At 41.5% G+C, this 67834-nt stretch overlaps 4 protein-coding genes across 4 annotated transcripts; all 4 read right to left on the minus strand.

Moving 5' to 3' along the window:
* Positions 1-2834: 2834 nt before the first annotated feature.
* On the minus strand, positions 2835-13208 carry LOC132780077 (cytochrome P450 2G1-like). Its single transcript, XM_067473455.1, has 9 exons — positions 13010-13208; positions 11265-11427; positions 11033-11182; positions 8270-8430; positions 7128-7301; positions 6829-6970; positions 5481-5668; positions 3962-4103; positions 2835-3040 (listed from the first exon to the last, which is right to left on the minus strand). The coding sequence occupies exons 1-9, from the start codon at positions 13187-13189 to the stop codon at positions 2859-2861; spliced, it is 1482 nt and encodes a 493-aa protein (XP_067329556.1). The 5' UTR covers positions 13190-13208; the 3' UTR covers positions 2835-2858.
* A 3346-nt stretch (positions 13209-16554) lies between these two features.
* Positions 16555-28882, minus strand: LOC137094922 (cytochrome P450 2G1-like). Its single transcript, XM_067460918.1, has 9 exons — positions 28647-28882; positions 25982-26144; positions 25749-25898; positions 25399-25559; positions 24939-25112; positions 24640-24781; positions 21548-21735; positions 18840-18981; positions 16555-17090 (listed from the first exon to the last, which is right to left on the minus strand). The coding sequence occupies exons 1-9, from the start codon at positions 28824-28826 to the stop codon at positions 16909-16911; spliced, it is 1482 nt and encodes a 493-aa protein (XP_067317019.1). The 5' UTR covers positions 28827-28882; the 3' UTR covers positions 16555-16908.
* A 6203-nt stretch (positions 28883-35085) lies between these two features.
* Positions 35086-46104, minus strand: LOC137094921 (cytochrome P450 2G1-like). Its single transcript, XM_067460917.1, has 9 exons — positions 45737-46104; positions 44201-44363; positions 43968-44117; positions 43280-43440; positions 42846-43022; positions 42601-42742; positions 41748-41935; positions 39209-39350; positions 35086-36238 (listed from the first exon to the last, which is right to left on the minus strand). The coding sequence occupies exons 1-9, from the start codon at positions 45968-45970 to the stop codon at positions 36057-36059; spliced, it is 1539 nt and encodes a 512-aa protein (XP_067317018.1). The 5' UTR covers positions 45971-46104; the 3' UTR covers positions 35086-36056.
* A 7147-nt stretch (positions 46105-53251) lies between these two features.
* Positions 53252-62778, minus strand: LOC137094924 (cytochrome P450 2G1-like). Its single transcript, XM_067460919.1, has 9 exons — positions 62467-62778; positions 61294-61456; positions 61060-61209; positions 59063-59223; positions 58633-58809; positions 58368-58509; positions 57186-57373; positions 55773-55914; positions 53252-53874 (listed from the first exon to the last, which is right to left on the minus strand). Exons 1-9 carry the CDS (start codon positions 62644-62646, stop codon positions 53693-53695), a joined length of 1485 nt encoding a protein of 494 aa, XP_067317020.1. The 5' UTR covers positions 62647-62778; the 3' UTR covers positions 53252-53692.
* Between the last annotated feature and the right edge of the window lie 5056 nt (positions 62779-67834).

Genomic DNA, 67834 nt, shown 5'->3' on the forward strand with positions numbered 1-67834 from the left:
ACGAAGCCAACTGCAAGATGCATGTTTCGTTGGCACGTATCCACTCCAATTTAGTTTTTTTTATCAACTGTGGCTTTCCTCAGTAGGCTGTAATGATACAGAAGCCGATACGTTGAATGTGCCTATGAGATGAAAGTCAAATTTGCTCATCTGTTCCTTGGGGCACATCCAGACAGCATCCAAAACACACAAGCTCCCATGTGCTTACGTGCGGCATCCTAACGATGCCTCAGGTAAAAACAAATTAATTTGGGACAAAGCAGGGGATTGCCTCGCGTGACTTCTGGTCCCAATCCACACAGCTCTCTTGGAATTTTTGGGCTCCTGGAATCCGAAAAACCCAAGGCAGCGCCCACTCCCTCCCAAAATCTCTTTTAAAAGCCTTTAAAGGTAAAAATTACTTACCTGGCCTCCATTACCTTGCTATCGACCCTCTCTTCATTTCTACATGCCAGGAGAGGGTCAGCAGCAGGATAATGGTGGCCAGGTAAGTCATTTTAACTTTTTAAGGCTCTGGGGGGAGTGTTGGTGTCCGGATGCTGACAACCCCCTCCCCCCCCCCCGCCAAACACACACACACCCCAAGAAAGTCCAGGGCTTTTTTTACTGGTGTGGGGACAGAAGTTTAGCTGGACCCAGATTTTTTAAACCCGAGTCAAACAGACTTTTCCCTTGTCTGTAACCGCCCTTGGTTAGCCAATACTGTGGCTGTTGGGTCCAGAGAGGATTTGCAGTTCATGGTTTCTGCAGATAAAAGGATTAGCTTTCAAGGATTTCAGGAATGAAGATCCAAGACTATAATGTAAATCTAGACTGCATTACAACTGTGAATTCTGAGCTAAGGAATTTTATTTTGTGGTATTTATAAGACAGTGATCAACAGTCACATTAGCATAATGTTATTCTTGGTGTCTTGGTTTTTAGGCATCTTTCCGGAGTTTTATGGGGCAATGATTCAGAAGACTGCATTGGCTAAACTTCATCAGCTCAACTTGCTTAGATATGTTTGACTATGGACGAGCAGGTGATGGATGGCATATGTTCTGTATCTCAAAAACTAAAGCTGATAGGGCAGTGGTTCTCAACCTGGGGTCGCCAGATGTTTTTGGCCTTCAACTCCCAGAAATCCTAACAGCTGGTAAACTGGCTGGGATTTCTGGGAGTTGTAGGCCAAAACACCTGGGGACCCACAGGTTGAGAACCACTGTGATAGGGGATCAAGTAGAAGCCAGTACACCAGGGCAAGCTGATGAAGGGTTACACGTACCATCCCCTTTAGAATACTGATGAAAGCATGCTGTAGCCTGTAGGTCTACCCTATTAGGAAAGAAACGGGCCCTACGTGGGAAACAACTGAGAATAGGATAGAACAAAGGTTCTCAAGTTTTGGCCTTATCAAAAGAGACAATATTGTGTTGTGAATCTGGACTCTTTGGATTCTTGGCTTTGTTGATTCTGGACTGTACTCTAGACTGCTGTATTTTGGTTTCTGACTTGGACTTCTTATTCTGCTGTTTTCGGACTACTAGCTTTATTGACATTGGACAGGAATTCTGGCTGGTGCTTGTTTCTATCAGTAGTAATTTCAAACAGTGTGTACGTACACTTTCACGTAATCATAGTGTAGTTGTCTATATCCAAAGTGTTTCTTGCTCAAGTTTTAATAATACTGAATTTTATTTAGTTTTTAACTATGCAAAAGCAAGTTCATATAGTACCTTATGTAGTATTTTCAGGGTGCATTCACGATTGATTTATGTAGCCTTTTAATGGTTTGTATAGTATTTTTGTGGTGTATTTAGTATTGTATTTAATAACCTGGTTTTTATGTATTTGTTTGTCCTATATGTGAAAGGCCTATCTTCTAATCGTTAAATAAACTAAACTAAGCTTGTTTCGGAATAAACTCTGAAATTCTTTTGGTGTGACCATACAGCAACATTTGGGCTTCATCTTGCTCTCAATGGCTTGTGTGTATATCTATGCTAAAGCTACCAGCCTAAAAAGCATTGGAGCTATTTCAATAATATATTGGGGCTTTCTTTGACTCTTCTGTTGCTAAGGAAATCTTTGTTTAACCAGGACTAGGCATAACACAACAGTTGCATTGAATTCATATCCAATGAGACCTAACCTTCTGAGGAGGAACAGTGACACGAACCTTGCATGTAGGTATAACACTAGGGAGTGCTCATGGGAGGAAGTAGAACGATCAGTGTGCTGCTCTCACACAAATGAGGACTTGAAACACTGGGCTGGGAGATGGTATCGTCTGGGTTTTGGTTAAGGACCCCTTGTGGATATCAAACTCCATGAATGCTCAAGCCCCATTATAAACAATGGTGTAATAAAATGATGTCCCTTATATAAAATAACCAAATCCAGATTTACTTTTGGGAATTTCTTTATTTTTGAATGTTTTCAAGTTGTAGATGGTTGAATCCACGGATACAGAGGCCAACTGGACTATCTAACTCCAGAATCAAAGTGATTATGCACTTAAAACTGTTCACACAAATTCTAAATTTCACATCAAATAATTTCAAGGCAACTCAAATACTTCATAACTAATGCATAGAGAGGCATAACTAAGTTAAGAGGCATCACAATCTTGTAATTCTTCAGGAAATAGAAGGAATGCTAGAAAAGTAGCCCTGTTACCCACCTAGGAATACAATAGGTCCTCAGGACAAGTCCTAATAAGTGGGTGAAATCCAGAAACTGTATATATCTTTATTAAAAACCAGCCTTCTTTATGAGAGCCAGAGAACAGAGGAAACCCCCTTCCTTCTTCTTGTGGAGTCTGTCAATGCAGCTTCTACAAGAGTCCCAGGCTGAAGGAGAAAGGGACCTCAGGGTCAGCGTGGGATGGCACAGAGCTGGTATAAGGGTGGGATGTTGACAACGCCACTTGTCTGAGGAGTGAGGTCAATATCTTCAGGAGGCACAGGGGACTTCAGTTGGAAATATTGCAATATTGTGGTGAAGAAGAGGAAAAGCTCCATGCGGGCCAAGGCTTCACCCAAGCAGTTCCGTTTCCCTGAAATAAAAATATGATAATTTCTCAGGAGGTATGGACATACACATCTAGCTGTCTGTAATCAGATGCCTCCTAAAATGCAACCAAAAGAGTTATTTCACCTCCAATCCACTTTCCTTGTTCACAGCATCCCTGGCTTTGTATGATGTTTTCCCACCAACCAGCCATCTCATTGACTCATATCTACTCCTAAGAGATTTCCTTTGTATCCAAATTGCCATGGGTTTGTGATTAATCTCAACCATTTGGAATAACCATTTCAGCCATCTTGCTATAAGATTTTGGATGGCTCATTGTTCATTTGAGGAAACCTAAGTTTGGTGTCTCTAAATTGAAAGGTATCCTAGATCATTTTGAAATTTGTCAATCTTGATGTTACAGATTTTGATTTCTAGAGCTACTTGTAAATAGGAGTATAAATTTTCAATCATTTTTGGTTTGAAGTAAGCAATTAGTAATTTTCACAATTTTCTTCTGTCTGCAAGAAATTATCCCCAAAAATGTGCATTTGTTTTAAGAAAAAAACTATTTTTGTTATATACACAATAGGAACAGAACAACTAGAAAAAGAAGAGGAAATGGAAGAATCCAAGGAAGAATCTGCTATAGATGCCTGCACATTATAAGCTCCGCAATGAGGACCCTAAGAATACTCAGTGGTCTTAATTCACCAAACAAAAGGAAAAAGATATTTCAATATCTAAGATCAACAGAGGCTGACTTCATTGCTATTCACAAAACACACATCAAAAAACAAATATAAATCTCTGATTATATTTAAAAATTAAGAAAATAAGAAGACCAAAAGATAAAACAATATCTTAAAGATTTTTGTCAGAATCTATTAAAAAATGAAGGGGGCTCAACATTAGCAGCAAAATGTGGTTCTTCCGCTCACTGGTGTTTTTACGAGAGTTCTACCTGCGGAGAAGGGCACAAAGGCATCATTTTTCTTGAAGCGTCCATTCTCATCCAAGAAGTTCTCTGGGTTGAAGGCATTGGGGCTTTTAAACATTGTGGGGTCATGCAAGACAGTGCTGAGTACTGGGTAGACCGTCATCCCCTGGGAAAGAAAAGAGTTATGAGCTCAGAATGGCAAAATGTCATTTCAGAATAAGTATCTTGCACAGCATTCTTTTGATGTAAAGATTGTGGAACACTCAGGTTTATTGGAACTAGGCTTTGCACTTCAACTTGTTTGATGCTTCAGGGTACAATCAAAATGAGATAAGATTTGAGTTGAGCATCCACAAGGCACTAAAGAAGTGATTGTCAACTTGTGGGTCCCCAGATGTTTTCATCTTCAACTCCCAGAAATCCTAACAGCAGGTAAACTGGCTGGGATTTCTGTGAGTTGTAGTCCAAAACACCCAGGGACCCACAGGTTGAGAACCATTGCACTAAACTGTGATTGTGGCAACCCCTGGTGCTCATGAGACTCATTAGGTAGTCCATGAGATGAATGGGGAACACTTTTATTGCATGTTTTGATTGCCTTCTTTGCTTGTTTCTTAAGCACCATCTACACCATCATATAAAATCCAGATTGTCTGCTTTCAACTTGATTATATGGCAATGTATTTATTTATTTATTTATTTATTTATTTGCCTTATTTTTACCTCACACATCTTACCCTGAAGTGGACTCAAGGCGGCCTTACAACAGGCAACAATTTGACGTCATACACACATATATCAAAATTAAACAATTACAATTACAATTAAAAATTAGACCATAAATTATCAAAACAGAAATGAAAATCATGCCATGAGTTTAGACTCATATAATCAAGTTCAAAGCAGATAATCTGGATTATTTGATTTCATAATCTGGATTATATGACAGTGTAGATCCAGCCTTAGAATCAAAGTCATCATTCCACAATCAGTGTATCTACACTAAAGAAAAAATGGAGTTTGACACCAGTTGTAAAACTGCAACTTCCATTATTACATTGCATAGATTGATGTCAAACTGCATCAGTTCTGCTGTGTAAATGCACCCATTACGGAATTAAGGGATCTATTAATCTTTCTTCTAAAATTTACCAAAGAGTCTCTTCTTCTTTCTATCACACAGAACCTGTGACTTTAACCTCCTGAAATTGGCAAATGCTTTTAAAGTAGAATGTGGCTTTGAGAACTGAATATGCCAAGGTAGGACTAAAGTGCATTTAAATAAGAATGCTTCCCTTCTGTTCCCTCCCCAGCATGGAAATAGGTATCAGGGATCACTGGAACACAAAATAGGTGGGTTGTTGATGTCCCATTGTAGAAGAATTCCCACCATTCCAATATTTTAAAAAGTGGATAATGGTGGCAGGGACTGGACCCATCATGACTCATCTGCCATCTGGTAACTGTAGGTAGGATTGAATCAAAGTGAAATGTCCTATGAATACCTTCAATTACTCATATCCTTGTTGCCCCACTACTATACCTTAGGGATATGATAGCCTCTGAATTCAGTGTCATGAGTGACCATGTGGGCCACACTCATAGGAAGGAGATCACTGCATCTCTGCAATTCATGGATAACGGCATTTGTATATGGCATTTGCTGCCGATCTTCAATGTTTGGGAAACGATTATGGCCGATCACTCGATCAATTTCTTCATGCACTTTTGCTGTTAAAGATATGAGGATAATTAATTGAGTTTCTGGCTCTCAAAGGAACTGAGATTCTATTTCCAATTAGGCTGAAGGGGAACATGAAATCCCTTACTATTTATTGCAGGAAGACTGGCATCTCATCCCTAACAACAACCTCCACGGCCTGATTGTGCCTTCCTCTTGTAGAACAGTCGTTCCCAACCTGTGGTCGTGGACCACCAGTGGTCCACATGAACTAAATTATGTTCTGCTGCTTCACCATTACTACACCATTGCAACGAGAGCAGCTAGTCTCGCAAAACCCTCTTATAGTGCCAAGGCTTATTAAATATGGTTTTTGGTGGGCAAGCAGATGGCAACTACTGCATGGCATATGTTCTGTATCAGAAACTAGAGCTGAGGTGGTCTATCCTATGCAATTTTTTGAATCAGCACTCCCAAATAAACCAAACCGAATCTAAAGTTAACAAAAAAAACTGATTTGTAACCCTTTTGGTACTAATGTTGGAGAGTCGTCCCTGGTCAAGTGGTCCTTGGTCCAAAAAAGGTTGGGAACCACTGTTGTGCAGAGAGCACCATGAACTAGTTTTCCTCATACATTGCACCTCTTCAGTCATTTCTCTCCTTTTCAGTTATTTCTGAAATCACCTACTACTGGCAGGTATCTTTGTAGTCACCAAACATTTTAAAGTCCCATGGGCACTCAGTATCTGCCAAACATTTTTATCCAGGACACTTGTATGCTGAGGTCCTACTATAGACAGTGGTGTAGTAAAATTGCATCTCACATATAAAAAGCCAAACAATGCAAACAAATGCTGCAGAGAACCTGAGGATCTGTAAAATGGCAGGAGTCAGCTATATGAAGGTTTACATCCATGTAAGGCTTGGTATGCAGTGAAATCAAGGTTGCTTCTTCCTAAATATTTTCAAGCCAGGATTGGCTAAATCTATAGTGCAGAACCCATAGATACAGAGGGGTGACTGTTCTCGAATGATTATGGAGAAGTGGAGAAATTAGTGTGAAATTTGATCATAGAAATTGACCATCAATTTTACCATAGAATTACCCTGGAAAAACTAAACATTCCTAGAGAAAACATATTAATCAAATCTGTAAAGGTTCAACCTGCCAATTTGTGCTAATTGTAAATGATATTAACAACAAAAATACCTTGCACTTCAGTATATTTAATCAGAATCAGGAAGCCATATCTCAAGGTGGAACTGCTTGTCTCTGTTCCTCCAAGGATCAGACTAAGAATATTGGCCACCAAGTTCTCCATAATAAATTCACTGCCTGGGTTGTCTTTTTCCTGAAAGCAGGAAAGAACAAGACATCATGAGACAATTCCAACTCTGACTAGAAGCAAGTAGGATAGATTAAAGGTTTCTTGTCGCATTTCCCTAAGTGAGAAAGATTATTAAACAGTTAATGCAGAGCCATGCTACCTTCATGCACAAACAAGGTACCTTTTCCATCTGGGCAAGGAAGCAATCAATATAGTCACGTGGGAAATTAGGGTCAAAGGTCTCTTGGTTCTTCTTGATTCTCTTGGCAATGAAGAGCTTTATGTCCATGGAATCATAGATCTTACTGTAGATTCCTGGAATGTAATTCAGGTAGTTGGCATAGATGTCATAGAACTGCACAAAGAGAGAAACCATACTGATTGGATAGTTACTGCATTCCATGTAAGCATCAACAGCAATTCCTAATTTGCTTTTGAAGGATTTTTGGTGCTACTAGTAAAAAAGGGAGCATCCAAGACCTCCATTTTGTTCAGAGTAGGATGAAGCAAATATACCCCACTCATCCCCTAAAATATGTGAGCCTCCCAGGTTTAGTGGCTGGGTTATTGTGACTTCAAAGATTACTTGCAAATATTCAATATTGCTGGTGATAAACATCAAGAATGACTGCCACTTAGGCACACACAGCTGTATAAAATACACATTGAACTGGATTATATGACAGTGTGGACTCAGAAAATCCAGTTCAAAGCTAATATTGTGAATTATCTGCCTTGCTATTCTGGATTATATGGTTGTGGAGAAGAGCTAAATGACTGTGGGAATTTGTTGGATGAGGTGTGGAGTGAAGTTATGAAGAGACCTAGAAAGCAAAAGCAGGGGAGCAAAGAACCTGGGATAGTAAAGGAGCAATGAAGAACCCGACTCCTTTATTTTCTCACAAGCTGACTTGGCTTCCCGCACCAAGAATTATGAGATCTTCACAAAGGTAGCCTAGGAAGGTTTTGGCAAAATGAGCAGGGAACAAGAATGAGCAACAAAAAAACTGAATGAGTACTTAGATGAGGACAGGAAATGGAGCAGCGAGAAAGAAAAATATTGTGGGTGAAGTGTAGGAGGAGAAAATACAAGAAAGAGAGAGAACATTAATGTGGAAAGACCACATATTATCTTCATGGAAAGCGAAAGAAGAAGAAGAGCACCTGGATAGATGATGGAATCACAAGAGCATAAGGATTTGTGGCTGGATACGTGAGATGAACATTTAGGTACGTATGAAAGGAAGATGAAAAACTCAGGAGAGTGATGAAGACAAATGGTTTCATAATAATTTAAAATGAGCATTATAGCAAAAGGAGTACCTGGGCCCATGAGGTGCTCATCTCCCATGCGAATGTGTTTGTCATCACCATGAGGGCCTGGAATTCTTTGTCCTCATAGTCAAAACGGTTCCCAAAAATAATAGAGCAAATGACATTGGAGAATGCACGGCTGAGGAGGAAGATAGGATCAAAAGGACTTTCTGCACAACAAAGAGAATGAATGAATGAATAATATTAATAAATCTTTATTTATATGCTGCTTTTCCCCCACAATGGGGATCCAAAGTGGCTTCCAACTTTTTAAAATATGGTACAAGGTCAAACAACAGTCAACATATAAAAATAAAACACTATAAAACTAAAGCAAAACATAAATAAACATTAAAAATGAATCAATCCACAGAAGGTCTTTCTGGTGCCAGGAATAGGACCCAATGCACACTGTGTCCACTAATTAACATGCAATAGAAGCTGTATTCAGGAAAAAGTGGGGGAGGGGGAGTTGAAACATTTTTAGCTAATCATGAAGAGTAGGTCCATAACAAAAAATAATTAAAATTATATTATTCATTCTATATCTTTATATAGACTTAATTAAATCAAATTTCTATTTTAGTTACAAAGTTTCAAGTCTAAAAAACCTGAAAATGCCTCTTAATTGGTAATTTAGTCTTTACAAAAGAATACTACAATGTCTGTTGGAAATACTTGAAAACAGTGTCAATACACTGGCAAAAATCAGGCTCCATCGATAAACTTTGATGGACATATTCAAGAGTGCAAGTCTGGTCAACTTTCCTGCCCCATTGGGCTTCTTATGTATGTTTTCAAATGTTTCTGAGGTGAAAACTGTTGACACTGGCAATGTTGCAGAAATGTGAAGAAGTTTTGGAAAAAAACTGTCCATCACAGACAATATATGCCTTCAGTGAATTTGATTTCATTTCTGCAGGTAAAATCTTTTTTTGTTTTCTACACCACAGGTCAAATTTTTCCGTATCAGGATCTTGAAGGCATTCATTCGAAAGTTCTGTGCACTTGTTCAAATTGGATTTTAAATGGCCACAATTAATAGGGAGGAATGCTTGCAGTTCCTGAGCTACTTCCCAGTACCTTGTAAGCCTTTCCTGAATCTTCCTGAAGAAAAAGGGATGTACACACTTAGCCTATAATATTCCATTGGCATTAGTGAAGTTGCCTGCATGTTGCTTTGACAAGCCTGCCTTGAAGAGATACAGGGAATCCTAACTTCTCCACCCATAGACTCCAGCTCTGATCTCCTGAAACTCTTTCACAAGTTCTGTGCGAATCTCTCTAGCTTTTTCTAAGAGACTATCGACATGTTGCAGTCTACAGAAAATGTCCATATCTACTCTTTTGCTAAGTTGAAGGAATGATGACAGATGCTTTCTTAGGATGTATATGGTTACTACAAATTCAGCATTTAGAACAGCTAAAAAAAGGTGTCCAGCTTGGGAAGAAGTCTCACTGTTTTATACAGGTTTCTCTTTTACTTCTTCTAGTGTTCTCACCACCACACTATAAAATCATAAAACTGCATCATGTCGCTCAACCCAATGGGTTTCACAAAGCAACAACAGGCTGTTTGCTCTTGACTCAGGGAAAAAGTATTTTATATTTTTCTTCAACTGTTCCATTCTGATGGATGATGCTCTGAAGAAATTTCACACAGATGGCATTGCTCATTGGTAGTTTCTGACAGGTGGAATGCTGCAAGTTTTTGCTAAGGCTATATTTAGTGAGTGAACACGGCAGTAGCCATGGACAGCAATTGGATACGTCTGTAATGTAATTGCCTGTGCACCACTAATATGACCATTCATATTTGCAGCTCCATCATAACTTTGTTCACACAAGTATTGCAGGCTCAGCCCAATTTTTTCCAGTGTTTTCAAAATAATGCCTGCAAGTCCTCTGTCTGTCATATCACTGATCTTCTCAAAGCCCTTAAAGGTTTTAAAGTCTTCTCTTATTGCTGCAAATTTGACATCAAAATACTTTACTGAGAGCAATAACTGTTCTGAGGTACTCACATCCAAAGAGGTGTGGGTCAGAAAGAAATTATCATTAATAATAATAATAATAATAATAATAATAATAATAATAATAATAATTCTAAAGGCTGGGGGGCAAACTTCCTCTGCTACGGAATGTGCTTTTCTTGAGGCAACCCAGGAGTGGAACTCTGCTTAGGGCAGACAGACACCCAAACCTCCAGCCCTTCTGCTCTACTGGGAAAATAAATACCATGGGCAGATACTGTCCAAATTATATGGTGAATCCCTGGGGCAAAGGCATAGCAATAGGAACCCTATTGTCCTCTGGAAAGGGGAAGTTGGAACAAGGAGGGAAAGTCCAAATTCCCTATTAAGAACCTGCCTCCTACCTCAAACTGAAGCAAAGAGCACAGTAGGGGGCAGAGCAGCCTGCAACTCTGCCCCTATCAACCGCCTGCACCAAGTGTGGTCTCCTTCATGAGGGCCTTCAAATTCCCCTCTAAGAGCCTCCTGTGGCACAGTGGGTCAAATGCTTGTGCTGGCAGGACTGCTATTACTGCCAATTGCAGTGTAAATTAGTGGAAAGGTAGGTAATGACAGTGGAATTGTCAACATTCATGAGTAAACCTGTTTTTTAAAAAAACCTGAAAATGTTTGGGGCTATTTTCAACCCCTAATCCACCCCGACTCCCCCCCCCCCCCCGGTCTGGTCCCTTCTGCTTCAGTGATAACAGGACTTTCACTCAACCAAATGAGTTTAATAAATCTTTGGCACCTCCCTTACCCTTTGTCTTCCGAAATTCCTCCAGCAGGAATTGGGCCTCCTCTTGAATTCGCTCTTCAATAGACTTTTTCCCCATTCCAAAACTCCTCAAGACCATGAGGGAGAACCGGCGCATTTCCTTCCAGCGTGTTCCATTGGAATGAGCCACTCCTGAAGGCAACAGGAGATAAAGGACATGGCAAGCAGAAACAAGAATGGAACCATTATTGTAAATGTAATTGTGATGCCTCACCATATCCCTGGAAGCTAGGCTCCATTGAAGGCATGGTAGTCCTTCCACTGAACTCTTCTGCCTTGTCTATCAGGGCCTCCTTCACAGCTTGGTGTCCACATAAGACCAAAACTGGACGTGTCCCAAAATAGACAGTGAAAACAGGGCCATATTTTTCACGTAGCTGTAGGGGAAATCAGTCTTTCACATCTAGCACAATCTTTTTGGTAGGCAAACATTTTAAAATTGTGTCCTTTGAGAGAGATGACTCTGCATCATTTGGGGCCAAGTAGCTTTGAACTGGATTTTATGAGTCTACACTGCCATATAATTCAATTAATGTAGATAATCTGAATTTTATATGGCAGTGTAGAATTGGCCTAAGAGTTCTTTAGTATTCTCTCCTGAACGTGTGGTCATCTACATTGCAGAATTGATCCAGTTTGACATGACTTTAACTGTCATGGCTCAATGCTATGAAGTCATGGGGGTTGCACTTTGGTGAGACACCAGCACTCATTGGCAGAAGAGACTAAAGACTTTGTAAAACTAAAGCCCCAGGATTCCATAGATTTGTGCCATGACACGCTAGAAAAGAATTCCAAGTTCCTTCACCAAACTACAAATTCCAGGTTTCCGCAGAGTGGAGCCATAGCAATTAATGGAGCATCACACTCCAAATCCTAGAAACTAATCCAGACAAAGAATAGCATTTGGGCTGTCTGGTGTTCTTTAGCATAGATGTGAGTCCCACCATCGAGATAGATAGATAGATAGATAGATAGATAGATAGATCTGTTCACCTAAACAGAAGTGAACAATAGAAGACACAAAGAAAGAATAAAGACAAAGAAAAAGTAAAGAAAGTAAAGTACTACCTTGGGAAGTCTGACTTGGCCACGGTGGTACACGCTCTGGTCACATCCCGCCTCGACTACTGCAACGCTCTCTACGTGGGGCTGCCCTTGAAGACGGCCCGGAAGCTTCAGCTAGTCCAGCGCGCGGCAGCCATGTTACTAACAGGAGCGGGACGCAGGGAGCACACAACGCCCTTGTTGTCCCAGCTCCATTGGCTGTCGATCTGCTACCGGGCCCAATTTAAGGTGCTGGTGTTGGCCTACAAAGCCCTAAACGGTTCCGGCCCAAAATACCTTTCGGACCGCATCTTGGCCTATGAGCCCACGAGGGCCTTGAGATCGTCTGGGGAGACCCTTCTCTCGATCCCACCTGCCTCAAGGCATGTCTGGCGGGGACGAGAGAGAGGGCCTTCTCGGTGGTGGCCCCCCGGCTGTGGAACACTCTCCCTGTTGACATCAGACAGGCGCCCTCCCTTATGTCTTTCCGTAAGAGCCTAAAAACATGGCTATTTGAGAAGGCATTTAATTGAATGCTACAAAAATTGGTAATGACGACCGGAACGGAATATGGATTACGAGATTGGTTATGATTCTACTATGAGACGGAGCGGATTGTTTAGTGTAATTATATTATTGTGGTATTAGTGATATGTTGATATTTTGTTATGGTTTTATTGTAAACTGTCTTTTTATATGTTGTACACCGCCGTGAGTCGCCCTAGGGCTGAGAACGGCGGTCAAAAAATGCAGCAAATAAATAAATAAATAAATAAATAAAAAGATAAAGAGGATAAAGATAGCATCCAATGTTTCAGGCACACTTCTTTCCATAAGCAATCCTTTATGATCATGAAATATAAACTTCTTTTTGCCCATAAAAGTCTGAAAGAGTCCAAAAAGAGTCCATACCTTGAGAAGAGATTTTAATGTTTCGGCTGGCTTGATCTGCAGTAGGTTCCCAATCAGGGGCAGGGGAGTGGGTCCCGGAGGAAGTCTCCCCTTGTGCAATTGTTTCCTCTTAGATGATATGAGCAGATAGCACGAAATGATGACAGCAAGGAGGAGAATGAGTGTAGCAGCCCATTCCATGGTGCAGGTTGTCAACTGTCCTTCTCTTTTGTTACAGTGCGAACACTGGCCTAATCTAACTGCAGCTTTATGGACTTTTATTGGGGTTGGTTGGGCACCGCCTTCTGTGTTTCATAACTGCTCAGACCTGGAGCACAAGTCAACAGTAACAGCCGACAGGAACCAACCATATTGACCATTAATCTGTGAAACAAGGGGAAATGTTGTTTATTGCTTCACTGCAAAGGATTGGACATGGCATGAATAGTTCTTGTGGTCTCTTCCAACTCTGTGGTATCTGCAAGATACTCCACTTTGGCAGGAAAAACGAAATGCAAAGATACAAAATGGGGGACACCTGGCTCGAGAGCAGTACGTGTGAAAAAGATCTTGGAGTCCTCGTGGACAACAAGTTAAACATGAGCCAACAATGTGATGTGGCGGCAAAAAAAAGCCAATGGGATTTTGGCCTGCATCAATAGGAGCATAGTGTCTAGATCTAGGGAAGTAATGCTACCCCTCTATTCTGCTCTGGTTAGACCACACCTGGAATATCGTGTCCAATTCTGGGCACCACAATTCAAGAGAGACAAGCTGGAATGTCTCCAGAGGAGAGCAACTAAAATGATAAAGGGTCTGGAGAACAAGCACTATGAGGAGCGGCTTAAGGAGCTGGGCATGTTTAGCCTGAAGAAGAGAAGGCTGAGAGGGGATATGATAGCCATGTATAAATATGTGAGAGGAAGCCACAGGGAGGAGGGAGCAAGCTTGTTTTCTGCTTCCCTGGAGACTAGGACGCAATGGAACAATGGCTTCAAACTACAGGAGAGGAGATTCCATCTGAACATGAGGAAGAACTTCCTGACTGTGAGAGCTGTTCACCAGTGGAACTCTCTGCCCCGGAGTGTGGTAGAGGCTCCTTCTTTGGAAGCTTTTAAACAGAGGCTGGATGGCTATCTGTCAGGGGTGATTTGAATGCAATATTCCTGCTTCTTGGCAGGCGGTTGGACTGGATGGCCCATGAGGTCTCTTCCAACTCTTTGATTCTATGATTCTATGATCTTTCCTCATAAATCAATGTTTTGTCTAGAAGGCATATGTGTTTTAATGTTTGTGGTGCAGCAGACATCCTAAGGTGTTAAATTACCCATCTTATTAGCCATAAAACACCTAAGGCATCATTTACTATATACATTTCATCCTCCATAGCCACAGGTTCTGCACCCATGGATTGAACCAACCCTGGATCAAAAATATCAGGAGGCAAAAACTCCAAAAAGTAGATCTTGGTTTTGCCGGCGTGCCAAATATTTTGCTGATGTGTAGCCTCCTGCCATTTTGAAAGATCATCAAGCTCTCTCTGGTATTCATATGAGTTGTTTGCCATATTATATTTGGGTTGTCATTGTCTCCATCATTAAAAGTAATTGGACTTGAGCATCTATGAGTTTGGTATCCATGGGGTGGGGGCTTGAACCAATTCTTGGTGGATACTGGGGGTCCGATGTATATATTTAACCCATCACTGAAATAGATGCAATGTTGGCTGTTTTTGACCTCTTTAAAAATGACTGTTTTTTTCCATTTGTTTAAAGTACTTCATAATTTTCATAAGATTATAATCCTTAGGCAAAAACAAGGAGACACTAATGGCAAAGTCTGACTGTGTGGTATTTAAAAGGTTGCCCACCCAAGGTTGAAATGTGGGGTTCCCGGCCATTTGCTAACATTTGCAGGAATTTAAAAAGTACTCAGAAGGTTCCTTCAAGCTTTTGTCGTTGTTAACACAACAAGACCTGTGAACTTGGTGAAAGCTACAGTTTGAGAAAATGTGCAGCTTTCCAAAATAAAATGTACATTGATTTCATTGTTATATTTTCACTCTCTCTGCTTCAGTCCAGTTTCTGGACTCTTTGAATGCCTGGGAGGGGAAATGGCAATTAAAATTATTTGGTGGCTCCCCTCAAAATAGCACTGAAAGAGTTGAGGGACTCATTGCTTCTTTCAGTTTCTCCTGGGACAGACAAGGTTCTTGCCTTAGAGAACAGGATGAATACACCCATACAGTATTACACCTGTCCTCAGCTTATACGTGAGGGTAAGTTAGAATCTCTAATGCAATAACAAGAACAAAGGTTGGCAAAGCACCTGGACCAGATGGTATCACCACAGCCTATTATAAATGTTTATTCTGACAGCAGAAGTACCACTGAGAGCCATCTGAAATAAAATAATACTAAGGTGAAGAAACAAATGTTCAAACTTAAAGCATATGCCTATGATGTAATCTTGGTTCTGGAAAACCTGGTAGAATGTATGGAAGTATTATTAAACCCATCTAAATTTCCCAAATATACATAATATATATTGGAAGTCCAAACAACAATAAGGAAAAAAATTGAGTTGGAGTAATGTGTGCAAAAATATCTATTGCTAAGTTGGGGTCATTCCAAGAAAAAGGATGAATGCACAAAGGTCTGTTCAAGAGAAGAAATGGAGATGATGGGGGAATAAAAAGACAGTCCATTGCCTTAGTAAACCTTGATAGTCTCCTTAGATATAATTGTCCAGACTGTTTCCAAGGGACAATCGCTCACCTTCAGAAAAGGGGTTAAAGGTTCTAATGACTTGACCTGTAGAAATTCCCAAACAGAGGCAAGGAAGTGGGTCTCGACAGGAGCTTTGTTTTTTGTGTTTATTTCCTCAGAGCTGATGGATGAATAAGATAGGTAGATGAAAAGAAAGGAGGTAATTGCACCAGCCAACTCCAAGATGTGGATTTTGTGGTCATGTATCCATTCTAATTGAGTTCTACGTATTTTATCAACTGTGGATTTCTTTGGTAATGGTCCAGAAAAAAATATGGTGAATGCTGTGCCTATGAGATGTAAACAAAATTTGCTCAGCCCTTCGTTGGTTAGCCAGTATTGCGGTTTTGGGGATCAGAATCAAAGATATGGATTTGCAGCAGTTCATGGTTTCTGTAGATAAACCGTTTAGCTCCATGGAGCTTAGGAATGAAGATTCAACACCACAGTGTACCCCTAGACTGTATTACAACTCTGCTAATTCAGATTTATACTCTGTCAGAGCCTTTACTGGATCTCAGTGTAGATGTACTGAACTGCATTGTGTTGAGACACAGCAGTATTCACATGGAAAAGTATCCAAATCCCATTCTAAATTGTTGATACACTGAACACTTCAAGAGTATTTTCAGTCAAATATGTTGTTATACAACATTCTCCTGTATCTGAGGTATGTAACACAACCTGATTGTTTGGATTTTTCTCCCTGTGACTTCTAAATCTTGCTATGCAGACAACCAATAAACACAGGACTCATGACAGACAAAGATAAGTTATTAGTGAAAGTTATCAATTGTCAATTATGGTCAAAAAACCAACTAGTAAAGTAACAACGCCTCCGAATGATTAACATGTAAGTTGAATTACTGATGGTCTGGAAACTGAAAAAGGAATATCCTGCCACTTAAAAAAAGACAGTGTGGTATAACATTTACTTACTTACTTACTTACTTATTTCATATGCCACCTTTAAGAAATTACTTCAAGGCATAGAGATGGTAACTTATACATTGATGGAATTTGTTATGTAGAAGTACTGGTGATTTGAGTCTGTGGATGGGTAGTACCTCCCATGCCACCCCAAACATAGATGGCAACCCAGTTCTGTTAGGAACAATCATGTCCCATGTGTGGGGGAAAGCAACCTCAGGATCAGCGTGGGATGACACAGAGCTGGTAAAAGGGTGGGATGTTGTAAAAGCCACTCATTTGAGGAGTGAGGTCAATATCTTCAGGGGGAATAAGGGACTTCAATTGGAAATTCTGCAGGATCGTGGTGAAGAAGAGGAAAAGCTCCATGCGGGCCAAGGCTTCACCCAGGCAGATCCTTTTCCCTGAAAGAAAAATATGTTACTTTATTGGAGGAAAGGACGGACACATCCAACTATCTTTAATCACATGCCTCCTGAGATGCAACCTGTGATGTTTCCCCTTCAACCATCAATCTCATTGTCTTAGATCTACTCCTTTGTATCCAACTTGCTATGGATTTGTAGTTAAACTCAACCATTTGGAATAACCATTTCAGCCACCTTGCTATGAGATTTTGGATGGTCCCATTGTTCATTTGTGTTGCGACCTAAGTTTGGTGACTCTAAATCCAAAGGGAGCCAAAATCATTTCTAAATTTGTCAATCTTGATGTTACAGATTTTGATCTCTAGAGCTACTTGTAAGTAGGGATGCAATTCTTCAATCATTTTGGGTTTGAGGGAAGCAATTAGTAATTTTAGCAATTTTGTTCTGATTGCAAAATATTCTCCCCAAACTGTGCAATTTAAGAAAAACAGCAACCGAACAACTAGACAAAGAAAAGGAACAACCCAAGGAAGAATCTGATCTGGATGCTTGCACATTAGAATCTCCATGCTAAAAATACTCCCATTGATTGACAATGGTCGCAACACATCAAACAAAAGGAAAAAGATATTTCAACATCTGACTGATCAACAGAGGCTGATTTAATTGCTATTCACAAAACCCACATTAAAAAAACAAATATAAATCTCAGATTACATTTAAAAATTAAATCAAGTGCACATTGCATTGGACATTGTTAAGAAAAGTGGGGTAAATTGCTTTTGAAGGCAGATGATAGACTTCAGCAAGAACTGTGTATTCGTAGATGTGGGAACTAGAAAAAACACCAAAAGAGAAGAATGAATAGTAAAAGTAGCAGAAACAGAGGAAATTGGCATTACGACGATATCTTAAGCTAAAACACCCTTTAATATTCAAGCAAGATTGGGAACCCATGGAGGAGGAGGAAGTGGACAACAAGGCTATACAATTATGAAATGAAATCCAGCGAGTACATGACGGAGTTCTTAACCCTTACATAATTTTGCAAATTTTTAATGTGGGTTTTGTGAATAGCAATTAAATCAGCCTCTGTTGATCAGTCAGATGTTGAAATATCTTTTTCCTTTTGTTTGATGTGTTGCGACTAGGCCTGGGTAACAACGCAAAGATTTGTTTCTAAAATCGATTTGTATTTGGGGGTTTTTTTTTGTTTCGATATTTAAAATAATTACAAAATTTTCCTTTTAAAAAGTTTGATATTTACGAAATTTCGTAAATGGTAAAAAATTAACGAATCGATTTCCGAAACAATAACAAATCGATTAATTAATGGTGGACGCGACCGCGAAATACGCTAAAAAACCTCCAAAAACTTCTGAAGCTTCCCTCTCCCTCTGTTCTTGACTGTTGGTGTGATATTATAATTCTTTTTCACTAATTAAACCATAAAACTGGCCCAGACATGCGGAAATAATAACGAAACGACCTCAGAACAATAACGAAATGAATACAATAACGAAATATGAAGCATTTACAAAACGTGTTTAAAAATTCGTGTTTTTTAATGATTGCTCCAGAATGGTTCGTTATCGTTTTGTAATTGGAAAAATTAACGAATTACGAATTAACGAAACGAAACCGCCCAGGCCTAGTTGCGACCATTGTCAATCAATGGGAGTATTTTTAGCAAGCTCTAAAACCAAGTATGGGATGTCAAGTTAATAAACTAACAAAATGTAAATGCAATCCTTCTCCTTATTGGTGTTTTTAGGAGAGTTCTACCTGAGGAGAAAGGCACAAAGGCATCATTCTTCTTAAAGCGTCCACTCTCATCCAAGAAGTTCTCTGGGTTGAAAGCATTGGGGCTTTTAAACATTGTGGGATCATGCAAGACAGTGCTGAGTACTGGGTAGACCGTCATCCCCTGGGGAAAAAAAGAGCTATGAGCAAATTACAGTTCCAGAACAAATATCTTGCACAGCATTCTTTCAGTCTAAAGACTACGGAAAAGCTGGATTTATTGGAACTAGGTTTTACACTTAAACTTGTTTGATGGTTTAAGATACAATCTTCTTTTGAGGGAGAAAAAAACAGAATTGCGAAAATTCAAGTTGAACATCCGGAAGGCACAAAACTGTGGTTGTGGCAAACTTGGTGGTTCATGAGATTCATTTAAGTAGTCCATGAGATGAATGGAGAACCCTTTTATTGCATGCGCTTACTTGCCGTCTTCGCTTGTTTCTTAGGCTCAATCTACACCGCCAATAAAATCCAGATTATCTGCTTTCAACTCAATTATATGGCAGTGCATTTATTTATTTAATTACCATATTTGTACCTCACCCTTCACCCCAGAGTGGACTCAAGACGGCTTTACAACAGACAGCAATTTGTTGACATGACACATATATTAAAAATAAACAATTACCATTAAAACCAAATAATTAAAACATAAATGATTAAAACAATAATTAAAATCATGCCATGAGTGTAGACTCATATAATCGAGTTCAAAGTAGATGATCTGGATTATCCGATTTGATAATCTGGATTACATGGCAGTGTAGATCCAGTCGTAGATTCAAGGTAATTAATTCCATTACGGAATTATGCGATCTATTAATTTTTGTTCTAAAATTTACCAAAAAGTGTCTTCTTAGTTGTATTACATAGAACCTATCACCTTACCTCCAGAAATCTGTAAATGCTTTCAAGAGGAATGTGGCTTTGAGAACTGAATATGTCAAGGTAGGACTAAAGTGCATCCAGCTAAGAGCTGAATGCTTCCCTTCTGTTCCCTCCCCAGCAGAGAAATAGGTGTCAGGGGCACTGAACATTGTTGCACCAATGTAACAGAATTCCTACCTTTCCAATATTTTTTAATGGAATTAGACAAGGGGTCATCAAACTACGGCCCACGGGCCACATGTAGCCCTCTGAGAGCATTTATCCGGCCTGCTGAGGAGAAGGCCTCCTTCTCAATTCCCATTGGGCCTGGCAAGCAGTGAAAGCAGTGAAGGGCTTTGTGTGATGCCAGGCAGTGTGGTACAGCCTCTCTTGCTTGGCTCGCACAAGAGGCAGCACAAGCCAGGCAAGTTGCACTGCATGGCCTGGCCTCGCACAAAGCCCCTCGTCGCTTGCCAGGCCCAATCCCCTCACCTTCCTCACACCGCCTGTCAGGCCTGGCAAGCAATGGAAGAGGGTTAGGGGCTTCATGCGATGCCAGGCCACGCGGTGCAGCATCCCTTGCCTGGCTCACATGAAGAGCAACGCAAGACAGGTAAGCTGCACCGTGCAGCCTGTTCTCTTGTAAAACCCCTTGCCGCTTCCATTGCTTGCATGGCCCGACGGGCAGCGCGAGGAAGGCGAGGGTGGCCTGGCCTCGCACAAAGATCTTTTAAACATTGAAATGAAATATAATTCATGCTTACATACTCCAAAAACCACTTTCCAAAAGACAGAAAATAGAAAATTTTCCTCATTTTCTTTGGAACTATTTTATCTTCAGAAATGCTAAAGTTAACTTGTTCTATGTATTCCTATATTGCTTTCAGCAGCCCATGGTTGGGTGTGTGTGCATGTATGTGCTTTCAGGTCACCTTTTATTTAGGGTGACCCCATGAATTTAATAGGAAATACTCAAAAATAGTTTTGTCAGTTTCTTTTCTCTGAAATACAGCACCTGCTATTAATTTGTGGCTTCCCATCCAAATACTAACCAGAACTGGCCCTGCTTAGCATTCAAAATCAGAGACATTTAATCTTTCATTGACTTTGCCAAGTATTATTCTTCTGTACAGTAGTATCTGTTACCCCAGTGACCCAACTTGTACAGACAGTCCCCAAGTTACAAACAAGTTATGTAGGTTTGTTCTCACTGTAATTTGAGTTTGGTTCAATTTTATTGAATGCTCTTGGTTGGCAACAATTCATCCCAGAAACTCCCAAATTCCAAAGTCTATTTTCCCCAAGCCTCTCCAGTATTTTCTGTTGGTGATGGGTATTCGGCTGATAGGTTAATCAGTAAACATATTCATGGGTCCCCTGCTGTTATATTAACACTGTTATCCATGCTGTGACATGCTTGAAGTCAAATTTTCATTTATTTGTAATTAGAAATAAATATTTCACAATAGATAATTACATATTGTTTTTGTGATTAATCACTATGCTTTATGTTCAGATTGTAACAATGAAAATACATCCTGCATAATCAGATATTTACATTACAATTCATAACAGTAGCAAAATGAGATATGTGCAGTATGCATAGAAATTTGATCATAGTTTTTTTTAAAAAAACTATAGTCCAGCCCTCCAATGGTCTGAAGGACAGTTAACTGGCCCCCTGTTTGAAAAAGTTTGAGGATCCCTGACTTAGACAATCTAAAACCATCTGCTGTCTGGTAACTGTAGGTGGGATTGAATCACAGTGTAATGTCCCATGAATACCTTCAATTAGTAGTATACTGGTTGCCCCACGACTGTACCTTAGGGATATGATATCCTCTGAATTCAGTGTCACGAGTAACCATATGTACCAAATCCAAAGGAAGGATATCACTGCATCTCTGCACTTCGTGGACAACGGCATCTGTATATGGCATTTGCCTCCGATCTTCAATGTTTGGGACACGATTACGGCCAATCACTCGATCAATTTCTTCATGCACTTTTGCTGTTAAGGTATGAGGACAATTAACTCCTTGGGTTTGTGACTCTCAAAGGAAATGAGATTCTACTTCCAATGAGACTAAAGGGGAACATGAAATCCCTTCCTATTTGTTGCAGGAAGACTGACATTTCATCCATAGCAACAACCTGCATGGCCTGATTGTGCCTTCCTCTTGTAGAGAGAACACTAATTTTTTCTCATACCTTGCACCTCTTCAGTCATTTCTCTCCTTTCCAGTTATTTCTGAAATCACCAACTATTGGCAGGTCTGTGTAGTAGCCAAACATTTTAAAGTCAGTATTTGCCAAAGTTTTTACCAACAAAATAAAGTATTGGCAGAGCGGTTCCCAGCTGAGAAAGGGTTTATTAAGAACATGAAAGAGTTTATCTAACTGGGAGATGATGGGTGCAGTTTTCTTTCAGCCACAGTTGGAAAAAAAATCCAAAAGGAACATCTGTCAAGTTATTTTAAAAAATACCACAAAAAATAGAATATGTCATGGACTGGAGGATCCTCCTTGGTCTATGGGACATTTGAAGGAGGTTTTACCAAGTTATTAATGGGAGCTGGTTACAGGGATCAGTCAATCCCCCTGTTTAAACAGCTCCACTGGTTGCCAAAAAGTTTCCAGTCCCAATTCAAGGTGCAGGTGATCACCTACAAAGCCCTAAATGGTTCAGAACCTGCCTATCTTTGAGATCGCATCTTCTCTTACGAACCAGTACAAACTCTAAGATCATCTAGGGGGGCTCTGCTCTCGCTTCCACTGCTGTCTCAAGCCCGGCTGGGGGGAATGAGGGAGGGGGGCTTCTCGATGGTGGCCCCTCAGCTCTGGAACTCCCTACCTGAGGAAATCAGATTGGCACCCAGCCTATCCATCTTCCGTAAGGACCTTCAAACCTGGATGTTCTGTTGTGCATTTGATTAGGCAGCTCACCAGAAATTTGATTGATCTCACCATAGCTCTTTGCACTTTCATTGGCCCCCACACCTGTAATCATGTTCTGTAAATGCCTAAGGATGTTACCCTCCCAGCTGTGACCTTTAACTGAATTTGAAACAAATCTTGCACTTTCCCTGGCTCTACCCAGGAATGATTGCACATTCTCTGATCCCCCCCCCCCCCCCGCACTCAGCCCTTAATCTTTCAGCCATGATACTGTTTTTAATTTGTGTATTGTGACTGATGTTATTTGATTTTGTTGTTGTTTTTTATTGTGTGGGTTTTAATATGTATTTTGTGCTTCACCCTTGTAAGCCACCCTGAGTCCCTTTGGGGAGATGGTGGCGAGGTATAAGAATAAAGTTGTTGTTGTTGTTGTTGTTGTTATTATTATTATTATTATTATTATCAAATATACTATTTGAAGGGCAACGGACCATGGTTGAAAGAAAAAGAACAAGTTTGTTCCAGACTTCTGTGCCAGAAACAAACCAGTGTTGCTGGAAGTGAGCCTAGGAAGACCACTGAGCATTTCATCAGGGACTGCCCTTTGACCAAAGAGATCTGGCAAAGGTTGGCTGTCATCATTGACTGGCCGGACTTGGTGCTCCAAACTTGGGAGGCAGTGGTCTCTGGAATTGAGCTGGAAACCGGTATTAGGGGGCCACGTCAACACCAAGGAAGGAAAAAGAAGAGTAGACAGCAGGGGGACACTCAGGGGGCCTTTTGTTCCTTGGTCAAAACAAAGTTGATAAACTTGTATGTTCTCCTGGCCCTGGTTTTCCAGAGACGTTGAGAAATAACAACTCAAAACCCAGCAAATGTTATCTCTAGTGTGAATTGGGTAGTAGAGAAAATAGGAGCTCTGAGTAAAACAGAACAAGGCAGAAAGCCCTCTAACCAAATGAAAAAGTTCTGGCTCTGGCTGGCAGAGACCAAGCCTGGGATCACCTGAAGGGTTGTAGGTTTTAGATAGATAGATAGATAGATAGATAGATAGATAGATAGATAGATAGATAGACAGACAGATTTAATACAAAATAAAATTTGAAGAGTTTGAGATATATTAACTGATATGTGTGTGTGTGTGTGTGTGTGTGTTTGCAATTGTGTTTGTAAATATAACTGTTTTTGTAATTGAAATCTAAGAAATAGATAGATAGATAGATAGATAGATAGATAGATAGATATACCGATAGATTTAATACAAAATAAAATTTGAAGAGTTTGAGATATATTAACTGATATATGTGTGTGTGTGTTTGCAATTGTGTTTGTAACTATAACTGTTTTTGTAATTGAAATCTAAGAAAGAAAAACTGTGAAGAAATAATCACAACTGATTTTGTAACTGTAATAATTTAGAAAATGTAAATGTTGCAAGCATTGTATAAACTGCAAAACTAAGTAGGTCTCATTTAATTGTAACTGTTAGCAAATGCATGTTTATTATAATAAAAAAATACTTATATAAAAAAATACTTATATCGAATGGGCTCTCAGTATTTGTCAAAGTTTCTACCCAGGACACATGGATGCCAAGGTCCTACTATAGACAGTGGTGTAGTAAAATGGCATCTCATATATAAAAAGCCAAACAATGCAAACAAATGCTGTAGAAAACCTGAGAATCAGTGAAATGGTGGGAGGATACAACTGGGTTTATATCCGTGTGAGACTTGGTATGCAGCCAAATCAAGGCTTGCTTTTTCTAAACATTTTCAAGCCATGATTAGCTAAATCTATAGGTGCAGAACCCATAGATACAGGGGCTGACCATTCTCAAATGATTATGGAGAAGTGGAAATTTGGGTGGAATTTGACCATAGAATTTGGATAGAAGTTGAATATAGAATTCCCTTGGAAAAACTAAACATTCCTAGAGATAACATGTTAACCAAATCTGTAAATGTTCAATCTGCCAATTTGTGCTAATTGTAAATGATATTAACAATAACAATACCTTGCACTTCAGGATATTTCATCAGACACTGGAAGCCATATTTCAAGGTGGGACTGCCCGTCTCTGTTCCTCCAAGGATCAGATTAAGAACGCTGACCTCCAAGTTCTTCATAATAAATTCACTGTCTGGATTGTCTTTTTCCTGAAAGCAGGAGAGAACAAGACATCATGAGAGAATTCCAACTCTGATTGGAAGTGAGTAGGATAGATTAGAGATTTCGTATTGCGTTTCCCTAAGTGAGAAGGATTATTGGACAGTCAATGCAGAGTCGTGTGACCTTCATGCACCAACAAGATACCTTTTCCATTTGGATGAGGAAGCAATCAATATAGTCACGTGGGAAATTAGGGTCCAGGGTCTCTTGGTTCTTCTTGATTCTCTTGGCAATGAAGAGCTTTATGTCCATGCAATCATAGATCTTATTGTAGATTCCAGGAATGTAATTCAGGTAGTTGGCATACATGTCATAGAACTGCACAAAGAGAAAAACCATGGATAGTTGCTGCATTCCATCCAAGCATCAACAGCAATTCCTTATTTTACTCTTGAGGGATTTTCCTAAAGGTTCAGAATCCTGGTAGTGAAAACAAGTTGAAATTGAAAGAAGAGAAAGAGCACTTGGATAGGAGATGGGTCACAAGAGCATGGGGATTTGTGGCTGGATTTGTGAGATGAACATCTAGAAATGTGAGAAAGGAAGAGGGAAAACTCAGGGGAATTGTAATACTTTAAACTGAGCATTACTGCAGAAGGAGTACCTGAGCCCAGGAGGTGCTCATCTCCCAGAAGAACTTGTTTGCCATCACCATGAGGGCCTGGAATTCTTTGTCCTCATAGTCGAAACGATTCCCAAAAGCAATAGAACAAATGATGTTGGCGAATGCCCGGCTGAGGATGAAGGTAAGATCAAAAGGCTTTTCTGAAGCACAGCAAAAAGAATGAATGAAGAATCAGTCCACAGAAGGTCTTTCTGGTGCCAAGAACAGGCCCCCAATGCACACTGCATCCACTAATTGTGGGGCAAAGGGAGCTGTAGTCCCTCTTGCTTAGTGATTACAGTACTTTCATTGAACAGAATGAGTTCAACTGTCTTTGGCACCTGTCTTACCCTTTGTATTCCGAAATTCTTCCAGCAAGAATTGGGCCTCCTCTTGAATTCGCTCTTCAATAGATTTTTTCCCCATTCCAAAATTCCTCAAGACGGTGAGGGTGAACCGGCGCAGTTCCTTCCACCGTTGTCCATTGGTAAAGGCCATTCCTGAAGGAAGCAGGAGAGAAATGACATGACAAGTGCAAAAAAACAGCAGGACCATTATTATAATCATAAATGGAATGCCTCACCATATCCTTCGAAGGAAGGCACCATTGAAGGCATGGTCGTCCTTCCGCTGAACTCTTCTGCCTTGTCTACCAAAGCCTCCTTTACAGCTTGGTGTCCACATAAGATCAGAACTGGACTTGTCCCAAAATAGACGGTGAAAACAGGGCCATATTTTTCACGTAGCTGTAGGGGAAATCATCCTTTTACTGGTTGCACAATCTCTGCGCACAAACTCATGTCACACAATTTGGGATCAACTAGTACCTTTCAAAGTATGCAGAATCTTAATGCAGAGTTTCAATTTTAGTTAGAACAAGCACTTGATTAGAGTAATGATCCAATGGGATGAAAATTTGATTCCACCTCCTTTGATCCATCCCAGTTGAAGTGATCCCTTAGAGTTCCTCAGTATAGATGCACTCTAACGCTCTTTCTACTCTACCACATTATCCAGTTTATCTGATTTGAAATCGATTACATGGCAGTGTAGACTCATACAATACTGTTCAAAACCGATAATGTAATAATAATAGTAATAACTTTATTTTATACCATCTCCCCAAAGGGACTCGGGGTGGCTTACAAGGGACAAGCCTGAAGATACAGATTAAAACCCACACAATCAAAGGAAAGTGAAATCAACAACAACATCAAAAAAATATTACAATCACAGTACAAAATTTAAAACAGTATCATGGCTGAAAGTTTAAGTGCTGAGTGCGAAGGGAATGAAATGTAGATTATCTGCTTTGATCATCTTGATTATATGACAGTGTAGAAGGGGCCTAATAGTCCTGTAGTATTCTACAGTCTTCTACACTATTGAATTGATCCAGCTTGACAGCACTTTTACTGCCATGGCTCAATGTTGTGGAGTCATGGGAGTTGTAGTTTGGTGAGACACCAGCACTCATGGGTAGAAGAGGCTAAAGCCGCCCTGAGTCCCCCCTCGGAGGTTGGGAAGGGCGGGGTAAAAATGCGCGAAATAAATTAATAAATTGTAAAACTAAACCCCCTCTCTGAAATTTTCCAGGTTAAAAAACATCTGGTTTACTCATGAATCTTAACTGGTTAACCAAATTCCCATGCTAAGCCTATAAGAAGCAAAAATTAAAGGAGTTCCTCCAGAACTGCAAGTACTATCTCAAGCAAATTTTGACAATTTATTCACGCTGTCATTACTTGCAGCCATAGCCAAGATAGTGGAAGCAACCAAGTCCCCCCCCCCCCTCAACATAACAGCTGGCAAAGCCTAAGGCACCCGGGGGGGGGGGGGGGTTGAAGGCCTTCATGAAGGAGACCAGACTTGGTGAGGGTGGTTGAGGCTTTGTAGAAACTCCAAGGGCTTTCCCTTCTTGCCCCCCCTCCCCTTTTCCAGATAGTAGGGTTCCTATTACTTGCTATGCCTTTGCCTTGGCATTTATTGGTGGGAAATGAGGTTTCAAAGAGAAAAGCAAAGAAGAGGGAACAAGAAACAAAGCTGTTGTTATGCTGAGAAAGGTTGAGCCATGAAATACATGAAAGAAAGATCGAATTGTTTTTGAAGTTGTGGTGAAGACAGCCAGAATTATTTCTTACACTGAAAGTTCTGTTGAGCAATTTCAGGAAACAGGAAGATACAATGTGAAAAGGACCCTCATATCTCCCAGACCATCCAGAGAGTGAGGCCCAGCATACTACCCTGTGTATTTATTCATATTTGTCATTATCTCAATAAGGTACCATTGAAAAGTGATATTGAATAACTATATTTAGTCTCATCGGAATTCTAAAGGTGTTAGGTAAATTTCGTCTCATGCATTTGGGGTTCAAACTTCTTATCATGACTACAAATGGAATTAACTGGAAAAAGAAATGTGCTGATTCCAGTGTTCACACTCGGACTTGCATTCTTGAGTGTTCACCAAAGTTTATCGATGGACTTGGATTTCTGTCAAAGAGTATTGGCACAGTTTTCAAGTGTTTCTAACAGATGTTGTGGTATTCTTTTATAACAGTCATTTTCAGTTATTTTAAGACTTGAAACATTGGAACTAAAATAAAAATTTGATTTAATTAAATATATATAAAATATAGAATTAACCATAGAATTTAAATTATTTTGTGTTATGGAACTATTCATGATTCACCCAACCCCCCCCCCCCCCAGCACAAATTCTGGCTATGTCCCTGGCCCCAGGATTCAATAGCATTGTACAATGTCAATTAAATCATGATCACTAGAGAGAATTCTAAGTCCCTCACCAAACTACACATTCCGGGCTTCCACAGAGTGGAGCCCTAGTAATTAATGGAGTATCACACTACAAATCTCAGAAACTATTCCAGACAAAGAATAGCATTTGCACTGTCTGGTGTTCTTTAGTGTAAATGTGAGTCCTATCATTGACTGACACACCACGAGACAGAGAGGAGGAAAGATAATATGCAAGAATATCTTGAAAAACTTAGGATTTTCTTTGGGAAGAGATTTTTCTTAATTCTTCTTTGCTACAGATTATAACCATGAAATAGAAGATACAAAGAAAGAAGACAGACAAAGAAAGTAAAGAAAAAGATAAGAGGATAAAGATAGCTTCCAGTGTTCCATGCATACTTCTTTCCATAACCAATCATTTAAGATCATTAAATATAAACTTCTTTTTACCCATATAAGGTCTGAAAGAGTCCAAAAAAAGTCCATACCTTGAGAAGAGATTTTAATGTTTCAGCTGGCTTGATTTGCAGGAAATTCCCAATCAGGGGCAGTGGAGTGGGTCCCGGAGGAAGTCTTCCCTTGTGCAATTGTTTCCTCTTAGGGTTTATAAGCAGATGGCAAAAAATAAAGACCGCGAGGAGGAGAATGAGCGTACTGGCCCATTCCATGATGCAGGTTGTCAACTGTCTTTCTCTTTTGGCACTGGCCTCATCTAAGCTGAAGCTTTATAGACTTTCATTGGGGTTGGTTGGGCACCGCCTTCTGTGTTTTATAACTGCTCCTACCAAGAGTGCAAGTCAACAGTAAGACCAGACAGAAACCAACCAGTGGAATTAGGGAAAAGATTGTTTATTCCTTCATGGCAAGGGATTGAATATGGCATGAATAGCTCTTGTGGTGTCTTCCAACTCTGGGAGTCTGTAATAGTTTCTTTCCTGGTAAATCAGGGTTGTGGATATTTTGTACAGAAGGCATTTTTTTTTAATGTTTACCCACAGCAAACATTCTAAGGCGACTTACATAAATTATCCATTTTTGTAAGCTGTAAAACACCCAAGGTATCATTTACTATATACCAGTGTTTCTCAACCTGGGGGTCAGGACCCCTGGGGGGTCGTGAGGGGGTGTCAGAGGGGTCGCTAAAGACCACCATAAAATGCAGTATTTTTTGTTGGTTGTGGGGATTTTGTGTGAGAAGTTTGGCCCAATTCTATTATAGGGGGTTCAGAATGCTCTTTGATTGTAGGTGAACTATAAATCCCAGCAACTACAATTCCCAAATGTCAAGGTCTCTTTTCCCCAAACTCCACCAGTGTTCACATTTGGGCATATTGAGTATTTGTGCCAAGTTTGGTCCATATCCATCATTGTTTGAGTCCACAGTGCTCTCTGGATGTAGGTGAACTACAACTCCAAAACCAAGGACAATGCCCAGCAAACCCTTCCAGTATTGTCCAGTATTTTCTGTTGGCCATGGGAGTTCTGTGTGACAAGTTTGGTTCAATTCCATTGTTGGAAGAGTTCAGAATTCACTTTGATTGAACTATAAATCCAAGCAACTACAACTCCCAAATGACAAAATCAATCCCCCCACCGACCTCAGCAGTATTTAAATTTGGGCGTATTTGTGCCAAATTTGGTCCAGTGAATGAAAATACATCGTGCATATTGGATATTTACAATTCATAACAGTAGCAAAATTACAGTTACGAAGTAGCAAGTAAAATAATTTTATGATTGGGGGGTCACCACAACATGAGGAACTGTATTAAAGGGTTGCAGAATTGGGAAGGTTGAGAACCCCTGCTATATACAGTTGGTCCTCCGTAGCCACAGGTTTTGCATCCATGGATTCAGTCAACCATGGATCAAAAATATTTGGGGACAAAAACTCCAAAATGTAAATATTGGTTTTGCTCGCACACCAAGCATTTTGCTGATGTGTAGTCTTCGCCACTTCAAAGACCCTCAAACTCTCTCTGGCATTCATGTGAGTTGTTTGCTATCTTATATTTGTAAAGGATGCCCCCAGGCAGTAAGAAGCCACACTTTGAAAACTGCTATGTGATTAAATGCTAATCAAGGTAGCCAATTGAAATATTCACACCTACCTCCAAAGGACAAGAGTTCTTTCCACCACATTGGACATTCCACCGAGGTTCTGCATCCATGGATTCAACCAGCCATAGATGAAAAATATTTGCAGGCAAAAACTCCAGAAAGTAAACCTTACTGATGCATAGCCTTTCAATAATTTAAAAGATCCTCAAGCTCTCTCTGGCATTCATATGAATTGTTTGCTATATATGAATTGTTATATATAGGATGCCATTCTACTCCATCATTAATAATAATACGACAAGCATCTATGATTTTGGTTTCCATGGTTTTGAACTAAACCCCGGTGAATACTGAGGGTCCAATGTATATATTTAACACATCACTGGAAGCAGAAGCAATGGGTTGCTGTGAGTTTTCTGGGCTGTATAGCCATGCCATGTTTCAGAACATGGCCATACAGCCTGGAAAACTCACAGCAACCCAGCGACTCTGGTCATGAAAGCCTTCGACATCACAGCAGAAGCAATGCCTGCTTTCCCAGTTTTTTAGAGCATTGTGCCATGTCAATTAAATCATGGATGATAAACCTCAAGCAAAACTAAGAAGACATATAAAGGCAAAGTCTGACTGTGGGGGATTAAGAAAAGAAAATCAATATTAACGCCATATAGATTGGCTAAAACATGCAAAGGCCATAATAAAAAATGTTGGAAGTTTCAACATCAAGGAGGAACAGATTTTTAAGTTAGAGGAACGTGTGCAAAAATATCTACTACTTAGCTGGGTCATCCCAAGAGAAAGGATAACTCCATCAAATTCTGTGCAAAAGAAGGAATGTAGATCAAGGAGGAATGAGAAGATAGTCCAATGCCTCTGAGAATATGAATGATATCCTTAGATGTAACACTATCTCCAAATGAACAGATAACATTTGCAAGGGACAATCACTCACCTTGAGAAAAGAGTTTAAGATTTCTAATGACTTGATCTGCAGAAATTCCCAAACAGTGGAGGGACGTGGGTCTCGCTAGGAGAGTCCCCTATGGTGACTATTTCCTCAGAGCTGATGGAATGACAAGATAGGTAGATAACAAGAAAGGAGGTAATTGCACCAGCCAACTCCAAGATGCAGGTTCTGTGGTCACGTATCCACTCTAATTTAGTTCCATGTATTTTATCAACTGTGGATTTATTTGGTAGTCTGAAATGATACAGAAGCAAATATGTTGAATAGGTTCTTGTAGGTTTTTTCGGGCAATAGGGCCATGTTCTAGAGGCATTTCTCCTGACGTTTCGCCTGCATCTATGGCAAGCATCCTCAGAGGTAGTGAGGTTGAATGCTCTGCCTGTAACATGAAAGTCAAATTTGCTGAGCTTTTCCTTGGTTACCCAGTACTGTGGCTGTTCAGCCCAGAGGAGAAGATATTAGTCATGGGCCTGGTTACCATTACATGTTATTGTTTCGTGTTTTCGTACAGTTCCGTCCATTTGGATGGCATGGAACTGTACCACCCTACTGCCAAGCACTCAATACTGTGGGCTAGGTGTTCGGCTATATAGACCCTGACAGCTGGGCCAACAAGCATTCAGTGCTCAGCAGTAGGCCATGAGCGTCGAGCTCTCAACACTCATAGGCCCAGCTGGCAGGGCCTACAGCCAAGCATCAAGCTAACAGCACTGAGGGCTTGGCACCAGCACTCGACTGTAGGCACCAGCATTTGACGCTCATAGGTCCATCTGGCAGGATCTGGCAGGGCCATCAGCTGGGCATGCTGTGCACTCGGTTGTAGGCCCTGACAGTCCTGGCACTTTGTCATCCAAGGTCTGAAAATTTTCATTCTTTTTTTACCTTGGATGGAAAAGCTCATTCATGTAGACATCCATTTTTAGAAGCAGCAGACAGAAACAGAGTCATATGAAAGGACATACCAAAGCGGATAGCAATTTTATACAAATGCACAAGACTAGAAGATATGTATTTGCAGCAGTTCATGGTTTCTGCAGATAAAAGGATTAGCTTTCATGGATCTTAGGAATAAAGTATCCAAGACCACAAAGTAACTCTAGACCAGTGGTTCTCAACCTTTGTGTCCACAAGTGTTTTGGCCTACAACTCCCAGAAATCTAAGCCAGTTTAGCAGCTGTTAGGATTTCTGGGAGTGGAAGGCCAAAACATCTGGGACCCACAGGTTGAGAACTACTGCTCTAGACTATGGGTGCTTCCAGACAGCACCAAAATCTGCATTTTAAATCTAAGGCAAAAAATCCCAGGACCTGACCCAAGATATGGTCCCCCACAATCTTCACAGTCTTCCTCTGTAGTGGATCAAGGTGGAGGGAGACAGGCGACATCCAGCAAATTTTTAAAAAAAGAAAATTCACTCCATTATGTGTGGGATTGTAAATGCGTACATGCAAATATCTTTACATAAATACATGCAGAATGAGGTCCAGTGCATAATGGAGAGATATTTTTTTTAAAAAAAAATCTTTCATCAGAGTTCTCTTCCCCCCCCCCCATTCTTTATTCAGCCTCTGAATGAGATTATAAAATAGTTTCAGAGAGTTCTGATTCATCTCCATTTGTGCTTTCTTTGAATCACCTGTGTGTCTGTTTAACAGCCCGATCAGCTGATAAGCTGTTTCCAACTTTTTAAAAGTGCATATCTGCTGGAGTAGTCTACACAGGAGGGAGGTAAGGAAACATGTATTTTGCATGACCACAAGTGTGTTTTTTCAGGCTTAATCGGGTTTTAAGCACACCTTTTTAACACATGCTTTTTACTTCTAAATCCAATCCCTCCTGCAGTTTAGCTAAACATTGTTTAGCCACACACACACACACACATACACACCTTTTAACCCATTTATTTCCAGGTTTTACAGCATGTGTAGAAGGTCCTACATTACAGCTCTGCTAATCCAGATATATATTCTGTCAGAGCCTTTACTGGATCTCTGTGTAGACGTGCTGCACTTCATTGTGTTGGAGACACAGCAGCATTTGCATGAGAAAGTATCCAAATCCTATTCTAAATTGTTGATACACTGAAGACTTCGCACATAACTCAAGGGATTTTTCAGTCTTCTACAAATATGTTGTTATACAACATTCACCTGTATTTGAGGTATGTAACAGAACCTGATTGTTCTGGCTTTTCCTCCCTGTGGCCTCTAAGTCCTGTTATACAGACAGCCAATGAATACAGAACTCATGACAGACAAGGAGCAGTTATTAGTGAAAGTTATCAGTGTTCAATGATGTTCTAAAATCCAGTAACTAAATTGATAACACCTCCTAATGGTTAACATGTAAGCTGAATTACTTTTCAGTCTGGAGACTGAAAAAGGAATATCCTGCCATTTTAAAAAAATCAGTGTAGTATAACTTTTACTTACTTACTTATTTCATATGCTATCGTTTCCTGGAGAAGGATCTAAGATGGCTTCCAAGGTAAACAACCAAAACAAATTTCAGCAACTAGTAATTTGTTACATTAGCAGCCACACCCATAACTAATTACTACCAGGCATGGTACCTAAAACCAATTGCAATTTGTCATGTAATAGTGCTGGCAATTTGAGGCCAAGGGTTAAGGAATATATCCTATGTCATTCTCAGAGAAGATTATTGCCCATTTCCTTCGGGGGCAATGATCTTCCAGATGTTCTGATAGATTGAAAAGAAAATGTTGGCCATTCTTGGGAAGTGTTTGTGCTTGTATATCATCAGTTCATATCTTACAAAGCACAATTCAAGATGAATTTGAGAGAAGTTAGAGGCCTGAAACACCATGACATGACCCTCTTGGAATATGTAACATGACAATTTATTGTTAGATCAAATTAGACTCTAATGGCTCATAGCCTTCTGATGCTATTGCTGTAGGAGCTTATTTGCATTTTAGTATCATGGTGACCCTTTGACCAAATAGCCTGCTGTTTTATTTATTTATTTATATTGCGAGCATTTCTACCCCACCTTTCTCCGCATTGCAAACTCAAGGCAGCTTACAACACACAAATTCTAACAGTTAAAATTTATAAAACAACAATAAAATGAGATTACAATAAAAATATGCAACAATAAAACCAGTAAAATTCTTATCCATAACTATCTCCACCAGCGTTCCATTGTTATTTACGAGCTAAAACTCCAGAGACTCCCACAATGTGTCACTCAAAACCTTTCTTACATACAGATGTCTAAAACTAAGAAGGATGGTGCCATCCTTAATTCCTCTGGGGGGGGGGGGGGGCGTTCCAGAGAACAGGCACTGCACTCAAAAAGGATCCTTCTCTTGTGTTGCGGAGATGCATACTGGTAGTAGCACGAGTTGCAATGAGCGTTTACTGGATCTGAGTGTTCACCCTGGGATGTAACAGCGGACATGGAACTTTAGGTAGGCTGGACCAAAGCCATAAAAAGCTTTGTAGGTGATAACCAGCACCTTGAATTGAACCCGGAAACAGGCAGGCAAGCAATGATGCTGCCTCAGGATAGGCATGCTGCACTCCCTGAAGTCATCTCCTGTTAGAAGCCTGGCCACAGCTCTTTGGACGAATTATAATTTCTGGACACCTTTGAAGGGCAGACTTACATAGAGCGAATTACAATAGTCCAGTCTGAATGCAACCAAAGCATGTACCACTGTGGTCAGGTCCAATGTCTCCAGAAACTGGCGCAATTGGCACACTAGCTTTAATTGTGTGAACTGTGTCACCTCCATCATGTGGGCCTCCAGGTTGTAAGCAGAGTCTAGGATGACCCCCAAACTGTGCACTTGAGCTTTCAGGGCAAGTGTAACCAAGTCCAGCTCAGGCTGGAATGCCGCTTCCAGGTGCATCTACCGAGACATCAGTAGTGTTTCCATCTTGCCTGAATTGAGCTTCAATTTATTCACCCTCATCCAGTTTATGATGAAGTCAAAGCTCAAAGCAAAGGGTAAACAATGTGTTATTTAAGGCATTCATGGCCAGAATCACTGGGTTGCTGTGAGTTTTCCAGGCTGTATGACCATGTTCCAGAAGCAAAGGGTAAACACACTGATCAGAATTCACTGATGTAGTTAATCTAGAAATATGCATTTATTGCTGGTTCATACTCAAAATCCCTATCTGTTCCCTATTCCAATCTCCACTTACTAGGAAACATCCATTCTGGTTGACTAGAGACTATTCCTCTGTTGTTCAGGAAACAGCTGAATGTGAAACTATTAATCAACTACTGACTCATAATTGTGGAGATGAACCAATGGACCCTTGGTATCTACTGGAATTTGGCTACAAGACCTCCCGTAAACATAAAAATTGGTAGAGTGCCATTATACGCAATTGGGTAGTATAATTATGTCCCTTATATGTAAAATGAAAAGATCAAGGTTCACTTTTGGGATTTTATTTTTTTTAATATTTTGAAACCATTGGTAGTTGAAACTGTAGATATGGAGGGCCAGCTATTACATAGTTGTGGACTTAAGGTGGTTCCATACTAGATAATTTCAAGGCATTCTCAGTACTTCATAATCAATTAGCTATACATATTCAAAAGACCTCAATCTCTTAGGATTTTTCAGGAGATGGAAATTGCTGGAATGAATCAAAAGTATCCCCGTTACCCAGCTGGGATTTCAGTAGTGCCCCAGTACAAGAAGACCTAATCCAGGATTGAAATATGGAAACCATAGATAGTAGTTGTTGATGATGCCATCATTAATTTTAAATTTCCCCTGTGTGGCGAAGTCAGTGATCAGAATAATTGCCCTTCCATCTCCCCGTAGAGTTTGAGACTGCGGATTATACAACAGCCCCAAGCTGAAGAAAAAAGGTAAAAGGAGTCAGCGTTGGATCAGGGAGAGATGATAAAAGGGTGGGACATTAAGAAAGCCATTCTCCAGCGGGGTTGGGTCAAGGTCTTCTGGGGGCACAAGGGGCTTCAACTGGAAACTCTGCAGGATGGTGGTGAAGAAGAGGAAAAGCTCCATGCGGGCCAGTGATTCACCCAGACAATTCCGTTTCCCTGAAAGAAAAGAAGAATTTGTCAGAAGGTGACAAGAGACACATCCAGCTTTTCTGATCAGATGACTCCTGAGATGCAGCCCATTCCATGTCCCCTTACCTTGTTCATAGGTTTTTGGTTTTTTATGGACTTTCCTTTCCAACCAATAATCTCATTGTCTCATATCTACCATATACACTCGTTTACAAGTCAACCTCTTGTATAAGTCTTGTCAAGTTTGGAGGCCCAAATTATGAATTTTTATATGACCCTTGCATAAGACAAGAATGTTTCTGTATCGCAAGGGAATGCACTAATGTTTCCCAGGAGGCCAATCAGCCCTGGCCACCATGTCCTTTTCCCTACCCGAATTCAAAATGTGCTTAGCCAGAAATCCAGGACATTATTCAGTTTATGTAGGGAAACAAGGATTCCATATTATATTATTTATTTATTTATTTATTTGCTTTATTTCTATACCACATATTTCAGCCCAGACAGGCGACTCAATGCGGTTTACATGGTACAAATTATCAACAGTGTCAGTGCAATTAAAACGCAACAAGTGCGACAAACAGGATCTACAACATCAATCCACAACAGTTAACAAAACAGAACAAGACAGTCAACACACACAACATAACGCCTCAGTGAAATCAGATCCGTTCTCATAATCCTTGTGCCATTCCTATGTTCCATTTACCGTCTTCCTTGGTTGGTTGCACTGTTCAACCAAACGCTTGTTCATAAAGCCAGGTCTTAACCTTTCTCCGAAATGCCAGCAACGAAGGTGCCTGTCTGATGTCTGCCGGTAAGGCATTCCATAGCCGTGGGGCCACCACTGAGAAGGCCCTGTCTCTTGTCCCCGCCAAGCGCGCCTGTGACGCAGACGGGACCGAGAGCAGGGCCTCCCCAGACGATCTTAATGTTCTAGTCGGTTCATAGGTGGAGATGCGTTCGGAGAGGTAAGTGGGGCCAGAACCGTTTAGGGCTTTATAGGCTAAAGCCAGCACCTTGAATTCTGCTCGGTAGCGAATTGGCAGCCAGTGGAGCTGGCTCAACAGAGGAGTGGTATGCTCCCTGAGTGCCGCTCCCGTTAGCAACCTGGCTGCCGAGCGCTGGACCATCTGAAGCTTCCGGGCAGTAGAGCGTGTTGCAGTAATCAATCCAGGATGTAACCAGAGCGTGGACTACCGTGGCCAAGTCAGACTTCCCAAGGTACGGGCGCAACTGGCGCACAAGTTTTAATTGTGCAAATGCTCCCCTGGACACCGCCAAAACTTGGGGTTCCAAGCCTAGTGAAGAGTCCAGGATCACACCCAAGCTGCGAACCTGCGTCTTCAGGGGGAGTGTAACCCCATCTAACACAGGCTGTAACCCTATACCCTGTTCGGCCTTTCGACTGACCAGGAGTGCCTCTGTCTTATCTGGATTCAGTTTCAATTTGTTCACCCTCATCCAGTCCGATACAGCGACCAAGCAGCGGTTCAGGACCTGAACAGCCTCCTTAGTAGTAGGTGGGAAGGAGTGACAGAGTTGGACATCATCTGCGTACAGATAACACCGTACCCCGAAACTCCGGATGATCTCTCCCAACGGTTTCATGTAGATGTTAAATAACATGGGGGACAATATTGAGCCCTGCGGGACCCCACAAGACAATGGTTGTGGGGTAGAGCAGTTGTCCCCCAGCAACACCTTCTGAGTACGATCCTCTAGGAAGGACCTGAGCCACTGCAGAACAGTGCCACCAAGGCCCATTCCCACGAGGCGCCTCAGAAGGATACCGTGGTCGACGGTATTGAAGGCCGCTGAGAGGTCCAGCAGAACTAACAGGGACACACTCCCCCTGTCTAGCTCCCTGCGCAGATCATCCACTAAGGCGACCAAGGCTGTCTCGGTACCATGTCCCGGCCTGAAGCCAGACTGTGCCAGATCTAGATAATCAGTGTCTACCAAGAATACCTGGAGTTGTGAGGCCACCACACGTTCCAGGACTTTGCTCAAAAAGGGAAGATTGGAAACAGGCCGATAGTTGACGAATTGAGTAGGATCCAGTGATGGTTTTTTCAACAGCGGTTTTATCACAGCTTGTTTTAAGCTGGCTGGAATTTTGCCTTCCCGAAGGGAGGCATTAACCACCACCTTCACCCACTCGGCCAATCCCCCTCTGGCCTCCTTTAGAAGCCAGGATGGGCAGGGGTCTAGGATGCATGTGGTTGCCCTCATTCCTCCAAGTATCTTGTCCACATCCTCAGGTTTCACCAATTGAAATGAATCCAACAAAATCAGATAAGCAGATGCTCGTGTTACATCCTCTGAGACTGCCGTTAACATGGTGTCCAGGTCAGAATGGATCAAAGCGACTTTGTCCGCAAAGAACCGAGCAAATGCTTCACAGCGGGCCGTCGAGTTGTCAGGGTTCCCATCCGGAGCGGTGGGATTTAATAGACCTCTGACAACTCGAAACAGCTCAGCCGGACGGTTCTTTGCGGACGCAATATTGGCAGCAAAGAAAGATTTCTTTGCTGCCTTTATTGCCGCGGCATATACCCCAAAAAAGCACATTTCATGAAGATTCTGCAATTGAACTCTCATAATACATGGGCCTATTGTGAACAGTGCAGATTGCTCAAGTAGAGATGAGGAGGAAGAGGAGGAGGAAGAGGAGGAGGATTGTATTGTTTAGCCTCCTCCTCATGACTTGAAGCAGAATTACAGCATAATTAAAAGATATAAACAATGTAAAATTTCTATAGATACACATATTGAAATGTATTTTAATGAAATATACATATTAAAATGTATTTCTATGAAATACATCTTAAAATACATAAAACAGAAATTAAGCATTGCCCAAGGAGGCAGATGAAATGGGCAAGTAATGCTTTAAAATCTTGGAATGCAACCCACAGAGTATATGAGAAGGACCATAACCCTTACACATATATTAAACAAACCAACTATTAAGCGAGAATATAATCTTTCTACCTGCGGAGAAGGGCACAAAGGCATCATTCTTCTTGAAGCATCCATTCTCATCCAAGAAGTTCTCTGGGTTGAAAACATTGGGGCTTTTAAACATTGTGGGGTCATGCAAAACAGTGCTGAGCAGGGGGCAAACCTCCATTCCCTGAGAAAGGGGAGAAAAGAGATTTATGAACTCAGAATGGCAAAAATGCAGTTCCAGAGCCATTTAGTTGTTCTATGTAAACACTATAAACAATTGGGTTTATCTGTGTTCAGTCAATGGTTGAGACTTTAAAAAAAACAGGAATAGATAAGTAAGTAACCTAATTGTCCTACAAAAAAAAAAAAAAGGATGAGGGTCAGAACTACAAAGATTCAAACTGTGTTCATGGAAACCTCTGCATTCTCAAGAGTCTCATTCAAGTATCCCATGACAAAATGACAAAACATTTCAGACTACATTTATTTGATTGCCTCTTCACTTATTTGTTGGATTCAAGGTTAACAGCATTATAACAAGCCTTAGGCTAACTTCACTAACACTCATGATTCCATAATGGGTGCATCTGCAGTACAGCATCAATGCAGTTTGATACCACCATAACTGCCATAGAACAGAATTCCCATGTTTAAAAGTAGATAATAGTGTCCTAGACTGGTATATACTGTAGGGGAGTGCACCATACTGTTTTCGGGGAGTTTGGGCATGCACAAGTTTCTCGCCATTAGCATTGCTAGAGCCAATCAGAAGAAGAAAGCAGATAATGTGTCTTTCTGCAAAGCTGATCTATATATACCAGAGCAAGCTCCGCCATTTTTCTGTAGCATCCTGGCATTTGAGAGAAAGAAAGAAATCATGTGCTAGCTAGTTCCATGTTCTATATCAGTGTTGTCGGTGCTTGTGCTGCTTAGGGGTCACTTTTTGAGAATTCCAACCTTTTATTCTGCAGTAAATTTTCATAGTTGATATCTTTCTTATAAAATTTATTTTATTTTACTAATTTTGCTAGTGAGGTGTAGGGGGGCTTGCGTTTGGAGGGGGCTGCTGTGAGTTTTAAAAGGTTTTTTATATGTTTGTTTGAATATGTTTACCTTTTTTTTGCTTTAACTTGACTGAGTGTGTAATAGGTTTAGGGAATAGCCTGACTCACTTGAGTCCTCTTGGGGAGAAGTTCCCCAGCCCTACCTTCTGACTTCTGTACTTTGTCCTGCACCAGCAGCCTAAGTCCTCTCCCCCAAATAAAAAGCCCTTTCTTCTAGTAACCACTTTAACTATCAATAGCTGCTATTCCCTCCCCAGTCCCATCTTCTGGCTTGTGGACATGTACTCCTGCACCAGTCTGGCAGCCTTAAGAAATTCCTAAAAGTCAATGGATGACATCAGCGTTCTGAAACTTTGAGTGCTTGTAGTCATACATGTGTTCTCCAAGTGCTGCCATTTTCATTATAATAGTATTAAAATGATGGAAAGAGGAGTCTCACGGGTTTCCCAATTACCGCCAATGGGTCGAATCTTTTGAGAGCAAAAACAGAGTTTTCAGGAATTTCCTGGTAAACGGAATGGAGGGCCAACCAAAAACGTGACCGAAAATCTCACATCCCTACTATACTGTCCTAAATCATTTATAGGACATTAAACAATATTAGCAGTTATTCCTGTATGTAGCTTAAACCAAAGTAGAATGGATATCCCACTGAGAGCCACAATTCTTGACTTCATGGCTCAGCAAAACACATTAACCACAAACTCTTTAAGATACTCAATGGCTGGCCACATGCCTTTTTGCAAGATGTACTGGACAGTTGGAGTTCTTGGGTTGTTGTAGGTTTTTTGGGCTGTTTGGCCATGTTCTAGAAGCATTCTCTCCTGACGTTTCACCTGCATCTATGGCAGGCATCCTCAGAGGTTGAAGGGTCTGTTGGAAACTAGACAGGGGAGGTTTATATATCTATGGAACATCACTTATGACACAGGGTGGGAGAAAGAACTCTTGTCTGTTGGAACTAGGTGTGACTGGTTCAATTGGCCAGCTTGATTAGCATTTGATGGCCTGGTAGTTTTTAGGTGTGACTTGTTACTGTCTGGGAGAATCCTTTGTTGAGAGGTGATTAGCTGTCTCTGATGTTTCTTATCTGGAGTTCCCTGTGTTTGAGTGTTGTTATTTATTTACTGTTATAATTTAAGAGTCTTTTTAATACTGGTAGCCAGATTTTGGTCATTTTCATGGTTTCTTCCTTCCTGTCGAAATTGTCCGCATACCTGAAAAAAGGCTTACTGCACCTGTGCTATACATCCCCCCTTTTTTTCAAAGGCACTGTCATCTACACATTTTCTGCTTTTGAAATCCCCCAGTTCCACTATTGTCCTCCCACTCAGCTTACTTCAATTGCTGCAAACTCAAATCATCTTTGGCCATCTTGGCCACACTCTAATGTTGCTTGGGATGCACATCTCCCATTTTCCTCCCGTTAAACATTAGAAGGTGTGATGTTAACTATAACTCTCAGTTTCAAGTTAACTGGTCTCCCTTTATCTTTCCTGGCTACTCCACAACTGTACCTTAGGGATGAAGTATCCTCTGAATTCAGTGTCACAAGTAACCATGTGGGCCACACCCATAGGTACAAGATCGCAGAATCTCTGTATTTCATGGATGACAGCATCCGTATATGGCATCTGCCTCCGGTCTTCACTGTTTGGGATGTGATTATGGCCAATCACTCGATCTATTTCCTCGTGCATTTTTGCTGTTAAGTATATGCATAGAATTAATTCCATGGATTTCTCAAAGGGAAATGAGAGAAATAAAATATATCTCCTTTCCCTCCTTCCCTCCCTTTTGACTCAAACTGTTCTTGCAAAATAGGCAACTCCAGCCTGGGAGGAGAAGCGGAGGAGTGAAGGAGGTTTTGGGAAAGAAAACACACTCTTAAGGGAGGGAATGGGGAGAGAGAAATATATCATATACTGTGAGCAATGGCTGCAGTATATGATACTGCTGCCCAGCTTGAACTAATTATAAGCAGAGGGAGATTTTTTTTCAGCCCCTCAAAAAGGGCTGAAACACTCAACTTGGCTTTGAGTATATACAATACTTTAAACTATAGTTGGCTAAATCGATAGATGCAGAACACATGGGGACAAAGGGCTGACTGTATTCAAAGGAATATTAAGAAGTGGAAGGTAGGGCGAAATGTAACCATCAAACTGTCCTGGAGGACCTAAACATTCTCAGAAAAGCATTCTCTGTAGAAATCTTTATGTCTTCCAGTATGATCCTCTGTTCAATTTCTGGCAGAGTTTAATTGTGAAGTTGCCCTGGATAAACTAAAGATTCATAGAGAGAGACAATAATCAACTCTATGAAGGTTAAACCTGTCAATGTGGGCCAAATGAGGTGATACAACAATACCTTGCACTTCTGGATATTTCATCAAAAGCAGGAGGCCATATCTCAGGGTCGAACTGACAGGCTCTGTTCCAGCAAAGAAGAGAGCAAAGATGGTCATCTCCAAATTCTTAAAATTAAATTCACTAAGTGGATTGCCTTTTTCCTGGAAGTAGGAAAGATGAAGTAATCACATGATAATTCTAAGGCAAACCACTGGCTGACACCACCACCACCACCACTACCACCTTCACACACCAACAAGGTACCTTTTCCATCTGGATGAGGAAGCAATCAATGAAGTCACGTGGGAAGTTAGAGTCAAGGGTCTCTTGGTTCTTCTTCACTCTCTTGCCAATGAAGCACAACACATCTGACATAATGTCATAGACCCTGGTGTGGGGCCCTGGGAAGTACTTCAGAAAAGTGGGAAACATGTCATAGAGCTGCATGAGGAGAGAAACAATGTTTAGTGAGGTTCCTGCCAAATTCCACCCTAGTATCAGTCTCATTTCTTTAGTTTGCTTTGGAAGGAATTCTGGAGCTAGAAAGAAAGGAGGCATTCAATATCAAAAGAGCACCTGGTTTCAGGGCTGGATATGCTCTTATAGTAAATGAGAAGTAAAATACATCAGGATAATATTGAAGACCAATAGTTCTCTAAGCAACTAAACATTTTCACGAAGTGAGTAACATTCAGGACCTGGGACCACGTTGTGCTCATTTCCCAGAAGAAATTGTGTATCATCCTCATAAGGGTCTGGAATTCCTCATCCTCATAGTCAAAGCGCTCCCCAAACACAATGGAGCAAATGATATTGGAGACTGCACAGCCGAAAAAGTAGGTGGGTTCTATAGGTTTTCCTGTAACAAAACAGCAAAACAAAAACAAATAGCAGAGATCCAGTCTACAGGCGGCACTTTTGGTTCCGGGATGCACACCACATCCATTACATGTCAGATGTAGGGAGCAGTATTCCTCCTTTCAGGATTAAGCTACAGTACAGTCTCGCTTATCTAACATATACGGACCGGCAAAACGTTGGATAAGCAAAAATGTTGGATAAATAAGGCGGGATTAAGGAAAAGCTTATTAAACGTCGAATTACATTATGATTTTACAAATTAAGCACCAGAACATCATGTTTATAACAAATTGACAGAAAAAGCATTGCAATACACAGTAAAATTATGTAGTAATGACTGTATTTATGAATTTAGCACCAAAACAGACAAGGGTTCTTTCTTTCTCCCACCCTCGACATTACTCCGGGAGAGAGGCAGATTACATTGGATAATACAGAACATTGGATGGGTGGAGGTTTGATAAGTGAGACTTTGTGTACTTTCACTCAACAGAATGAATTCAACCTGCCTGGCAACTCACTTACCCTTTGTCTTACGAAATTCCTCCAGCAGGAATTGGGCCTCCTCTTGGATTCGCTCCTCAATAGACTTTTTCCCCATCCCAAAACCCTTCAAGACGGTGACAGAGAATTTACGCAGTTGCTTCCAGCGTTCTCCATTGGAAAAGGCCACCCCTGAGGGGAAAAGGAAAGAAATCATAGGACAAACAGAAGAAAGAGTTTTAACCATTCTTGCAAAGACAGCTGGAGTGCCTCACCATATCCTTCAACAGCCCTCTCGATTGTAGGCTTGGCAATCCTTCCACAGAACTCTTCTGCCTTGTCTATTAGAGCCTCCTTCACAGCACGGTGTCCACACAAGACCAGAACTGGACGTGATCCCAAATAAACAGTGAAAACAGGGCCATATTTTTGGTGCAGCTGTAGGAGAAATAAACATTTAACTTCTGGCACTATCTTCGTGTTTAGGCAGACATTTTGGAATGGTGTCATTTGAAGTGGATGAATTTGGGGTCAAGGAGCACATTTCATCTCACATTGCATTGCAATAGATTTTACAAGTAGAAATGTTAGAAATGGAAGGTACTTTGCACTGGTTTGTGGTTGTCCACCATATCTCTCCCTCCATAATGGGGAATGTCTTGTAAGGCAGGGGAAATTGTCAAAACCAGTCAGACTACAGAACAAATTGCAATCCTTTCTGTTTTGCCAAGTACAGCTACATGATGGAGGAAGACTACTGGACGGAGGTTTAGCACAGCTGGTAAATCACCAGCAACTATAAGATCTATCAACCAAAAGGTTGCAAGTTCGAACGCTGGGTTGGCATGGGCAGCCACCCGTCAGCCCTGCCCACTGTTTACCTAAGCAGTTCAAAAATAGCTTTAGCTCTAATTAGAGAAATTAGGTAACTCTAAAAAGCGGGGGAGGTGTTTTACAACGCAATCAAGAAAAAAAGATCAGAAAATGCTGTAATGAGGAAGTCCTGATGGCTCTTCATCATAGAGGATAGAGCGAGAGCATCCCCTGTGGACTCGAGCCCAATCGTCCATGGCACAACACAAAAACCTCCTTCTGTTCTGTCTGTGTACTGTCTATACAAACGGCATTGAATGTTTGCCAATTATGTGAAGTTGTGATCCACCCTGACTCCTCTTCGGGTGAGAATTTAAATAAAGTGTTGTTATTGTTATTATTATTATTATTATTATACAAAACACCTCATTCAGAAATATTTATTCAGGGAAAACATACGCTGGGAGTAAGGGTGTATCTACATTATAGACTAAGAGTGTATCTACATTATAGAAATCATTCAGCTTGTTATGCAAGAATATTTCCAAGCGTAGTTGGGGACAATCATAAAGATAAAAATGTATAGCCAATGCAAGAGAAAGAATGGCAGTGGAAGGAAACTAATGAGACAACTCATTTCCTCGGTGAATCTTAATCTTCTTATTTTTTCTATTACATACAAAATGCCCAAGTTGAATTTCAGGGGACAACCACAAACCATGATAAGAGATTTATTTATAAAAGCATATATAGAAAGGAAAGAAAGAAAGAAAGAAAGAAAGAAAGAAAGAAAGAAAGAAAGAAAGGCAAAGAATGTAAAGAAAATTAATTTGAAAAGAAAAAGGATAGCTTCCAAACTTCCTTTCATAAGTTTGTGTGTGTGTGTCTTTCTCTAACAGTTTTCATAACTTTACTTCTTTCTACAAACCGTCCTTTCTGACCATTAAACAAGGTCTTTTTTGCCATAAAATATACCAGTTCAAAAATAATGTCCATACCTTGAGAAGAGATTTTAAGGTTTCTCCTGACTTGATCTGCAGGAAATTCCCAATCAGGGGCAGGGAAGTGGGTCCTGGAGGAAGCCTTCCCTTGTGCAAACGTTTTCTCTTGGATGATATGAGCAAATGGCAAGAAACACAAATAACAAGGAGGAGGGTGACCACACCAGCCCATTCCATGGTGCAGATAGTCCGCTGTCCTTCTCTTTCGGCAGATTGTGGAACCAGTCCCATCTGGCTGGGGCTCCATGGCCTTTTATAGGAACTGCTTGGACACTGCCTTCTGGATTACATAACTGCACAGAGCAAAAATGTTGCATCTTAGTCCATGACACTGGGAAACAATACTGTTTATTAGATTCATGGCTCCAGTGGTGACTTCCAATTCTATGGTTCCATGATAGTTTCTTCCCTGAAGACTCTGTGCTGTGGATATGTTCCTACAGACATTCTAAGAGGTCTTAGATGTCTTAACTTTTGTATCAGCTGTAAAGCTATTTATTTATTTGCTGTATTTATATTCTGCCCTTCTTACCCCACAGGGGACTCAGGGCGGATTACAATGTACACATATGGCAAACATTCAGTGCCAAAAACACACAACAGATATAGACAGACAGTCAGAGGCTATTTAACTTTTTTGGCCGTCAGGGAGCTGTCACTTTCATCGTCCATCTGCAACACTGATGAAATACTTCCGCATTCCCCGCATGCTTTGCTGGAGTGCTTTGCTGTAGTCTTTTTTTATGGCCTCATAAATTAGATAGATTAGCCTCCCCACACATAGGTGGTACCTAATTTTCCTACTTGACAGATGCAACTGTCTTTCAGGTTGCAAGCTACACAATTGATCGGAAGCTCACTCCGACCTGGGCTGGCTTCGAACTCATGACCTTTTGCTCAGAAGTGATCTTAATGCACCTGACACTCAGTGAGCTGTGCCACAGTCCCACAGTAATTCCTAAGTAATTTAGGAATTACTTTGTGTATACAGTGCCATGCATAGCCACAGGGTCTGCATCCATGGCTTCAATCTACCACCACTTGAAAATATTCAAAAAACAAACCTTTATTTTGGTAATATATAGGCATTCCCTGTTATTGCCTTCTGCCATTTCACAGATCCTCGGGCTCTTTTTGGCATTTGATTGAACTCTTCACCATTTTGTATAACAGGCACCAATTCACTTCATCATTGTACATAACGAGATTTGAGCATCCAAGGAATTTGGTTTTTAAGAGGTGGGGCGGGGGGCTGGCTGCAGCAAAACCATGACAGACACAGAAGGCCCAATGTCTATACCTAATCATGGAAAATCCAAGGTGAAATTAATATGAAGGGCCTAAAAGTAAGTGTACAAATCGAAAGCATCTTTCCAATTATTTAATTATTGTTGTTGTTGTTGTTGTTGTTGCTTTTGTTGTTATGTTTCTTTCTACCCCACTTTAATTAAAAGTATGACCACATAATTTAAAATATACAAATATGCAACCTTAAACATAAAGTATTAAAATGCACAGTACCCCCTGACTTGGCCTTTAAAACCTTCCTTAAAAGTCTGTCTGAATAAAAAGGTTTTAGCCTGTTGCCAGAAGGTCAGCACGGAGGGGGCCATTCTGACTTCCCTGGGAAGAAGGGAGTTCCAGAGTCAAGGGGCATTTGCCACCAAGAAGAAAGGTCCGCTCTCCTGTTCCCACCAACCGAGCTTCAGATGGACGTGGGACTAAGAGATGGGGCTCTCCGGAAAATCTCACAGCAGGTTCATACAATAATATAATAATAATAATAAACCTTTATTTGTACCCCGCTACCATCTCCCGAAGGACTCAGTGCGGCTTACAAGAGGCCGAGCCCAAATACAACAATAAAAACAACAGCAACAACAACAATGGAGTAACTCAAAAAACAAAGCAATAACATTAACAACACCTAATGACGCAATTAAAACAATGGCCGGGCCAAATGTAATAATTAAAATTAAAAATGCTGGGCATGACAAGGTGAGGAGTTTGGAGGGGGATGGGCATGCAGATATCCTGAATCTCTGATAAAGTGCGTTGGGACATAATGCTAGGAGTTTCCTTATTCTGGAAAGTCACACTGGAACAACCACGTTTTCAAACTCCTCCTAAAGATTGCTAGCGACGGGGCCTCTCTGATGTCCTTAGGGAGAGAGTTCCAGAGTCGAGGGGCCATCACCGAGAAAGCTCAATCCCTCGTCCCCACCAATCGCGCTTGCAATGCCGGTGGGATCGTAAGCAGGGCCTCTCGAGATGAACGAAGAGGTCATGTGGGTTCGTACACAGAGACACAGGTAGGCGGGTCCCAAACCATTTAGGGCTTTGTAGATAAGCACCTGCACCTTGAATTGGGACCGGAAAATGAATGGCAGCCAGTGGAGCTCCTTAAACAGGAGGATTGACCTCTCCCAGTAAGGAACACCAGTTAACAACCTGCCCGCTGCCCATTGGACCAATTGGAATTTCCGGGCCGTTTTCAAGGGCAGCCCCACGTAGAGTGCATTACAGTAGTCGAATCTGGAAGTTACTAAGGCGTGGACTGTGAAGATCCCTTACCTTGCCAGCTGGGGTGGCAGGGCCTAGAAGAGACAGGCTAGGTAGTTTCAGTTTAGAAGGCCTGGCAGGGAGCGGCAGGAGCCATTTTGGTTTAGGGAAAAGCTCCAGTTCAGAGAGGGGGAGTGGCCTAGGCCTGGGCCAGCCCTGAAACAGCCAGGATTGGTTTGTAGAAGGGGGGCGGAGTTAGCCTGTTGGAGGGAAAGTGAGAAGCTGCTTTTAGTCAGTGCAGTTCAGTTCTGGTTAGTGTTAGAGTCAGAGTGGGATCAGAGAAGCTTATAGGAGTTCCTGATTAGAATAGGCAATTTGTCTGAAGTTTGCACAGTGAAGTAGGCTGTGGCAAACTAGTTACAGCTATTTAAGAAAGAAATAGCTGGGTTTTGTAATAGGAACTGTAACCAAGAAAGAACCATTCTCTCATGCAACCGTTACGCTTTTAAGAACAAGAACACTTTAATTGTAACAGCCAAGCCTATTCAACTGCATTCGCTTTATTCTGTAACTTTTACTTCAATAAACTTTTCTTGATATTTTTGAAACTTAAGCCTGAGTCAAGTGCCATTTGTGGAGTTAGCTCCTTTCTTTTTTAATTCAGCCTCACCTGTTTTCCCTCAAAGAAGCCCTTTTTAAAGACACAGTGTTTGGTGGTCCTAGAAAAGCCTTTCTAGTATCTTTAATTAGCTAGAGGATTCCTGATTCTTTTAGTTTATGGTGGCAGCGAAGGTTTTAATAAAGAGACATCCCCTCAAGTGTTATCTAGGGGCCTAAGTGGTGTGAATTCCTTATTAAAGGAGGGACAGTTGTGGGATCTGTTTGCCCTGTCCAGTCATATTGTTTGGCCATAAAGCCTGCCTTTATAATTAGGGGTAGATGGTGGGATTGTGTGATCCCCTGCCCAGATAGCATAAAGGAGTTATTATAATTTGGTGGCAGCGGTGGGATTGCTTGCCCCCCTGCCCAGACGGTCCTAGTGAGTCTTTATAAGTGGTTTGCAGCGGTGTGGATTCGTGTAACATCTCAATCCAGAGCATTTTTGTGAGAATCCTGAGGTGAATTTTTGTCAAAACATGACACTAAGAATTACCTCAGTGACAGAACACCTCTAGCGCCATTGTACCACACATTAGGCACCATGGCACCACCAAAAACAAAGAAGGGTACTCCTGAAGAACCAGAAAGAGAAGGGGAGACAACTGCTTCTGTAGTTGAGGAAGCTGAGACCCAAATACAAGAGGGTAGACAAGAACAGATAGCTACCTCTTTGTCAATTGAAAAGCTTAGGCTAGAAATGAGGTTGAGAGAACTTGAGTTACAGGCTGAAAGAGAAAAAAGGCAAGCTGAAGAAAGGGAGAAGGAAAGAATGATTGAAATGGAAAGAGAAAGAATGCAAGCTGAGGAGAGGCAGAGAGAAAGAATGGCTGAAATAGAAATAGAACGTTTAAAACATGATGAGAGAATGGCAGAACTACAATTTAGAGAACATGAGAGAACTCCTAACTTAAGCCAACAGCAGGACTCTAACATGCAAAGGGTGTTAAAGAACTTTCCCCGTTATGTAAAAGGGGACTGCGTGGAGTCATTTTTGGCTACCTTTGAACGAGCTGCCCATGATTTTGAGGTACCCGAAGACAAAATGATGGTGTACCTGAGACCACTGCTTTGTGGGGAACTTAGTGAGGTTTACGCTGATCTGCGAGAGACAGAGAGCGGGAGTTACCTCATATTTAAAGAAAGGGTGAAGCTGAGGTTTGGCTTGACTCCTGAACAAAGTAGAAAGATGTTCAGGGAGATCAAAAGGAAGCCAGGAGAAACCTTTTCACAATTGGGAAGCCGAGTGGAAAAAGCCTTAGAGAGATGGCTGGAAGGAAGTAAAACGACCACTTTTGAGGAGTTAAAACATTTAGTTTGTATGGAACAGTTTTATCGACTGATCCCCATACAAATGAGGTGGTTCGTTAAAGACAAGAAGATTAAACAAGTGTCAGATCTCGCGGCTTGGTTGGATGAGATGGAGCATGACTGGAATGTGAGTCATGGCTCAGGAGCCACCAAGAGACCGAGGGAATGGGTTCCAAAAGAGAAAACTCACGTGGGAAACCAAAATCCTGTCAGGAGGGACCGCATTCCAGAGATTGCCACAGGAAAACTTGTCTGTTACTTCTGCCATCAAGAGGGTCATAAGAAAACGGCTTGCCTTTATAATTAGGGGTAGATGGTGGGATTGTGTGACCCCCTGCCCAGATAGCATAAAGGAGTTATTATAATTTGGTGGCAGCGGTGGGATTGCTTGCCCCCCTGCCCAGACGGTCCTAGTGAGTCTTTATATGGACCACCCTGGTCAGATCCGCCTTCATGAGGTATGGTCGCAGTTGGCACACGAGTCTTAATTGTGCAAAGGCCCTCCCAGCCACCGCTGATGCCTGAGCTTCAAGCGACAGTGATGAGTCCAGGAGGACACCCAAACTGCGGACCTGTGACTTCAGGGGGAGTGTAACCCCATCCAGCACAGGTTGCCACCCTATACCCTGATCCGGTTTACGATCGACCAGGAGGACCTCTGTCTTATCGGGCTTTATCTTCAGCTTGTTCTTTCTCATCCAGACAGCCACAGCGATCAGACGTGATATGATTGCTTCCGAACACCACATCTCCTTGCGTCAAGACACACCATCTCCTTGGTTCACTGAGGAGCTGGCTGTGTTGAAACGTGCGAGGAGGGGGCTAGAGTGCATATGGAGGAAATCCCAGGATGTGTCTGACCAAGCACAGGCTAAAGTCTCACTTAAGGCTTATTCTATGGCTATACGGGCAGCCAGGGAGTCGTTCACGACTGCTCGTATAGCGTCTGCATCCAACAGGTCTTCAGTAGGGATGGGCGGTTTCGTTTCGTAATTTCGTAATTCATTAAAAATTCGTTATTTTTTCATAACGAAGCGATAACGAACCATTCAGGAGCAACTAAAAAACGAAACGAATTTTTAAATTCATTTTGTAATTGTTTCGAATTCGTTTTGTATTCGTTTCGTTATCGTTTTGAAATTGTTTCGTTATTATTTCTGCATGTCTGGGGCAAGTTTTATAGTTGTTGTTTGTTTAATCAGTGAAAAAAAATTATAAATATCACACCACCAGTCAACAACAGAGGGAGAGGGAAGCTTCAGAAGTTCCCCCTGTCCCATTTGGAGTTTTAGCGTATTGCGCAGTTGCGTCCGCCATTAACGAATCGATTCGTAATTGTTTCGTAATTGTTTCGTATTGTTTTGTGATTTACGAAATTTCATAAATATCGAAATTTTTTTTAAAAAAATTCGGAATTCTTTTAAAAAACGAAACGCAAAAAACCCCTAAAAACGAATCGATTTTAGAAACAAATTTTACCGTGGTTGCCCAGCCCTAGTCTTCAGAGTTGTTTCGGGATGTCGGAGAACTCCTTCACCCCCTGTGGTGGAGGAGGCCTTTGATGACCCGACAACCCGGTACTACGAGTTTGCACACTATTTTGCAGACAAAGTTGCTCAGATACGCCTTGAGCTGGACTCCAATTTCATCACAGTGCCAGAGGAGGTGACCGAGGCATCTGCTTGTTCAATTTTGTGGGATTCCTTTCGACTTGTTCTTCTTGAGGACATGGAGGAAGTTCTTGGTGCTGTGAGGGCGACCACGTCGGCCCTAGACTCTTGCCCATCGTGGCTAATTAAATCGGCTAAGGGTGGATTGCTTGATTGGTTTGAGTTGATCATCAATGCATCGTTGGAACAGGGGATTTTTCCATCACGATTAAAACAGGCAGTGGTTCGACCACTCCTGAAGAAGTCTTCCCTTGACTCCACAGTGCTGAGCAACTACAGGCCAATCTCCAACCTCCCTTTTTTGGGCAAGGTGCTGGAACGGGTGATTGCCTCTCAGCTCCAGGGTTTTTTGGATGGCATCAATTACCTGGACCAATCACAGTCTGGCTTCAGGCTTGGCCATGGCACCGAGACAGTTTTGGTCGCCTTGGTGGATGACCTCCGCAGGGAGCTGGACAGGGGGAGTGTGACTGTTGGTTCTCTTGGACATCTCAGTGGCTTTTGATACCATCGATTGTGGTATCCTTCTGGGACGACTCCCCAGGATGGGCCTTGGGGGCACGGTTCTGTCATGGCTCCAGTCCTTCCTGGAGGGTTGCTCCCAGATGGTGAAGCTGGGAGACGCCTGCTCGCACCCCTGGCCTTTGACCTGTGGGGTCCCGCAAGGCTCTATTCTGTCTCCCATGCTTTTTAACATCTACATGAAACTGCTGGGAGAGGTCATCCGGAGTTTTGGAGTTAGGTGCCAGCTCTACGCAGATGACACACAACTCTACTACTCTTTTCCACCTAATTCCAAAGAAGCCCCTCGGGTGCTGGACAAGTGCCTGGCTGCTGTGGCTGGCTGGATGAGGAAGAACAGGCTGAGGATTAATCCTGACAAGACAGAGGACCTTTTGGTCGATCGTAAACCAGATTGAGGTATAGGGTGGCAACCAGTGCTGGATGGGGTTGCACTCCCCCTGAAATCACAGGTCCGCAGTTTGGGTGTCCTCCTGTAGCTCAGGCATCAGTGGTGGCTGGGAGGGCCTTTGCACAATTGAGACTCGTGCGCAAACTGCGACTGTACCTCGTGAAGGCGGATCTGGCCGGGGTGGTCCATGCCTTAGTCACCTCTACATTGGACTACTGTAATGCACTCTACATGGGGCTGCCCTTGAAAACGGCCCAAAAATTCCAGTTGGTTTAGCGGGCGGCGGCCAGACTATTAACTGGTGCTCCTTACAGAGAGAGGTCAACCCTCCTGTTTAAGGAGCTCCATTGGCTGCCATTCATTTTCCGGGCCCAATTCAAGGTGCAGATGCTTACCTACAAAGCCCTAAATGGTTTGGGACCCATCTACCTTCCCTTATATGTAAAATGAAAAAATCAAGGTTCACTTTTGGGATTTTTGGGATTTTATTTTTTTTAATATTTTGAAACCATTGGTAGTTGAAACTGTAGATATGGAGGGCCAGCTATTACATAGTTGTGGACTTCACAAGGCATCCTCAGTACTTCATAATCAATTAACTATACATATTCAAAAGACTTCAATCTCTTAGGAATTTTCAGGAGATGGAGATTGCTGGAATGAATCAAAAGTATCCCTGTTACCCAGCTGGGATTTCAGTAGTACCTCAGAACAAGACCTATTCCGGGATTGAAATATGGAAACCATAGATAATAGTTGTTGATGTTGCCATCATTAATTTTAAATTTCCCCTGTGTGGCAGAGTCAGTGATCAGAATAATTGCCCTTCCATCTCCCCGTAGAGTTTGAGACTGCGGATTATACAACAGCCCCAAGCTGAAGAAAAAAGGTATCTTAGAGTCAGCGTGGGATGAGAGACAGATGATAAAAGGGTGGGACATTAAGAAAGCCATTCTCCAGCGGGGTTGGGTCAAGGTCTTCTGGGGGCACAAGGGGCTTCAACTGGAAACTCTGCAGGATGGTGGTGAAGAAGAGGAAAAGCTCCATGCGGGCCAGTGATTCACCTAGACAATTCCTTTTCCCTGAAAGAAAAGAGGAATTTGTCAGAAGGGGACGAGAGACATATCCAGCTTTTCTGATCAGATGGCTCCTGAGATGCAGCCCATTCCATGCCCCCTTACCTTGTTCATAGGTTTTTGGTTTTTTATGGACTTTCCTTTCCAACCAATAATCTCATTGTCTCATATCTACCATATACACTCCTGTACAAGTCAACTGCTTGTAGAAGTCCTGTCAAGTTTGGAGGCTCAAATTATGGGTTTTTATATGACCCTTGCATAAGACAAGAAACTTTCTGTATAGCGAGGGAACTCACTAATGTTTCCTTGGAAGCTTTTAAACAGAGGCTGGATGGCCATCTGTCAGGGGTGATTTGAATGCAACATTCCTGCTTCTTGGCAGGGGTTTGGACTGGATGGCCCATGAGGTCTCTTCCAACTCTTTGATTCTAAGATTCTAGGAGGCCAATCAGCCCTGGCCACCATGTCCTTTTTGTCAGGATTTATTGAGTTATGTATGTGTTTTAAATGTGCTTCTTTGTATTGCAGATATGGATGCCAATGAGAATGGAAAATGCTGTGCTGAAATGTTTAGAGTTGAGGCTGTGATTATGTGAGCTTGAGAACTTGAGATAAGCTATGTTCTGATAAGAACTTCAAGGGAGTTGCCAGCTTGAAGCTAGAAAAAGATAAACAACTGCAGAGGAGTGTTTTGGCTTTCGGTTTTACTGTCTCTTCCTGTATGTTGCTCGCTGAAGATGGATGTATTAGCTGTATGCTTAGTAAACTGAGCTTTCTCTTGTAACCTTCCAGAGTCCTTATTTTACAAAGCAGTGTCTGTCAGATCTAGCATTTCTTCCATCAAGTTGCACCTAAGCTTGACACTTTTCCCTACACGAATTCAGAATGTGCTTAGCCAAGAAGCCCAGGACATTATTCATTTTATGTAGGAAAACAAGGATTCCATATTATACCCAAAAAGTAGGCCTGGGTAACAACGGAAAAATTTGTTTCTAAAATCGATTTGTATTTGGGGGGTTTTTTTGTTTCGATATTTAAAATAATTACAAAATTTTCCTTTTAAAAAGTTCGATATTTACGAAATTTCGTAAATGGTAAAAAATGAACGAATCGATTTCCGAAACAATAACGAATCGATTCGTTAATGGCGGACGCGACCGCGAAATACGCTAAAAAACCTCCAAAAACTTCTGAAGCTTCCCTCTCCCTCTGTTCTTGACTGTTGGTGTGATATTATAATTTTTTTCCCTAATTAAACCATAAAACTGGCCCAGACATGCGGAAATAATAATGAAACGACCTCAGAACAATAACAAAACGAATACAATAACGAAATACGAAGCATTTACAAAACGTGTTTAAAAATTCGTTTTTTTAAATAATTGCTCCAGAATGGTTCGTTATCGTTTTGTAATTGGAAAAATTAACGAATTATTAACGAATTACGAATTAACGAAATGAAACCGCCCAGCCCTACCAAAAAGGCACATTTCATGAAGATTCTGAAATGGAGCTCTCATAATACATGGACCTATTGTTAACAGTGCAGATTGCTCAAGTAGAGATGAGGAGGAAGAGGAGGAGGAGGAGGAGGAGGAGGAGAATTACATTGTTTAGCCTCCTCCTCATGACTCGAGGCAGAATTACAGCATAATTAAAAGATATAAACAGTGTAAACTTTCTATAGATACAAGTATTAAAATGTATTTTAATAAAATATACATATTAAAATGTATTTCGATGAAATACATATTAAAATACATAAAACAGAAATTAAGCATTGCCTAAGGAGGCAGATGAAATGGGCAACTAATGCTTTAAAATCCAGTATATGAGAAGGACCCTAACCCTTACACATCTTTTAAACAACCCAACTATCAAGCAAGAATATAATATTCTACCTGCGGAGAATGGCACAAAGGCATCATTCTTCTTGAAGCATCCATTCTCATCCAAGAAGTTCTCTGGGTTGAAAGCATTGGGGTTTTTAAACATTGTGGGGTCATGCAAAACAGTGCTGAGCAGGGGGCAAACCTCCATTCCCTGAGAAGGGGGAGAAAAGAGATTTATGAACTCAGAATGGCAAAAATGCAGTTCCAGAGCCATTTAGTTGTTCTATGTAAACACTATAAACAATTGGGTTTATCTGTGTTCAGTCAATGGTTGAGACTTTAAAAAAACAGAAATAGATAAGTAAGCAACCTAATTGTCCTATAAAAAAAGGATAAGGGTCAGAATTAGAAACGGAACCTTAAACTGTGTTCATGGCATCCTCTGCATTCTCAAGAGTCTCATTCAAGTAGCCCATGACAAAATGACAAAACATTTCAGACTACCTTTATTTGGGTTGTTGTAGGTTTTTTTGGGCTATATGGCCATGGTCTAAAGGCATTCTCGCCTGACGTTTCGCCTGCATCTATGGCAAGCAACCTCAGAGCTAGTGAGGTCTGTTGGAACTAGGGAAAAGGGTTTATATATCTGTGGAATGACCAGGGTGGGACAAAGGACTCTTGTCTGCTGGAGCTAGGTGTGAATGTTTCAACTGACCACCTTGATTAGCATATAATGGCCTGACAGTGCCTGGAGCAAACTTTTGTTGAGAGGTAATTAGATGTCCTTGTTTGTTTCCTCTCTGTTGTTGTGCTGTTGTAATTTTGGAGTTTTTTTTAATACTGGTAGCCAGATTTTGTTCATTTTCATGGTTTCCTCCTTTCCTTCCTTTCCTTTCCTTCCTCACTACCTCTGAGGATGCTTGCCATAGATGCAGGCGAAACGTCAGGAGAAATGCCTCTAGAACATGGCTCTATAGCCTGAAAAAACCCACAAGAACCTAGTGATTCCAGCCATGAAAGCCTTCGACAATACATTCCTCCTTTCTGTTGAAATTGCCCACATGCTTGTGTATCAGAAGCCTAAGTGCCCTCCCCAAATAAAAAAGCCCTTTCTTCTAGTAACCTCTTTAACTATCAAGCCCTGCTATTCCCTCCCCAGTCCCATCTTCTGGCTTGTGGACATGTACTCCTGCACCAGTCTGACAGACTTTAAAAAAATCCTAAATGTCAATGAATGACATCAGCGTTCTGAAACTTGGAGTGCTTGTATGTGTTCTTCAAGTGCTGCCATTTTCATTATGATAGTATTAAAATGATGGAAAGAGGAGCCTCACTAGTTCCCCAATTACCGCCAATGGGTCGAATCTTTTGAGAGCAAAAACAGAGTTTTCAGGAATTTCCCGATAAACGGAATGGAGGGCCAACCAAAAACGTGACGTAACTGGTCTCCCTTTATCTTTCCTGGCTACTCCACGACTGTACCTTAGGGATGAAGTATCCTCTGAATTCAGTGTCACAAGTAACCATGTGGGCCACACTCATAGGTACGAGATCGCAGACTCTCTGTATTTCATGGATGACAGCATCCGTATATGGCATCTGCCTCCGGTCTTCACTGTTTGGGATGCGATTATGGCCAATCACTCGATCTATTTCCTCACGCATTTTTGCTGTTAAGTATATGCATAGAATTAACTCCATGGATTTCTCAAAGGGAAATGAGGGAAATAAAATATATCTCCTTTCCCTCCTTCCCTCCCCTTTGACTCAAACTGTTCTTGCAAAATAGGCAACTCCAGCCTGGGAGGAGAAGCGGAGGAGTGAAGGAGGTTTTGGGAAAGAAAACACACTCTTAAGGGAGGGAATGGGGAGAGAGAAATATATCATATACTGTGAGCAATGGCTGCAGTATATGATACTGCTGCCCAGCCTGAACCCATTAAAAGGAGAGGGAGATTTTTTTCAGCCCCCCAAAAAGGGCTGAAACACTCAGCTTGGCTTTGAGTATATACAATACTTTAAACCAGGGGTCCTCAAACTAAGGCCCGGGGGCCAGATATGGTGCTTCAAGGGTCAACCTAAGTCTGAAATGGACACAAAAATAACAATCCTATCTCATCAGCCAAAAGCAAGCCCACACTTCCCATTAAAATACTAATAAATATGAATTTGTTAAAATTGTTCTTCATTTTAATTATTGTATTGTTTTTAAGTGTTTTTTGATATGTGCCGTGTGCATAGGAATTCATTCATATTTTTTTCAAATTATAATCCGGCCTTCCAACAGTTTGAGGGACTGTGACCTGGCCCTCTGTTTAAAAAGTTTGAGGGCCACTGCTTTAAACCATAGTTGGCTAAATCCATAGATGCAGAACACATGGGGACAGAGGGCTGACTCTATTCAAAGGAATATTAAGAAGTGGAAGGTAGGGTGAAATTTATTCATAAAATTGTCCTGGAGGACCTAGACATTCTCAAAGAAGCATTCTCTGTAGAATTCTTTATGTCTTCCAGTATGATCCTATGTTCAATTTCTGGCAGAGTTTAATTGTGAAGTTGCCCTGGATAAACTAAAGATTCATAGAGAGAACCAATAATTAAGTCTATGAAGGTTAAACCTGTCAATGTGGGCCAAATGAGGTGATACAACAATAACAACAATACCTTGCACTTCTGGATATTTCATCAAAAGCAGGAGGCCATATCTCAGGGTCGAACTGACCGTCTCTGTTCCAGCAAAGAACAGAGTAAAGATGGTCTGTTCCAGATTCTTAAAATTAAATTCACTAAGTGGATTGCCTTTTTCCTGAAAGGAGAAAAGGTGAAGAAATCACATGATGATTCTAAGGCAAACCACTGGCTAACCCCCCCCCCCCACCACCACCACCACCACCACCTACACACACACCTTCACACACCAACAAGGTACCTTTTCCATCTGGATGAGGAAGCAATCAATGAAGTCACGTGGGAAGTTAGAGTCAAGGGTCTCTTGGTTCTTCTTCACTCTCTTGCCAATGAAGCACAACACATCTGACATAATGCCATAGACCCTGGTGTGGGGCCCTGGGAAGTACTTCAGAAAAGTGGGGAACATGTCATAGAGCTGCATGAGGAGAGAAACAAAGTTTAGTGGGGTTCCAAATTCCACCCTAGTATCAGTCTCATTTCTTTAGTTTGCTTTGGAAGGAATTCTGGAACTAGAAACAGAGGAGGCATTCGATATCAAAAGAGCACCTGATTTCAGGGCCGGATATGACCTTATAGTAGATGAGAAGTAAAGTACATCAAGATAATATTGAAGACCAATAGTTCTCTAAGCAACTAAACATTTTCATGAAGTGAGTAACATTCAGGACCTGGGACCACGTTGAGCTCATTTCCCAGAAGAAATTGTGTATCATCCTCATAAGGGTCTGGAATTCCTCATCCTCATAGTCAAAGCGCTCCCCAAACACAATGGAGCAAATGATATTGGAGACTGCACGGCTGAGAAAGTAGGTGGGCTCTATAGGTTTTCCTGCAACAAAACAGCAAAGCAAAAACAAACAGCAGAGATCCAGTCTACAGACGGCACTTTTGGTTCCAAGATTCACAGTACATCCATTACATGTCAGATGTAGGGAGCAGTATTCCTTCTTTCAGGATTAAGGTACAGTAGAGTCTTGCTTATCCAACATAAATAGGCCGGCAGAATGCTGGATAAGCAAAAATGTTGGATATTAAGGAGTGATTAAGGAAAAGACTATTAAACGTCGAATTACATTATGATTTTACAAATTAAACACCAGAACATCATGTTTTACAACAAATTGACAGAAAAAGGAGTTCAATACACAGTCAAGCCATGTAGTAATTACTGTATTTATGAATTTAGCACCAAAACAGACAAGGGTTCTTGGACATTATTCCGGGCGAGAGGCAGATTGCATTGGATAATACAGAACGTTGAATGAGTGAAGGTTGGATAAGCGAGACTCAATGTACTTCCTGCCAGAAGGGACAGAGAGTTTCATCTATGCTGATGATCGTGTCATCACCGCTCAAGCAGGGAGCTTTGAGATAGTAGAACAGAAGCTCTCCGAAGCTCTAGGTGCTCTTACTGCCTATTACAGGGAAAACCAGCTGATCCCCAACCCATCTAAAACACAGACATGTGCCTTTCACCTTAAGAACAGACAAGCATCCCGAGCTCTGAGGATTACCTGGGAAGGAAACCCACTGGAGCATTGTAGCACACCCAAATACCTGGGAGTCACTCTGGACTGTGCTCTTACCTACAAGAAGCACTGCCTGAACATCAAGCAAAAAGTGGGCACTAGAAACAACATCATACGAAAGCTGACTGGCACAACCTGGGGATCACAACCAGACACAGTGAAGACATCTGCCTTTGCGCTATGCTACTCTGCTGCTGAGTACACGTGCCCAGTGTGGAACACATCTCACCACACTAAAACAGTGGATGTGGCTCTTAATGAGACATGCCGCATTATCATGGGGTGTCTGTGCCCTATACCACTGGAGAAATTGCACTGCTTAGCCGGAATTGCACCACCTGACATCCGCCGGGAAGTAGCAGCCAATAGTGAAAGGACCAAGGCAGAGACATCTCCAGCTCATCCCCTGTTTGGGTATCAGCCAGCACGTCAATGACTTAAATGAAGAAATAGTTTTCTAAGATCTACAGAGACACTCGCTGGAACACCTCAGCAAGCGAGAGTCCAAAAGTGGCAGGCTCAAATGGCTGATACCAAATGAGAGACTCCCCCCTGGGCACACAGAAAACTGGGCAACTTGGAAGGCGCTGAACAGACTGCGCTCTGGCACCACGAGATGCAGAGCCAACTTCAAGAAATGGGGCTACAAAGTGGAATCCACGACATGCGAGTGTGGAGAAGAGCAAACCACTGACCACCTGCTGCAATGCAACCTGAGCCCTGCCACATGCACAATGGAGGACCTCCTTGCAGCAACACCAGAGGCACTCCAAGTGGCCAGATACTGGTCAAAGGACATTTAATCAACTACCAAACTCACAGATTTTGAATTTTGCCTGTTTGTCTGCTTTGTTCTGTTAGAAATGTAATATAATTGACTGGTTGCCCTGACACGACAAATTAAATAAATAAATAAATAAATAAATAAAATATTCCACAGATATATAAACCCATTTTCCTACATCCAACAGACCTCACTACCTCTGAGGATGCTTGCCATAGATTCAAGCGAAACATCAGGAGAAAATGCCTCTAGAACATGGCCATACAGCCCAGAAAAACCTACAACAACCCAAATAAAATAAATGTACTTTCACTCAACAGAATGAATTCAACCTGCCTGGCAACTCACTTACCCTTCATCTTACAAAATTCCTCCAACAGAAATTGCACCTCTTCTTGAATTCGCTCCTCAATAGACTTTTTCCCCATCCCAAAACTCTTCAAGACAGTGAAGGAGAATCGGCGCAGTTGCTTCCAGCGTTCTCCATTGGAAAAACCCACCCCTGAGGGGAAAAAGGAAAGAAATCATAGGACAAGCAGAAGAAAGAGTTTCAACCATTCTTGCAAAGACAACTGGAGTGCCTCACCATATCCTTCAACAGCCCTCTCCAATGTAGGCTTGGTAATCCTTCCACAGAACTCTTCTGCCTTGTCTATTAGAGCCTCCTTCACAGCTTGGTGTCCACACAAGACCAGAACTGGACGTGATCCCAAATAAACTGTGAAAACAGGGCCATATTTTTGGTGCAGCTGTAGGAGAAATAAACATTTAACTTCTGGCACTATCTTCGTGTTTAGGCAGACATTTTGGAATGGTGTCCTTTGAAGTGGATGAATTTGTGGTCAAGGAACACATTTCATTTCACATTGTATTGCAATAGATTTTACAAGTACTTCCAAAAGGAAAGTACTATGCACTGAAGATCATATATCTCCCTCTGTAATGGGAAATCTCTGGAAAGGCAGGAGAAATTGTCAAAACTACAGACTACAGAACAAATTGCAATCCTTTCTGTTTTTGCCAAGTACAACTACATGAGGGAGGAAGACTACTGCTATACAAATACCTCATTCAGAAATATTTATTCAGGGAAGACATAAAAGAAGAATGAAAATAATTGTATTTGAGCAACAGGAGTTTGTATAGAACAATATAAGCTTTCAGGTTTTGTAAAACACCTCCTGGAAGTGTTTGAGAAAGCAGCACTTTCTCTACCCAATGGAGAATGTATCCAGTCTGCATGTATATTACATCTTCACCACAGTCTAACTTCAATGCTCCAGCACACGTAACGCTGGGACTAAGAGTGTATCTACATTAGAGACTAAGGGTGTGTCTACATTATAAAAATCATGGACTAATTGTGTATCTACATTATAGAAATCACGCAGCTTGACATGCAGGAATATCTACAAGCGTAGTTGGGGGAAATCGTAAAGATAAAAATCTATAGCCAATGCAAGAGAAAAAATGGCAATGGAAGGAAACTATTGAGACTACTCAGCGCCTCAGTGAATCTTTATAATTTTTCTATTACATCCAAAATGCCCAAGTTGAATTTCAGGATGCAATCACAAACCATTATAAGAGGGTTTTTTTATAAACATATATATATAAAGAAAGAAAAAGGCAAATAATTTAATAAACTTACAGTTTTCATGACTTTACTTCTTTCTACAAACTGTCCTTTCTGACTATTAAACAAGTTACAAGGTCTTCTTTACCATAAAATGTAAGAGTTCAAAAAAAATGACCATACCTTGAGAAGAGATTTTAAGGTTTCTCCTGACTTGATCTGCAGGAAATTCCCAATCAGGGGCAGGGGAGTGGGTCCCGGAGGAAGCCTTCCCTTGTGCAATCGTTTCCTCTTAGAAGATATGAGCAAATGGCAAGAAACACAGATAACAAGGAGGAGGGTGACCACAGCAGCCCATTCCATGGTGCAGATAGTCCGCTGTCCTTCTCTTTCGGCAGAGTGTAGAACTAGTCTCTTCTGGCTGGGGCTCCATGGCCTTTTATAGGAACTGCTTGGACACTGCCTTCTGGGTTACATAACTGCACAGAGCAAAAATGTTGCATCTTAGTCCATGACATTGGGAAACAATACTGTTTATTAGATTCATGGCTCCAGGGGTGTCTTCCAACTCTATGATTCCATGATAGAGTGGGAAGCTTCCCACCGGAGTGGAAATCATCTATCGGACAGATGGCAAGCTATTCAACCTCAGCAGACTGAAAGCCAAAACCAAGGTTACAACAACATCTGTTATAGAACTCCAGTATGCTGATGACAATGTCGTCTGTGCGCATTCAGAAGAAGATCTACAAGCCACTCTAAACACCTTCGCAGAAGCATACGAGAAGCTCGGCCTGTCATTGAACATTGAAAAAACCAAGGTGCTTTCCCAGCAGGCACCAGCCAATCCCTCTCCAATGCCAGTGATACAGCTTAATGGTGTAACATTAGAAAATGTTGATCATTTCCGCTACCTTGGCAGCCACCTCTCCACCAAAGTCAACATCGACACCGAAATACAACACCGCCTGAGCTCTGCAAGTGCAGCATTTTCCAGAATGAAGCAGAGAGTGTTTGAGGACCGGGACATCCGTAGGGAGACCAAGGTGCTTGTTTATAAAGCTATTGTCCTCCCAACCCTGCTCTATGCCTGTGAGACGTGGACTGTCTACAGACGTCACATGCAACTCCTGGAACGATTCTATCAGCGCTGCCTCCGGAAAATCCTGCAAATCTCCTGGGAAGACAAGCGGACAAACGTCAGTGTGCTGGAAGAAGCAAAGACCACCAGCATTGAAGCGATGGTCGTCCAACATCAACTCCGCTGGGCCGGCCACGTTGTCCGGATGCCTGACCACCGTCTCCCAAAGCAGTTGCTCTACTCCGGACTTAAGAACGGAAAACGGAACGTTGGTGGGCAGGAAAAGAGATTTAAAGATGGGCTCAAAGCCAACCTTAAAAACTCTGACATAGACACTGAGAACTGGGAAGCCCTGGCCCTTGAGCGCTCCAGCTGGAGGTCAGCTGTGACCAGCAGTGCTGCAGAATTTGAGGAGGCACGAGTGGAGGGTGAAAGAGTGAAACGTGCCAGGAAAAAGGCGCGTCAAGCCAACCCGACCGGGACCGCCTTCCACCTGGAAACCAATGCCCTCACTGCGGAAGAAGATGCAGAGCAAGAATAGGGCTCCACAGCCACATACGGACCCACAAGGAAATCCATAATGGAAGACCATCTTACTCGTCCAACGAGGGATCGCCTAAGTAAGTAAGTAAAGATTCCATGATAGTTTCCTCCCTGAAGACTGTGCTGTGGATATGTTCCTACAGACATTCTAAGAGGTCTTAGATGTCTTAACTTTTGTACAATAATAATAATAATAATAATCCTTTATTTGTACCCCGCTACCATCTCCCGAAGGACTCAGTGCAGCTTACAAGAGGCGGAGCCCAAATACAACAATAAAACAGCAGCAACAAAAACAACACAATAACTCAAAAACAAAGCAATAACAATTAACAACATCCAATGACGCAATTGAAAACAATGACCGAGCCAAATGTAACAACTAAAATTAAAAGTGCTGGGCATGACAAGGTGGGGTGTTTGGAGGGGGATGGGCATGCAGATATCCTGGATCTCTGATAAAGTGTGTTGGGACATAATGCTAGGAGTTTCCTTATGCTGGAAAGGCACACTGGAACAACCACATTTTCAAGCTCCTCCTAAAGATTGCTAGTGATGGCGCCTGCCTGCCTGATGTCCTTAGGGAGAGAGTTCCAGAGTTGAGGGGCCACCACCGAGAAAGCCCTATCCCTCGTCCACACCAATCGCGCTTGCGATGCAGGTGGGATCATAAGCAGGGCCTCTCCAGATGAACGAAGAGATCGTGTGGGTTCGTACACAGAAATGTGGTCACGCAGGTAGTCTGTAAAGCTATTTATTTATTTATTTATTTATTTATTTATTTATTTATTTATTTGCAGTATTTATATTCTGCCCTTCTTACCCTGCAGGGGACTCAGGGCGGATTACAATGTACACATATGGCAAACATTCAGTGCCAAAGACACACAACAGATATAGACAGACAGTCAGAGGCTATTTAACTTTTTCTGGCCGCCAGGGGAGCTGTCGCTTTCATCGTCCATCTGCAATACTGATGAAATACTTCTGCATTCCCCGCATGCTTTGCTGGAGTGCTTTGCTGGAGTCTTTTTTTATGGCCTCATAAATTAGATAGATTGGTGCCTGTTATACTTCCCCACACATAAGTGGTACCTAATTTTCCTACTTGACAGATGCAACTGTCTTTCAGGTTGCAAAGGTCGAAAACAAGCTACACAATTGGTCGGAAGCTCACTCCGACCCGGGCTGGCTTCGAACTCATGACCTTTTGCTCAGAAGTGATCTTAATGCAGCTGACACTCAGCGAGCTGTGCCACAGTCCCACACTAATTCCTAAGTAATTTAGGAATTACTTGCTGTATACAGTGCCACCCATAGCCACAGGGTCTGCATCCATGGCTTCAATCTACCACCACTTGAAAATATTCAAAAAGCAAATCTTTATTTTGGTAATATATAGATGCTCCCTGTTATTGCCTTCTGCCATTTCACAGATCCTCAGGCTCTTTTTGGCATTTGAATGAATTCTTCACCATTTTGTATAACAGGCACCAATTCACTTCATCATTGTACATAATGAGATTTGAGCATCCAAGGAATTTGGTTTTTAAGAGGTGGGGGGGGAGGTGGCTGCAGCAAAACCATGACAGACACAGAAGGCCCAATGTCTATACCTAATATTGGAAAATCCAAGGTGAAAATAATATGAAGGGCCTAAAAGTAAGTGTACAAATTAAAAGCATATGTCCAATTATTTATTATCACTATCATCATTATTATCATTGTTGTAGTAGTTGTTGTTGTTTTTGTTGTTATGTTTCTTTCTACCCCACTTTAATTAAAAGTATGACCACAAAAGTATGACACCTATGGATGTGAGAGATGAACCATACGGAAGGCTGAGCGAAGGAAGATAGATGCTTTTGAACTGCGGTGCTGGAGGAAAGTTATGAGAGTGCCTTGGACCGCGAGAAGATCCAACCAGTCCATCCTCCAGGAAATAAAGCCCTCATTGGAGGGAAGGATATTAGAGACAAAGTTGAAGTACTTTGGCCACATCATGAGAAGACAGGAAAGCTTAGAGAAGAGAATTATGCTGGGGAAAGTGGAAGGTAAAAGGAAGAGGGGCTGACCAAGGGCAAGATGGATGGATGGGATCCTTGAAGTGACTGGATTGAACTTGAAGGAGCTGGGGGTGGTGACGGCGACAGGGAGCTTTGGTGTGGGCTGGTCCATGAGGTCACGAAGAATCAGAAACGACTCAATGAATGAACAACAACATGACCCCATAATTTAAAATATACAAATATGCAAACATTAAACAAAAAGTATTAAAATTCACAGTTAAAATTCATAAAAATATATTCAAGGTGAAAAACTACAGCACCTCCTGACTTAAAACCTTCTTTAAAAGTCTGTCTGAATAAAAAGGTTTTAGCCTGCTTCCAGAAGGACAGCACAGAGGGAGTCATTCTGACTTCCCTGGGAAGAAGGAAGTTCCAGAGTCGAGGGGCATTTGCCACTATGAAGGAAGATTCACTCCCCTGTTCCCACTAAGCCTGAGCTTGAGATGGACGTGGGACTGAGAGATGGGCCTCTCTGGAAAATCTCACATAGCCTGGACCTGAAAGTCATATAGCCTGGACCTGAAAGAAGGAATGCAAATCAAGGAGCCCAATGCCTCAGTGAATCTTGAAGGTCTCTTTAGATTTCACACTATCTCTACATGCCCAGAATATGTTTCCAACAAGCAATCACTTACCTTGAGAAGAGAGTTGAAGGTTGCTGATGACTTCATCAGTAGAAATTCCCAAACAGAGGCTGGGGAGTGCATGTCTAAGGAAGAAACCCTTTGTGTGATAATTTCATCATAGCTGATGGAATAGCAAGAGAGATAAGGTAGATGACCAAAAAAAAAAACCTAGGATGCAGAACAATGACTTCAAACTACAGGAAAGGAGATTCCACCTGAACACTAGGAAGAACTTCCTGACTGTGAGAGCTGTTCAGCAGTGGAAATCTCTGCCCCAGAGTGTGGTGGAGACTCTTTCTTTGGAGGCTTTTAAGTAAAGACTGGATGGCCATCTGTCGGGGGCGCTTTTGATGTGATTTTCCTGCTTCTTGGCAGAATGGGGTTGGACTGGATGGCCCAAGAGGTCTCTTCCAACTCTATGCTTCTGTGTTGCTAGGAACACTTCAAGGGTATTTTCAGTCAAATATGTTGTTATTCAGCTTTCTCCTGTATCTGAGGTATGCGACACAACCTGATTGTTCTTGACTTTCCCACTGTGACATCTAAATCCTGCTATGCAGACAACCATTGAATATAGGATGCATGACTGACAAGGATCAGTTATTTGTGAAAGTTATTAATGTTGTCAATGATGGTCAAACATCCAACTAGTAAAGTAACAACACCCTCAAATGTTTTACAAGATAGGAATAAGGAATATATCATATGCTGCTCTCAGAGCAGATGAGCACTGTGTTTCATTGAGAACAATGATCTTCTAAATGTGTGGATACTAGATTGAAAAGACGTGTCAGTGGCAGGGGGGTGGGACATAGCAGAAGCCTCCTCTAGTGTGAAAATTTCTTCATAGTTGATGGGATGACAAGGTAGGAATGGTAGATAACAAGAAAGGATGCAATGATGCAGAAGCAAAAATGCTGACTGCTCTGCCTGTGAGACACAAGTCAAATTTGCTCAAATTTGCTTAAACAGTTCTTTTGGATACCCAGGAGATATAGATTCACAGCTCATTGTTTCTGCAGATAAAAGACTTAGTTTTTGGATTGTAGGAATAATGATCCAAGGCCACTATGTAATGCTAAACTACAATGAAATTCTTTAAATACAGATGTATACTATGTCAGAGCTTCTATTTGACCTCAATGCAGATATGCTGGAATGTGTTGTGTTAGAAATACAGCAGTATTTACATGGGGAAGCAACTATCGAGTAAAACCTTTGGATATTTCAGA

The sequence above is a fragment of the Anolis sagrei genome, chromosome X (assembly GCF_037176765.1).
Source record: "Anolis sagrei isolate rAnoSag1 chromosome X, rAnoSag1.mat, whole genome shotgun sequence".
NCBI lineage: Eukaryota > Metazoa > Chordata > Lepidosauria > Squamata > Dactyloidae > Anolis > Anolis sagrei.

Coding starts and splice junctions, on each gene's coding strand:
- LOC132780077 (XM_067473455.1), bottom strand. CDS start 13,189: ATGGAATGGGCTGCTACACTCATTCTCCTCCTTGCTGTCATCATTTCG. Junction 11,428..13,009: donor CATTAAAATCTCTTCTCAAG/GTATGGACTCTT, acceptor TTTCCCCTACAG/CTACGTGAAAAATATGGCCC. Junction 4,104..5,480: donor GAGGCTATCATATCCCTAAG/GTATAGTAGTGG, acceptor TTTCTTTCCCAG/GGGATGACGGTCTACCCAGT.
- LOC137094922 (XM_067460918.1), bottom strand. CDS start 28,826: ATGGAATGGGCCAGTACGCTCATTCTCCTCCTCGCGGTCTTTATTTTT. Junction 26,145..28,646: donor CATTAAAATCTCTTCTCAAG/GTATGGACTTTT, acceptor TTTCCCCTACAG/CTACGTGAAAAATATGGCCC. Junction 21,736..24,639: donor GAAATATCCTGAAGTGCAAG/GTATTGTTATTG, acceptor ATACCTTAACAG/CAAAAGTGCATGAAGAAATT.
- LOC137094921 (XM_067460917.1), bottom strand. CDS start 45,970: ATGGGACTGGTTCCACAATCTGCCGAAAGAGAAGGACAGCGGACTATC. Junction 42,743..42,845: donor TCCTCATCCAGATGGAAAAG/GTACCTTGTTGG, acceptor TCCTACTTCCAG/GAAAAAGGCAATCCACTTAG. Junction 36,239..39,208: donor CTTTGTGCCCTTCTCCGCAG/GTAGAAAGATTA, acceptor CTTTTCTTTCAG/GGAAACGGAATTGTCTGGGT.
- LOC137094924 (XM_067460919.1), bottom strand. CDS start 62,646: ATGGAATGGGCTGCTGTGGTCACCCTCCTCCTTGTTATCTGTGTTTCT. Junction 61,457..62,466: donor CCTTAAAATCTCTTCTCAAG/GTATGGTCATTT, acceptor TTTCTCCTACAG/CTGCACCAAAAATATGGCCC. Junction 55,915..57,185: donor GAGGATACTTCATCCCTAAG/GTACAGTCGTGG, acceptor CCCCCTTCTCAG/GGAATGGAGGTTTGCCCCCT.